Here is a 72089-nt window from a genome sequence, read left to right on the forward strand (position 1 = left end):
AGTGAGGTAACCATCAGACCCCTAAAGAAAGCCTAAACAAAAAATGTATACATCTGCTTACAGGGGCATTCATAAACATACTTATCAATTTCCCACTGATGACCTCTGTCCAAGATTCTGGCTGGCAAATGCTTTTTTGTCATGACATGATAAGCATGATGTCACATCTGCAGAAATTTGTGTAGCGGATAATATCTGGTATGCTTTTTTTAAATAATCTGATTGATTACATATGTACTCTGGGATACAAGGTAATTACCAAGAATACCACTCTACCCCGTTCTTTTTCTGTATTACACTTTATTAATTGTTGGGTTCCATATCCATTAGGGTGTATTCACTAAACTGTAATTTTTCACTAATTCCTTGACTATATTATGCATTATGAAAGGAGAACCCCGGTGAGCTTCTACTGCAAGAAGCGCTGAGCCGATTCTACATATTGTATTATTAAATTCCTTTTTTCAAGAAATCCCCTTTCCCCTACATTTGTTATGAAATATACAGGGTTGTCTGATAGGGCACCTGCTGTGTCCTGCTATATGTTTGCTATATCATGATTATACTACACAGCCGATTTTCTAGGTGGTTTTGCAGTGCAAGTACATAAAAAAAACACTCCATATTCCTTAACGTTTAATTTCCTTGGGATTTTCCAGGATCTCATTTGATATACTTTGTGGTGAATCATACTACCCACCTGTAGACTCACCGTCCTGTTTTATAGACAGACTTCAAAGCCATTCAGAAATATAATACCTTCCTTCAAATTATAGTTCTGAATTAAAACTATGTACTTGGTTCCAAGGCGTTGTGGTTTTGAGTACTAATTGATGGGTGTAAAGTACGGGAAACCTTACGCTTTGCATATTTTTTTCTTCAGTTGCAAAATGAGTATATTTCCAGTTATATAGTAAATAATTGCACTGTCACCATGTTCTCTATGCCCACTGAACATGCACATATACCCAAAAATAGGCTGTGATCTTTGAGATTTTATTGCGGTTAAATGGGTTAATTTATTCGAAAGCGGAAAAGGATTGTTATTATTGTGTGGGCAGCCACACACAGCTTCATGCTAAAAGTACCCAGTTATATTGACGACTACTTAATACTGTGATGATGCAATGTCTGATGACAGAGAACTAGAAACGCAAAAGCATGACTTTTGTGATTTTCATGTATTTTTACATCACCCACAGGATTATTAATTTTATATTAAATTTTATATTATATTATATTTTTCCGGTATCATTGTACTTACCTAAACATTTTGGGGGGAGTTTCCTAAATAAATTTGAGAAGTAGGAAAAATGTTAGAACAAAAACCTATAATCTAAAACCAGAAGGTCACACGCTTAGACTTATATAAGGAAGTTTTACTTTACTGAGAGGGTGGCATATATGTTGTCAAACTCACTTTGACAGTTGTCCCGCCCCCAAAAGCCACCTCTTCTTTTGACCACTCCCAATGTGCGGAATGGGTGCACCGGAGATATCGCTGACGCCGCCTCTTTTGGCAGTGGAGAAACACACCCCTTTTGTTATACATATATGGTCTCGTTCCACGTTCATTGTACGCTTATTAGGTGTTTTATATGATAATTTCTTATGTGGGATCGGTGAATTTTCAGGACAAATCTGGGCATGTCTTTAGAAATATTAGAGATCTATGGGTATGTTTATAACTGAAAGAGGGCAAGTATTCATATGTTTTTGCATCCAACAGTTGGGCACATGCCTAGAAAATAAATGGCACCTAGATGAAATAATATTTAAACATTTATTCAATAAAGTACATTTCTATGCAACATTTACAAGTATAAATACAATAATTTCTATGCAGCACTTATGGTTATAATTTTTTTTTAAAAAAGCTTTAATTTTATACAAAAAGAAATACACCGTCAGATATTTTACATATAGACAATTACAGATTCAACCAGTCAACAGACTGCATTATTATACATGAACTTTTTTTTAAATAGTTTTGACTAGAAGTTAAACCAGGTGGAGTTAGAGAAATATGCCCCAGAGGTTGTTTTTGCGATGGATAGTCCAATGGTTGGTATTTGTTTCATGGTTCCGGTTTTTCAAATGTTCCAAATAGTTTCAATTTAAAGTATTGTCTACAAACGATGAGGGTATGTTCAGTTCAGCCATGCGTAGCATGACAAAGCAGGACTATGAAATTAGACCAACAATATTCAACGTGTTTAGTGAGCAAAAATGCAGCGTTTTTCTTATAGTGTTCATTTATTTTGTTAATAACCCCTTGATTTACAACATCTGGAGCCTCAGATGTCTCAGCAGACTGAGTTTGTGGATTAGAATGTGTTGATGTAATGGATTCACCGCAAGTAAAAAAAAAAAAAAAAGCCTCAAGCTCATCACGATCACTTTGCTTATCACGAACCAAGTTTTATTGCAGTATAGTAGAATACCTTTTTATCTTTTCATCCTGTTACATGTTTTTTCTTATTTAGGATGGCTATAATATCTTCATCAAGGCACTAAATCTGTCCTGTTGGCTGTAGTAAGTCCCAACTCTTGTTTAGGAACCAAATACATTTTCTCAGTGTACTCCATTAGTGGTTACTCAAAATTCCTGTTAAAGAAGGAATAGCAAAACCCAATAGAGACCCAATAAAACCAAACATTTTGTCTCTAAATGGGGCATCTGATATTATCAAGGATTAAATATATTATAACAGGTTTTATTATTGTTATGTCAGATACTGTTTATGATGTATTGTGGAGTTCATATTGGTTGAATTTGTTGGCCACCATGCCCGATCATTTATCCGTAGCAAAATAAACACAGACAGTATTGAGTTAATATTTTTATTTGAAGGCAGGGCTATAGGTGCTCCCACAGTCAAGTTTCTGCCAATTTCGGCATATCCACTGAGACATGTTTATAGGTGTTCAGTAAATGCAAAGATTAATCACAAACTACCTCTCTTTAGAGGGTTTTTTATATATATATATATATATATATATATATATATATATATGCTGCAGGAATGCCAGACAGAAAGAGACCTGTTTAAACGGTATTCTTCTAAGGTTGTAGATCATCAGTCTACAACCAGATACCCCTATGGTGGCATGTTCAAAAGCTTCTAAAAAGAACTGCGATTTTCCAGGATACATTTGTAGAGTAGTGATTTGCTATTTAGCCCTTGGGTTCTTAAAAAGTGCCATGTTGTTAGTGTTTAAATTTATTGTTGTGCTTTTTTTTACCTTGACAAAACACATTCTGAACAAGGTATATGATACTCAGGTTTCTGAGATGCACATACATTTTCAATTTCAGAACTTTCACTTGCAGCCTCCATTAGATCATCAACAACAACCAAATTTATTCTGCTAGGAGGGAACAAATCATCATCATCACCAAATATATGCAGTAAACCTTCCATAAATACAATACATGGAATTGTGCGCAATAATTCATCATACAGGGTCTGTCAGCAGGCATAAAACCAGACAATGTTATCAGGAATATGCGACAATAAAGAGGAAGCAATCTCTAAAAGTTGTTTGAACAAAAAACTTTTCCTGAACTAGAAGTACCTTCTAATATGAGCATAAAGAGGTTCTGTAATCAAATGTCTATTCCTAAGCACACATTTCTGTTTCATGCAGCGGACGGACATTTCTGACGGAACCTGTTTGTTCTACCACAATTAGTTTTTGTTTGTCAGGGACAGAGTTACGGGGGCAGTCCAACGGTAACCAGTACGCCGTTACATTAAGGAATGCCCGATCATAGCTTTCCCTTCTGGTGAATGTCACTGCTCAACTGTAAGGTAACTGGAGCTGGGATATCAGCCCCTTCTGGCAGAATGTTGGTATTGTGATCGCCAATGCAAATTAATATAAACTTGCTTGCTAATCACAGTGTGATCGGTGCAGGGGGGATTGGAGGGAAGAGAGCAAGAAATAATGTTTCAACCTCTTCCAACAAAGGGAAAAAGTTGAAAAAATAAACTAAAAATGGCAAATTAATAAATATAATGTGAGCATCTTTGTGTGTCATCACTGGTATACATAAAATGTAAGAGAGATCCTTTAGGGATTTCTATCTGTATTGTACTGATAACAGTAGAAAAAAAGATAATAAAAGAAGAAAAAGCCTTTACATCCCATTGTCCTAGCACTACAAGTATAACCCCCCCCCCTGTTCACTACTCCCAAACCCCTTAAGCTAGAAGCGTTAAATGTATTCCACCACCAGTCAATGTTTAAATGCTACCATTTGGAATACACTGAGGTTACTAGTTTTCTAAAATATGTGGTTTGATGGGGTAAATGGAACTGGCTGGATTTAAAAATGTCCAAAATAGCACCTGGGCGCTGGATGACCAGATGTCAAAATTCCAAGTTGAATATCTATATAGGATATCCAAAAAAAGCTCTAACTGTCCTTTTACAACTTGTATGAGTGTGCTAAATGAGAAGAATTACATCTAAGCAACCACATATCAAAAAGAAAAACAAATTGCTCTGCTCATTGACCAAGGAAATTCACTGACCCTCAATGGGTTATAATAGCCATTGTCGCGAAGGGTACAAACATTAAAAACCAGTCCAGTCATGAAGGGTTTAAACATTTTTTTTAAATATGTGCATAACAAATGCAAGACTATTAACAGCATATAAAATATGCATTCATGCATTGAGGAAAGATACAATTTAAAGCACCTAAAGACTATTTCTGTACAGACTATACACATAGAAAAATGTTGTAAGATTTATAAATAGAGACTATAGCACAAATTTTACATTTCCATCATTTTAATTTCCAAGAGTTTACCTCATCCATTAAATTTCTGTAATTAGGGGTCTTGTCCATGCTTTAAGTATGATATCCCCTGAATTTATATACAATAAAGTATTTGAGGCACATGATGCATAGGGGGTGGGGTGTAGGAGCTTTCGTTTTTTACACTCAAAAGCCATTAAATAGGTAGTCCTTAAAAGAGCCAGTTGGTGTGGCTTATCAGAGAAACTTTCGAAGTTAAGCAACTTCCCCTCATAAGAGCATGGGAGGTAGAATAGGGAAAGATCGTTCCCACCCACTACCTGAACACCATAACTCAGATATATAGTATATAAATATAACTATTGTATTAAAATTATAATTTCTTTCCGGAAGGATGAGGTCGTCTTGCAACCCCCCCCCCCCCCCCGGAATTTTGGTATGTCACAGACATGAAGCTGTCCTAAATCTAACATGAGACCAAAGACTAATTAAGACATTTCATCAGGAAAAATGGGCAGACTAGATGGGCCATCTGCCATCAAATTCTGTTTCTCATCCACATTTTTTTTTATAGGTCAAAATTCCAAAATACCCACATGAGAACTGTTTGTTATCAAACACACAAAAGTGTACAGTCATGGCCAAAAGTTTTGAGAATGACACAAGTATTGGTCTTCACAAAATTGCTGATTCAGTGTTCTTAGATATTTTTTGTCAGATGTTACCATGGTATACTGAAGTATAATTACAAGCACGTCATAAGTGTCAAAGACTTTTATTAAATTGCATTAAGTTTATGCAAAGAGTCAATATTTGCAGTGTTAACCCTTCTTTTTCAAGACCTCTGCAATCCGCCCTGGCATGCTGACAATTCACTTCCGGGCCACATCCTGACTGATAGCAGCCCATTCTTGCACAATCAATGCTTGGAGTTTGTCAGTTTTTGTTTGTCCACCCGCATCTTGAGGATTCACCACAAGTTCTCAGTGGGATTAAGGTCTGGGGAGTTTCCTGGCCATGTTCCCGGAGCCACTTAGTTATCACTTTTACCTTATGGCAAGGTGCTCCATCATGCTGTAAAAGGCATTGTTCGTCACCAAACTGTTCTTGGATGATTGGGAGAAGTTGGTCTTGAAGGATGTGTTGGTATCATTCTTGCACCATACTCCTTGGAATGCAATCACACCCTCCACTCCAACACCAAAAAAAACACCACAAAAAGTACTGGCATCACATGACCTTCCGGTGCTCATGCATAGAAGTGCCGGCAGCAGCATCTCAGGTAGTCTGAGCAGGGGGAGAAGTCTAAAGAAGCACTGGTAAGTCGGGGAAGGGTAAGCGTGGCATATGGGGGAGGGGGGGCTTTAAACGGCTTTCTGGAGGCAGAGTAGCATATAGGGGTTAAAAAGAATATCAGGGAGGCAGAGTGTCATATAGGGGGTTAAAAGGAATATCAGGGAGGCAAAGTGGCATATATAGGCGCTTAAAAGGAATATCAGGGAGCAGAGTGGCAAATAGAGGATTAAAAGGAATATCAGGGAGACAGAGTGCCACATAGGGGGGTATAAGCCATTTCTGGGGGGCAGAATGGCATATAAGGGGTATAAGGCATATCTGGGGGGCATATGTGCATAACTGGGGGCAGGTTGGCAAGAAAAAGGAGATAAAACCAAAAAAATGCATTTTTCTCAATCATAGTTTTTATTAAATATGAAAAAATAGTTTACACGTGAATTAATATTTACTAGTAAAACTTTTTTTCTTATATGGTAGTCTTATATTCAGGCTTTTTCTTATTTTCCTAAATTAATATTCAAATTTATAATCGTCTTATAATCGAGCAAATACGGTAATTAGAATAGGTACCACTTCTTAGAAATACAACAGTTTGGCTCCATCTCATGGCCAAATATTTTACTGCACTGAATCTGCATGATTACGATGTACACTATAGGACCAAAAGTATGTGGACAGCTTAAGCAGCGAATCAGTGACAAGAAATGTTGCATTATGGCAGAATAAATAATTTTTTGGCTGCAGATTTTACGTCGGGAATTTTTTGTGTATGTAAGAGAACATCTTACACACACACACAACATCTTTATAGCTTAAAACATTCACAGAGCATTCGGGCTACTCAAAGAGTTCTTTAATGTGCATCGTTCTCTAGTGGGGGCGTCAGGGACATTAGGCTGTCCCTTTAAGCTTACACAAAAGTTAGGCGAGACAGAAGCTTTTAATATATGTCAGTATGACTTGGCATATGTAGCCTTCTCAAGAAAATGATGTAATATTCATCTGTTTATTATTGACAGATCCCATTTAAATGCTCCATTTCTATTGGTTGTGGTCTGTTTTCTATTACAATTCAGAGGAGATTTACTTTCAGCCATCTGCAGGATAGATCCAAAACTAAGTAATAAACATTCTGTTTGAAATTGGCAGTCATTGACAGACTAGATGGGCCAAATTGCTCTTATCTGCCCTCAAATTCTATGTTTCTACTTAAAGGACATGAAAGTAGCACCCAATTTTCTTCCTTATTGAATTTTGCACACCTATTAAATTTTTTCAGGTGAACTACATACAAGGATGGTCTGAAAGCCGAAGGAAGCCTGACAAAGAATACATAAGCAGTTGTGTTATTTAGTTGTATTGTTATTTTTGTTATATGTGTGTTGTCTAGTACAGATGGCTAAGCTCACTTGGACTGTGCCTTGTGTGTCATCACGATTTATGGCGGGTTCCATTAATGTAGCTGAACCCTGATACACATCAAAAACCTCAACTATAAAATTGCTTGTTTCACCTTTTCGTTTTTTCGCTTGTGGTTTTCTAGCTCACTTCCCCAGAACTACCCTCTTTCTATGTACGGTCATTGAAAGAGTGAGTAATTACCGGTAAACAAGTCTCCTGTACACCTCAGTCAGAGGATAAAGTCTACACTATGCATGCCATTTACTGTAACACAGCTAAAGAGTGAGTCAGTGTCTCTGATGCCAGCCCTGCCTGTGTGAAGCCACACCGTGTAACTAATACTTTATGTATAACACTGCGTGCTAACAGAATACAGACTGAAATGGCCCATATATGGCCCTTCCCAGACCCACTCCAGTTTAGCATGATAACCTGGTCCATGACCATGGTGTCACCTCTTTGGTACAGATTCTGTGGTGGAACCGGGTAATGCAGTTTGAGCAGTGCAAAAAGCTGAATGCCGAGGTGGAATAAACCACCACTCACCTCAATGCACAAATAGGGGACAAGGTATGCCCTGGGCCGCCTTGGGACATGGATTTTCAGGGGTCACCGAAACATACCTTGAAAGCTACAGGTTGATTACTGGCTGCTTCTCACACTCCTGCACAACCACCCCATTAGAACCACTACACTCAGTGTCCCATTAAAGGGAAAGATGCCTCTCACCTTCACTATTCATAAACAAGGGCCAACACTGGCAGATGGGTTGAGCTGGCATGTAATGCATAATATAATAGTTGAGGAAACAGGAATGACATTGATTCAACTATGCGTTACTGTATATAGGACCAGCCAAACTCTTCCTGCGGCACAAGCCTCACGGGAGTTGGACCTTCATAATGTATTGTGAAGTCATGGAGCTGAAACAGCAATTCACCTGCCAACTCTTACCTAAGTGAATAGACCAGGGGGGGGGATAGAAGAGAAGGGTTGTATGTATCTGTCAGATGGCCCATTAAAGAGAACATCCTGCCTACATGATATACATTTATGGCTCCAATCCCATCTTAAAGTACAGGTAAAGAGAAGCATTTTACCAAACTCTGAATAAAACATTGAGCATTGATAACTACCAGCCAAACGCACCAAGCTGTGGTCGTATTTGTGTCTGAGTAGAATAATTTGTAGATGGCTGTTAAGTGATTTACAGCCTCTGCCAGAGAGCCGAGCTCTGTCCCATACTTCTAGAAAGCAGATGGATCTGAACAAAATACCACAGGATGTGCTACTGGTTATTGGTTTTGCTACAAAAACAATGAGGTTTCAGGCTCTGTTAGAAAAAGCTTCCTGTAACATTATTTTCTCATTTTATTTTTTTCATAGCTCATCGTTTGGTGATTAAGACCAAGTCTTTCCTTTTTCAACTCTGCTTTGCTTCCCTCGGCCCATTTTCAACCTTTTTCCACAACAGAAAACACCTAACTGTCCCATTTCACACCTCTGCCCTTATGACATCTTACTAATAACACCGCCTGTGGATTGCATACAAACCAGTTCAATGTACAAGCCTCCCAGTGGAAGCAGTAGATGCTAAAACAGTAAGTAAATTAAACATGCATGGGATAAGGATAAATCTAACCTGGATCTAAGACAAGATCAAGGACTGATTAAGGCCCAAGTCTTTACAAACTACATAGGCTGAAAAGTTCTTATCTGAGTCCCTGTTTCCGTGTTACCATCATATAATCTTTCAAACCTCGCTTAAAGTTATGTTCATCTCTACCAGCTTATCTAGAATTAATGTATTTCTTGTACTATTAACTTTCGTATGCACAGTAGTTGAATAATCATTTACTATCATTCCTTGTCTACTCAAGTCTACTGAGTATGTACATATAATAACGCATATATGAATTAGAGACAAGACATGCCGCATACCCAGGGTTAGGGGTGTATCAGCTAAGACATAGAACTGTGTAACATTGTTTTACGTTTGAATTTAGTACCTTTTATTTAAACAGTTTCTGTGAATTATTCTTGGGCTCAGATCCAATATCCAAACGACTGCAGCTTCCAAAGCATACAGAGAGGAAAACGTGAACCTTTGAAACTGTGTCCAATATGCTTATTTTTCAGCGGAGGTAGCCGAGGGACTGGAACATCAACGTAAAAAAGGAGGATGTTCTGGAAATGGTGAAAATGTCATCACTAAATGCATTACTGTATTAGTATATAGTAATTCCAAATAAAAAACACACATCCTCTTTTTGCATTTTATCAGTTTAATGAACAAAACATTATATTTCTACTTTCCAGAGTCCATGCTGGCGACCTTGTTGGGTTGGTTGCCAGGACCTTCCCCTTGTTCTGGTGATGTGCCTAGCTGGCTAGACTTTAAATGAGTGGGAAGTGGGTGGAAAGTAGGCAGAAGTTGGTGAAACCCGGGTGGGGAACGGGCATAACCAAATGATGCTCTCATGTCTGGAGACTTAACATCCTGGAACCTCCCGGATGCTGCACTTCACCCGGAGACTCTGAGTTAGACAAAGAAGGCTCCCATGTATGCTGATGTCATAAAAAGTGGACTTTGGGCTGCTTTCATTGTAAACAATTTATTGCATTACTTTCCAATATTAGTGTTTTCTCAAAACAGATATTAAGTAATAAAAACTGCGTATACGTTAACGCGTTGAGAAATAAGGAAGAACATCTACAACCTTCGGAACATTTTACTGAAATCCATTGATGGGCCTGATTTATCACAGTAGTTTGTGAGTGAGGTTTATCATACACAATATTTTAAGTCTCCTTACAATATTACACTATTATTTATTTTTTCCCCTATGTACATGCGCCCCAATTTTTGTTGCTCACCATATTTTGCACTGAATTTAATTCACCATGCCCTCTACAAATGTTTGAGATGTCAGAATGTCTCTTGCGCGTTCATTAGTTGGAATTGATCAACTTCCTATTAAAATAAATGAATGCTAATCTCCGGATCATCTTCATAAAAGAAAAAAGTAGGATAATAGTAACTATTAGTAGATGCTGCATTGAAATCGATTCCTATAATACAAATCTTTATAACAGATCATTCATTCACATATTCAGAATATTTTTGTAATGCGCACACTTTTTAGAATACATCTTGTGCCAGGTTGTTAAACAAGTACCTCCTTTGAGAAATGAAGGAAGGCTCTTTCCAGATCAGCCGGAAAGGAGTTGGGTGTTAACTCTGTATTGCAAGAGCTGGATGCCATAGCAAGAACAAATAAAAGCATTCAGAAGGTAGGTGTCCTGCAATTAAGGCTTTTTTGATTTGCTATTGCTTACACTATTAAAACTACCCATTGTTATCAGTAATTAGTATGGTTTATATTAAGTACTTTTGGTCGTTTCAGTATTGCATACTCATTCGTAAAGATTTGTCCTGTTTAAGTGGTTTTATTTTTTTGCATCATCTTCCTTGTACTTGTCCCATAAAAGCACCCTGTAGCAATTCCGCGTGCAAAGTTTACCCTTTCCTTTCTGCAAGACATTTTTTGAAAGTTTTTTTGTGACTTTTCAAGCCCTAAAAAGCATTATTATTTAACATTTGGTTTTTGATGCTGCACACTGTGAAAATGAATCTACCACTACATTCCATCACCTTAGGCAGGTGTGGTATGAATGAATGAACTAGTTACTATGGGGAAGGGTTTAATAAAATGCAGCTGGAACACAGGTATGAAATCTACCATCACCTACTAAACCTGCACTATTCCTCAATATTTTGAATGGTTAAATAAAAATCTGTCAGGAATAGTACCAGCAACCCTGATCACAGGAGATCGTTTACCTGCCCCGACACACCTGCTTCTTATTTGCTAATCAAAGGACTTGATTAACCAAGGTTGCTCCCAGCTTCCTTTGCTAGAGCATCATTTCCTGGCCCTGATTGTTGTGGAGCCTGTGTATTTCTTTTTTTTTTTTTTTACCCCTGACGTTGGAATCTAACTATGACCTTGGTACATTGCTTGATTTGGATTGTCTGGAATTTGACCTGCAGCCTTATTAGTCATACAGTAAGTTATCCTTTTGTACCGTACTCTGGCCCCCTCCATGCATGAACTTGGCCTGACTCATTTCATCTGACAGATGCCGTCTGCCACTTCTGCTCACTTTTTAAGAAAATGGCATCAGAAGTACTTAGTTGGAAAGGGCTAGAGGACACAATTGTAGAAATTGATCCAAGGAGAGATCAGACTGCCATTCTGGGGTCAAGAAGGAATTTTTTTCCCTAGTTTGTGCAAAATTGGAAAGAGCCACAACTCAAGTTATATAGAGCCTATCTAACTATGTAACTATGAAATTGAAGTCTGTTTTAGTAGGCTAAGAAAGCCTCACTCATGCATATTTTACAGCCTAACAATGATATCAGACACCTTGAAAAAGAGTGGCCTAAAGCCAAACAAAACTGATGTCTCAAAGATGTAGATACTGATTTGAATAAAGGCTTTTTGGTTAATCTGGCACAGAGCAGCACATTACTAAAAGAAAAGCAAGAGCTTGTTCATTGGAACTTAATAAAAAGTAAAATAAAAAGCCAATGGCGCTTTGATTCATCTAGAGCATCCAGAACAAAATCTGATCACAGGTTTGCTAAGAAAAAGGAATGATGGCTGGAAGTCAAATATTTCAGCGGTTTTAATCTTCCAGCTTTTTATCGTGATGTCCGGCAGGGAGTTCCCCTCTGGTGGTCATGATCAAATTGCTTTGGTTTCCTAAAGCAAAGTACCACAATTTAGAAGTATTAGTACAGCTTATAAGTAAAAGAACAGCTTTATCCTAGAAGACAAAAAAAAAAAAAAAAATGTTATGTTTCAGTCTGCCCACTTAAAAGATGCAGTTCCATTTCAGACCCACATCAATCTATCGCTGATTGCTTTTGCGTCACCTGGCAAGTCAGTATTTCTAGTACAAATATGAATACAACAAAAATTAATATGATTAAAGAATGATTTCTGTGAACATCCAACATTATTTATGTTACCATTGCTGCGTTTAGTTATCCCTGTCATGAAACACGGGTGTTGTGAGTCCCATTATGCAGGGGAGTACGCAGTAGTAGGCATCCGGTGCAAAAAGAGATAAGTGCAAGCCATACCTGGAGGATCCGCATTTAGTCCTGGTCTGATGGTACAAGTGCCGAGGCAGATCTTGATGCAAAGAAGGCAAAGCAAACAGGAAAAGTATAGGGACTCAGGCACACATGTCGGTTTGTCACTACTTCACATCAGGCAACTCCTGAAACAACATAACTGAAACAGAGGAAACAGACCCAAGGTGCTTGTCGTGTAACCAGTAGGAAAGAAACCGGAACGGTGGGGCAGAGAAACAAAGTAAGGTGATAGCCCTGTCCGTGACAGGGATAGACATGCAGGGAGCTAGATGCATACTACTGCAGCAGCAAGCAAAACATGGAGCCTGACAGTTCCAGATAGGAGACCAAGGTTAACATTTTTCTATGTGATTATTACAGAACACTTGCTCAGTTATCCATCTTGGCCAGTAATTGAGTGAGGTAACCAGACAGAATGCCACGGTAAGGTGAATGCATGGGTAGATTAATAATGGGACACAAAAAGGGCATTTGCAGCAAGGGTACTAGTGGCAGGAACTCCTCCTTACATACTATAGTGTATTTTATAGACTTGTGAATTCGTATTCGGGCGAACATGAGAATGAACACGAAGGGTGCGTTTTCATTGTTCAGCCCGAATACCGAAGAAACAAACAAGGCAGCGGCAAAATGTAGACAAAGTCTTCGTTAATATCTCCTTACTAATCTCCCTGGTCCCTTACCTGTCTACGCAGCATCGCAGGGGTTAACAGGAAGGGGAATCCGTACGATCATGGAAGGAGTTAAAAATCCGTGTGAGCGACTCTATTGGTCGCCAGCAGGGAGCTCCTCAGGCATCAACCAAAGGAGGCCCCTGCAGGTGACCAACAGAGTCGCCTTTACGGACCTTTAACTTCTGACTCCTTCGCCGTCAGGAGTTGATGGCAGAGGAGGCCCCTGCTGGCGACCAATAGAGTTGCTCATACGGACCTTTAAAATGCTGGCCCCAAAGCTTCTGTGTACCGTTACCCCATTAACTCCCCGCATTAAGCCCTTCTAAAAAAAAAAACAGCAAAAAAGAAAAAAAAACGAACACAAAGAATGTATATTAATATTTGCCTGAACCGAACACAGGAACGGGCGAATATTCGTGGAATATGAAGACTTTTTTCCCCACAAAGAGTTGGCCAGAGCCCAAGTCTAGTAATTTATGTATTTTCCTGCACTACACAACACAAATTTACTCATTGGGCTTGGTGGTGGTGGTGGGGGCTACTTGTTTCTAGAGCAGGGGTATTTGCAGAAACTCAATTTCTGGAGAATGATCAATGATGGCAAAATGAGCATCCTATACCCTGTCATGTGACATGATAAACCTGTAAAAAATTTGTTTTATAATCACATTCTACAGTGGAAAGCATGGCTTTTTACTTGAAAGAAAAATAATGGCCCACACAAGTGTGTAATGTGTTTCACGTCGGTCACACCTAGGAACTCTCCGGGTTACCCCCTTATACTTCAGGAGAAGCACCGCATTTGCGGTCCGACCCATTCCCCCCTCAAACAGCAGTGTGTCCTGCGACGTCAGCGGGACCACCCACCAACATCAGCGGGACTTCCTGCCCGCATCCGGCAAAGGGGGCTCTGGGTAGCTATAGCCATGAAGTTTCCAGGTATGATCGTGCATGGAATGGCCATTAAATAGCCAGTCATTGGTTATAAGGCAGGAGTATATATGGAAAATAGCCCACTTAAGTATGATTTAATAAAATTAAGTGCACAGTAGGATAGACAATGGGGTCTATTCACCAAAGGGAGAGTTTGAGTTTCAACTCTCTCATTTCAATATTCATTATAAAGGACCAGCATTCACAAGTTCCTCTAGAAAGAGGGTTAGTACTAGCCTTGTATAATGTATAATTCAATGTGTAATAAGAGTGTGAAGAAATCTTGCAAATTTAATTATACATTATAAAGAGCCTTCCACGCTCACCTGAAGGAGAATCTCACCATTGTTGGACCTTCACTCTGCATAGTGAAGTGAAGTAGGGTACATAAAATTCTGGTCTCTCTCATTGCTCCCTCTGCTGGTTGATAGCAATTATTGCAATTGGCAATGCAGCCCTGCTTGTTGATCAGCACAAACAGAGATCAGGAGGAGAAGAGGTAGAAAAACAGCTTCTTTCCTTACAAAATAAAAATTTTAAAAAAATGATGAAAAAAGGGGAGGGGAATAAATAAATAAATCGATTGGGAGCCCAGTGATGTCACCAACGCATCAAAATATGTATGAGAACCCCCCCCCACAAATGAAAATAACACTTTTCTTCAGAAAAAAATTGGCCCACAGCCCTTTAACTACAAGTAAATTAAAATAAAAATCACTGCCCCCAAACTCATTAAGCCAATTGTATTCAGAATTATGTAATATAGGGTAATATGTAAAGCATGGGTCCTCTGGAACATAAAAATATGTATGTGGTGAATGACTAATCAGGAGATGTTGTCATGTATTATGTATTTCTAGAGAAGATCCTACTTTTCGTGAACAAAATTCTGTATAACTTGAGCAGGTTTATTAAATATGGAAAAGGGGAATCATGGTTTAACACTCAAAATGACCAAATACTATTATGGTCCTTCGGTTATGAGAACCCCCGGGTCTGAAGGGGTTAAACTAACACATTTCATAAATTGCTTTATAGAGATTTTAACAGCATGTAAATCTTAAAAGGCCCCAGTGCGACAATTTATTTTATCTCCATGCCTATGTGCTTTTTTTTTTTAATATACTTTAATGACCATATTCATATTTTAGGAGATGGTAGACTTCATGATCACTAGCTAGAAAATAAACATACAACTGAAACACCCAAATTATATGTGTCTAACTTCTCAAAAATGTACTTCTTTCCTATGTGATTCTTTCTACTGACTAAAGTTAAATAAACCTACAATATATGTAATAGACAACTGCATTACGAGACAATATGTGAAAGTGACAGGTCCTCTTTAAGTTGAAGAATTGGTGCTTCTTATGTCTACATGGTCTCCAAATGTTGGGGGGGGGGGGAGTCTATCAAGAGTTAAAACATTAGGCAATGTGATTTATTCTAAAGACTGAAATGCCAGTAAATTTAACACACGCTACCTACTATTACTAGAAGCACAATCTTGTAAGAAGAATATTTTTGGAGTATTTCTGGATACAGGGTGGCGATCTCCGTGTGGGCTGCTTTTTAGTGAATGGATGACTCTCATTTAAATACACACTCCTACAATAAATAACCCCTCGGTAATTAAATGATGAATCATATACATATTTTTATAAAATGTTGACATAATTGTGTCTTGAGGAATGCTGTCATGCTACCAACATTAGATATAAAAATGACATTTTGCTGTGTTGTTCTCAAAGACTGCCCTGTATTTAGTCCTCTCTATGTGTCATGCCGTTTAGGTTTGGCGAGTGTTTTTCCCCGAGACTTTAATGTTATATCAATTTACATAACATTTAGTGAAATGAGTAAAAAGAAACATTTTGGAACCTATTTAAGGAGTGCTAAGTTCTACAGAGAGTGACTTATCGTATATTTACAGAAGAAGCCCTATGAATGTCTGAACCTACAAATCAGAAATTAAGTGACTTAATCTTTTCCCTGACCTCTAACTACAGCCTGTCTGCAATATTATTTATAACCTGTATGGAAGCACGGGCTGAAGCTGGCAACTGTTAGAAATGCCGCTATATTTTATTATTCACATAGGCCTTCATGGCCCTTTTTTTACTCTCAAGAGAACTACCTAACCTATACTAAAAATAATGAATTAATTTACCCGTTAATCCGTAATTCATCCTGCACACCAATATAAGAAAGATTTCCGTGATAGTTTTTGGAAGAGTAAAAGAAAAGTGCTGCCACTTTTTGTTCCCAAATACACAGGGTCTACCCACCCGCTGAGCTATGCATTATACAGGGTCAGGAAACCTATCGGTATCCTGACTTCATGATGAACAGCAAAGTGAGAGTTAAAGCCACAACTCTCCCTTTAGTGAATAAAGGTCATAGGATTATTATTAGTGACATTGGCTTCATCCGCAAGAAGCTGAAGATCTCTGACAGTAATGAGTATTAGGCTATATACTGAAGCATCATTTCTCCCATGAGAACTCTTATCTAAACACAATACCAAATCATGACATATCCAACTGTTCACTGAAAATATCTGTTTTCTTTTCAAAATCTCAATGTCATATCTGTTGTTTTTGGTCCAGTCAATGAAACTAGCCAATGGGCATTAGGCTACGATGAGTAAATGCAGGGGTTAACTTATTTATAAATAATGATTATTGCATGGATTATTTTTTCTTGACCAATACCACCCCCCAAATAAGAATATAATTAGGTATACCATAATACTGTATTATGATACCTTTCATATACAATACACAGGGGACGCTCTGATAAACTCCTATCTTAGTTTATATTGTATTCATTCTTTTTAACCTTTTTAAAAATGGTGTAGAAATTAGAAAACGATTACATTAGTAACAAAACAATGTATAGAATATGTAATTCTAAAACAGGCTTAAATCTATAAAAAATGCCACGATCAAACATTCTATTAAAAGGTCAACCATGCACAAAAATGTATATGCATGAAGTATGTATGAAGTATAACTATAGGCTTGGATTAGTAAGAGAACTCAAGTAGAGGGGGGGGGGGAAACATTTTGGCTTTATTTTTGTTGAATAAATCATGAATCGGTGTAAAATGTCATGTGTTGTTGTTCATCTGAGGTTATATTTACCTAATTTTTAGACCTGCTAGGAACAGATGATTGTTATTGTGTCCTGATATGTAAAACCATAGAATTCAAAGAGGGAGTACTTTCTTTTTTACACACATATATATATATATATATATATATATAAATGAGCATAATTGGGTTTCAAATATCATTGTAAAAGTAACAATTTTAAACTAGGCAGTCACAATGAGGAGATTTAAGTGCGTCCGGATATCTGCATTATTCGTTTGCAAATCTCATTATACAGTTTCACTTTCTACCAAATGCTCTTAGGGGATAAAAGACTAACAAGCGCTGTCTATTCTCATGAAATCATGTTCATCTCATTGGCCGTTTCCCCAACGTAGAGATAAATGGATGTAAACAAATGTCACTTTAAAATAAATATCCTTGACAGTGAACAGAATAGTGTATCCGAGATAAAACACTCCAATCATTCCAAATTATGTATGAACTTAATGAGTTGTCTTTTGTTACTAACAGTCATTGGGAAATCAAAGGCTGAAGGAGCAATTTCTGCCGCCAACAAACATGGGGTGTGTGAAGATCTTGCATCTGAGTACGTATGTTACTTTACTGGCCTTCTTCACCCTACGCACCTACAGCGCAGAAGTCGAGAACCGTTCTGCGCCCGACGCATGCTCAACACACACAATTTTACCAGGACCCAAAGGTGAGAAATTTAGATTTCAACAGCACTGAATGGTCTATACAATGTAAACAAATAGTATATCATTAATGGCCACAAAACATAAAACTTTAAAAAAAAGTTTTACAAATAGTGCACAAGTTATGTTATAGTTTTTAGATGGTGCACCAGCATATACTTTTAATGAGTGTGGGTATAATCTTCTGTCTCATTAGCTGCTTATTTATGTATCATTTTGAATCTTTGTAAATATACATATATATATATATTTATATGTATATATTTTTTTTAAACTGGAGCAGGAATCAGGCAAGAAGAGATAACAAAACAAGAGCCCTAAATACCCATGGCATAATGTACTTGTTTTCTTTGTATACGTATATATTGTACTATGTGGCAGATAAAATATTTTTAAACAGCAGAAACAAACATTAAATTTTAAATATATATAGCTAAAGATTGGTATTAATGCATTACATGGTTCCAGTAAGTATTTCAATGGCTTCTTAGAATTTTTTGTTTTTGTACAAAACCTAATTTTTCACGATGTTCTTCATATGCAGTATATATATGACTGTTTTGCATGAGAGTGTAGTAAAAACATTATAATAAATGAGCATACGTGGGTAATTCACCCAAAGGTGGTCAAGCTCAAACCACTACAGTAATAAAATATCCAGTGCAAACCAGTGCCGTGCATTCGGTTTACCAGGGTGTACTTACAACACCGCGTTAATTTGTTACACAAATGCAGAGTAGCAAACCAAAAAAAAAACTAAAATAATCTGATAGAAATTATGGGGATTTTTAAAATATATATATTGTGTTGCACACTTACCATTTAATTTTATATAGTGTATTTTTTGTTCTAGCCAAATCAGAAAAACAAAGTTTTGTATTTTTAACATTTGTGAATATTTTGTGATAAAAACTTGTATTTGCATGTGAAAAAAATCCACTAGCTGATGCATTGAAAACTAGGATTTTTTTTTTCAAAATCACTTATTTTTCTAAACAAAAAAAATTGTCAAACAATAAAAGTGCCAAGGAGACAGCTCTACTAAGACTTTTAAAATGATGGGAAATGAGGGGTAATGCAACGTCTCGGGAGTCTCCAAGGCCTTCAAAGGGTTACGTTCCAAAAATATCATGATGGGGGACTCACGTGCATCCACCGCCATCATTTCGACATCTCGATGGTACTTGGTATGCGTCTTAAATAATTGATCAGGCCTGTGTTGTATGGTGGAACAATACATGGCTTCAGCTTCTAGACCTATGCACAAAGGAATGGCATTGAAATCTGGACTCTCAGGAGTCTTTAAAAACAGAAATGAGATCCCTTGGCACAGATAAAGCATGAATAAACTCCATAGAGCGAAACATTCTTCAGAACATCTTGTTCTTTGTTGTACACTCTGGTCTAAGGTTACATTTCCATCGCATTCCATAAGGGACTTCCGGCATAATATTTTTTATGGCAAGTCTTGTACACAGTTAATGTTTGGAAATGACATGGATTGGTTGGGAATTCAAATTCCCGAGAAGCTATGTTATTGTTGGTGTTTCATTTATATTGTGAGACATGATCTGCGAGTGTCTGGTTTCACAAGCAGCTGAACACTCTTAGGTAGGTGAAAGTATTTTCATATGATTGAAACTATTCATCACCATTTCTTTTTTTAATGGTCCTTACTTGATCTTATGCCCTTACGGCAGATCGGGTGCTGAAAAAGTTAGTGTGCGGCTGAACATATCCATCAACATCATCAGCCTTACAATACCAGGGCCGTCTGGCCATTACCAGTTTGGCCTTGCTTTGACATATATGGAAAGATCTAAAAAAAAATTCTGGTGGAAACCATTTATTGGGTAATTTATACCAACAAGCAACTCATCTGTGCTGCTGCTTCATGCATCATGACAAGCTGTGGTGTTCACAGGTGGGCTACATGGGTCTTCAACAGAGAACGTAGAGGACTACATGTTGCTTAGCTTCACAGGACATCTCTATGGTTTCCCAAACATGTCCGTCAAGGGCATAAGGACAGTAAAACATCCAGCTCTCTACAAAATGAGAAAAGTCAGGACAGGAGAAAAAAATGAAAATAAGCATAAAATAACCACCGGCGGTGCTGCTCCACCTACCAGTTTTGTAATACAGCATGAGAAACACTCCTCGTTGAATGTCTAAACTCTTCTCAGAAATTATTTTATAAACTTTGCTTCTTTTACATTTTTTTTTGCCAGGAACACTTACACTTTTATGCGATGCCGGAGCAGAAACTAATAGGTAGCTGTGATAGAAAATCATTTTTTGCAATGTTTTTTTATGTGATCAAACTGAAATAAATGACAGACGTTAGTAAGTGCCGTTAATGCTTTGTCAAAGTGGATCATTACCATTCTCAAAGAGAACAAAGATGACTCCATATTATTGGTGCCCAATTAAGTAGAGTTTATAATAAAAAAAAATAAAAAATAAGGGAGAATCTATTTCAAAGCAGCTGTACAAAAACATTTCAAGTTGTAATAGATACTGAACCTGCCAACTAGCCCACACTTCCTAAAGAGTATGTGATTGTGATGCCCACATCCTGTGGGCTACTGCAATTGTAAACCAACGTTCCTGTCCCATGGCCTCGGCTACGCTTTGATTTCAGAGAACCTGTAATTTATTGAATTTGTTTTGGATGTCCAGATCAACATATACCCAATTAACGCTTTACACTCCTACATCATAATATTTCCAGTAAACTTCCTATTATCTAGTTATTTCTAAAAAGAAGACTTAAAGTACTGTCATTAACAAGGGGACTCAGAAAATGGGTGAGAAGAAATGTGGGAAGAAGAAGACTTGTTTACAGAATTCCAAGTAAAACACAATATATATTAAGTAATAGCATATAAAAATAAAATGATTGGTAAAACTTGGAACAGACTAAACGTGGAACAGTAAATTCCAGGGTATTGCATTACATGACTGCAACGAGAACTCTTTGCTGCTTAGAGTCATCCTTTTGGCTCTGAAGTCAGGTTCTATAATCTAGGAGATGCAAATGGTTTATTCGGGGAGGCCGACAACCATAATGTGGTCCGGCACGTAGACAAATAAAACATCTAAAACTTGCAGAAAGGATTATGTTTACATTACTGGAGTACTGAAAATTCTTCCTTGGTACAGGGGTGTGGAGTATGTTGGCACGTTACATATAAACTAATGACGTTAAATTTAATGATGAGCAGACTTTCCTCTGAAGTCCTGACCTCTCGTTTGTGGAGCTCAAGATATGCTCTTCCTAGATCCCTTGAAACTATAATAACCACAAAGCTTCCTCTTTGACAGAGTTTTAGTGTCAGGAGGGTGTGAAAAGACCACCTCTTTTAAAACATTACTATCACCTCCATTCAGGGAACACTAAAGATTCTAAGTGTTTTTGCAAATCCATAAACACATTACAAATTAGTCAGAAGGCAAGTGGCAATACCATTAATTAGGGAAAAAATCCCTAGGGTTTTTAGAGTCTTCATACAATTACTTTGAATAAATATATGTTTCTACTTTTCAGGTGCTTTTCTAAAAAGCAATTTTTTTAAAAATAGCTATTGTGAAACTTAGTGAAAGAAGCTAACAGCAACAATAGAAAATCATGCATTCTAAAGGGCAAAAGACCACGACCTCCATCATACCTGCCGTCCAGACCAAAACCACTTTTTCACTTTTCACAATTATGTCTCTTTATTGACTAAAGGCTTATCAGAGTTATGGCTGCAAGTACAAGGTTACATAACATACCATCACAGGAGATCTATTTCTCCAATTGTTCTCTTGGTGCTGTGATTAATACATTCAGACCGACTTGATAGGTTAAGTCATTCATCACAAATAACTATATAGAGAATCTTGTTTGACTTGAGACCAGGTCTTGCAGAATATGTACACTCCATATCTGTGCTTTCTATGCCATAGCTGGCAAAGCCCCCTAGCTTTCTTTGCCATGTGTCCAAAAGTGAAGGCACAAGTTATGGTGATCTGTCCCATGGGGCACTGATCTCCCTGTCAGTGTACTGACCTGGGCCTAAATACATTTCTGCATTATATTTGGGAGTTTTAATAGTTGAAACTTTACATGCCAATAACCAAGTCTCGGAGAATTGCCATCCATCGATGTGCGACTTTTTATTTTTAAATGGTATGCCAAAATTGTGTATTATTCTCAATATATACTTTGTATGTATTTTTTAGGTGAACCAGGCCAAAAGGGTGACGTTGGTGAAATTGGAAAACCAGGAAAGGAAGGTCCCAAGGGTCGAAAAGGTATTTGTTGCAGTTATACAAATACAGATGTGTTTTCTAAAGCTTTTCTATTTACCAAACTTTTTGTGAATGTCGGATGCCTCCTTCAGTAGATATTTTTTAGTAGCTTTTGCTATGAAAGCCCTCTTTAATTAATGCATACATCAAACAGATGCAGTAAATCTAAGACAAGACCAAGAGCTGATTAGCGTCTTGATGTCAGGAAAAATGGGCAGACTGGATGGGCCTATTGGTTCCTATTCTATGTTTATATGCAGTTGGCCAGTTGTGGTGATTGGAGGGTGTTTTTCCTGGTTAATGATATGATGAGGTTTTGACCTCTGCTACTGGATTTGACATTGGGTGATCTCCATCTGTCTTGATCCTTTGGCCTTTTTATGGATCATTACAGGCAGAAAACCTACATTAACAGGCCACCTCTAGTCACATTTTTTAATTGGATCTTAGAGTAGTTTACAGTCTAATCTGTATAAGAAAAAAAGAAAACGAAAACCCTTTCACGTGTGCAGCACACCTACTATTTCCCAGGCATTTGTGAATGACATTTTTACGAAGAAGATTCTATTACATGTCTTTGACTATTTAGATTATATTCTCATTCATTCCAAGACTCTTGCTGACAATTGTAAGCACATAAAAGCTGTTCTCTGTAGGCCTTGTGAACTTTGAAAATGATCTTTTTTTTTATTCCACTATTTGACATAATAGTTTGCCTGGAAATTGAATTACTGTATTTAACAGCGTGTCGTGATTCCATAGAGCTGTTTGTAAGAAACTTGGGATCAGTTCAACAGTCAAACAGAAGGAACCAACCAAACATTGGAACAATCTGTGACTGTGGATCATGGCAGCCAGTCTTTTGAGACAGAATTCTTAGAATTTGTTTTGTCGCTGGTCCATTCAATGTTCCATTCAATGTTCCCCATTGTTGCTGACAAAAACATTGCTCTTTTCCCGGAGACCATGTCTGGATCTCCATGTATAATTTACACCTGCTTGTCCCATCTGCTGAACTTGCTCTCAGATTCCCAGGACCATTGAGGAGATTTGCCCAAATTAGTCTGAGAATTATCTGATAGATGTGCCCCACAGCATGAAGATACCATGGGCAGTGGTGTATTCTGGCTTCTGACGTATAACAATCACTCTACGGAGTTATGAGGCTCACTGCAGCGCCACTGAAAGGGCTGGCCAAAAGGGAGATCACGGATCTCCCCAACTGTCCCTTTAACACTATAAAGGATTGTACTGAGTCAGCGCCGCCTCCATAGCTTACGTTCAGCTGACACCACAAATCCTCATGATATGGTGTCCATATCCCTGCACCGAGAAGAAGGTAGGCAGTACTGCCCTGATTCAGGCTTGGGACCACAGAAGATTAATACGTCACTGACCGCAGGTATCCTTAGCCATGTATCTTCTAACCTAATCGATGTTGAGCTCTGTATCCCAGTTCTCTCCATCTCCTTCTCCATCCCTATAAAGGCTGCCCCAACCAAAGAACAACTTCACAAGCACATACCCTCCCACCAACATTTCAGGTTTCCAAATCTGGTCACCTTTGTTGGAGGGCACCTACCATTCTTGTCCGGCCACCTTGCGGTGCTCAGTGTCACAAGGTGATCATGGGGGAGCTGTGACATAACAGCACAAAACTATCGATTTTAAAGCATTGCGAGGTGGTTAAGGGAGATCAAAGCATCATACGGAGTGAGAAAAGACATTGTCCCATGGTGTACATATAAGGTGGATTTTTTATACATATATATTATATATTTTATGTGGGCTTATCTAGCTCATAGAACTATAGATATGGGGAAAAATGACAGATCCACTTTAGAGGTGCACCTCTATATACCCTTTCCCCACTGCTTTTGTTTAAGTATTGAAGAATTGTTGATATATTGTTACAAGACTACATTTTTTTTTAGGCATTGGGCTGTAAAACTTGTAACAGAGCAGAACATATTCGCCAAAAAAAGGCAGCTCTAGTCCCACCACAGGGTATACAAGGTGTCTGCCTAAAAGGGAATATGACAATTTAGAATTTATGTTGAATTTAGAGAAACATTTGTTTAGAGAAACACTTTGCTTCAGAATTACTCCAGTTACCTATAGTTGCCTATATATTGTATATTCTGTGATATCTTAAAACATTAAGCAAAAATGGATAGCAGTCTATAAATGGCACCATACCCAAATAGACAAAATCCTTCAAAGCAGCAAGTCCTTCTAAAAAAGATTTAAACTTCAAAATAATCATGATAACGTAAAATAAATCTATTCAGACATTATTACACTTAAATTATTTGTATGTTTAATTGAATTTGTTTGTGTGTTGCTTGCCAGGTGCTACAGGAGGACTGGGGGGTGTAGGCGACCAGGGACTCATCGGGAAGTTTGGTCCAATCGGCGGCAAAGGTAGGTTTAAGCACAAACACATATTTACAAGCAATAGTAGTAGATGAGTGGAACAGCATTCCACGACCAAGGACCAAGCGAGATCTGATGTTTTTGTAGCAGGAAAAAAATTGGCAGACTAGACGGGCCAAATGGTTCTTATCACACATCCTTCTGTCTCTGTCCTTCTTTTGACATTTCAGAACAAACTGTAGGATGGACACATTTCTGGTGAAAACTGGTAAACATGATAGAGTTGGTATTGCGAGCAATAAGAGTTCTTGCTAATAATCCGTTTTAACCATTTTGCACCAGGTTTACTCACAAAACCCGCAATGGATCTTTACAAATTTGACTCCATCCAGTATTGAAGAGGATAACTCTTTCAGCAGAATTATTTAGGAAAAATAATCTTCTCGTGTTTAACTATGTCTGGGGGAGTTTATTTACTGAATTTCAAGAGCATTGACCATTTCAGCTCCCTGATATCAATGTGCAGATCACAAGGCCAACACAATCAACCTACAGAAAGTTCTAGCCAAACGCCCAGCAAATGTATTGGGGGGGTAGATTTTAAAGGTAATTCTGGTGCACGATTTGAAAAGTGAGCTTATCCAAACAGCAACCAGTGGAAAGGCAGAATCATCGGGGACATCGATTGCTTGCTATGGTGGTAAGGTCACTTTTCAAATGTTTACCAACTGAACAATTTCAGTAAAATTAAATCCACCTTTATTTCAGAAGGCGCCATGATCGGAAAGATGACACAGTCAGGGATATTTGGATTGTACATTGATTCGAGAGCCTGCTGGCTTCCTAATGTAGAGGCCGTGTAACAATGCTGTCCTCATCATGGATCATACTCGGGGGCTCTGTGCCTTTTAATGTATCCTCTGCCGCTTGGCTGTTGAGGGGCCACAATGGACAGTTGTTTTGGGCCCCTAAGATAAACTTGGGCTCAGAGCAGCTGCCACTTTTGTCCCACATTAAAAATGCCTTGAGTAAGGAATATTCAAATGCAAACAAACAATGCTCCCCATCCGTACAGAGGAATTGCAGCGAGGAACACATACTAGTGACACATGAGTATTAGTTTAGTTGCAATACAATTCTAATAGAATCAGGATGTATATTCACAGTTTGATACTTTGCTAGGTTATTGCCCCGAGGCATGGATATTTAAGGCTGTGCTGCCCTCTGCTGGAGGAAGCGCTTAAGCAGCTTTAACTTTTACAACCCACAATGTAATCAAGTGACCCCAAATTCAAGTGATGAAATGACCAGAAAAGCCATAAATATTCCATCCATCATCAAACTAACTAACAGCTAATCCTACAGTAATGAATTGTGACTACAGCTTATTCGCTGATGAAAGATTGAGACAGAGCATTTTTTTATCGAAGATGTTCTGCAGCAGCACTGTGTGTGAAATCCCATGGTTTTATTTAATATTGCGCCTTTTTGTAAGTTAAGGAGTGCAATAGAAGGCAAAGGGTCTCCATCTATAAGTACCTGGGACGAAAATCCAGCCCTATCTGGGGCATTAACTAAATTGCATCCACCTTTAACAATTCAAGACCTGGAGGCAATAAACCCTTGCCAGAAACAAAATATTGATAGCAACTATATTGAAGAACACTTCAAAAGTACTGGGTACACCAAGGAAGCCAGTCTTCTGATTTTTAGGTTTTAATAAGTCTTTGTTAAAAAATATTTTTGGTTTGACTCGCAAAAAAACCCCCAAAACAACTGGATCTCCACAGTTTTTTGAGGATCACTTGCAAAATGCTTTGGACTCCTTCGTGACCCACACAAGTACGGACTTTCTTTTTTTTTAACCATTTCTTTTTAGTAAAAAAAAAAAAGTTGAATATGCTCAATAATTACGACTGTATATATATATATATATATATATATATATATATATATATATATATATATACGCAGTCCTGCCAAACTCATCCAATCAGCAAAAATGGAAACCCCAGTGAATTTTTTTCAAGGTTTGTGTTTAATGGTTTAAAAGTCGTGGGAGTTGTATTTCTAGTCTTTTGGCTATCCCTGAATACCGGCCATTGTAAATAGTCAAAATATATAAACAGGTCACTAAAACTACCAAAAACGAAAACATTCTCAGTCAAAACATGTTTCCACCCTTAGTAAATATTCCGGGAAAACCTTGTTAAACGTTGAGCACAGATGAAGGCTTTTCATTGAAGAGTTATGGTTTGTGAAAATCCTACTCTAATCAACATGTTATTGATTTCAAATGTGCATTTCTTATATTTTTGCCCATACATGCTGATAAACACATACAAAAAATATAATTACTTTCTTTTTTTTTTATAAGGTGATAAGGGTTACAAAGGCTTACCTGGTGTTCCCGGAGGAAAAGGAAAGCCAGGTACTTCATTTTAAAGAATTATACCGTTAAAGAGCAAGCCGTGGTATATACATTTCCTCTAGATTGTAAGCTCCTTTGAGCCGGGCCCTCCTCACCTGTTGTCTCTGTTAGTCACATTGTTATGTTACATACTACTTGTTATATCCTGTCTACCCATTGTACAGCGCTATGGAATTTGATGGCCCTATATAAAACAATAATAATAATTTATCTGCTTACCATATAGATCACAGCTTTGGTAGTATCGTTCCATCTAAAAGATGCAAAACCTTTTGCCAACCCTCCCAACAACCTTTTATACTATGGTGTCGTGAACTTATTGAAAAGCTATAATAAAACACACAAAAACCACCCACAAATAAACCACCCAGTTATACGGATTAGAGATGTCAGTCCATCTTGTTTTATAACGGAATTTTTACCCTGGTTTATCTTTTTTTTTATAATGGAATGTTGAAGAGTTTCTTCATTAGTGTTGTAAAGTTAAGGTGAAATATGTTATTTCATGGTGGACAGGCAGGTCGAATGAAGTCAGATCAAAATATACAAACTGTGGTATGGTACTTGTCAAGATCCCTCTAAGACTTTAATTCAGTGAGGCGTTCAGACACCCAATGAGCTTTAACACTTTAATTAAACAATTGCAACCTCAGCATCTAGACCGCAGGATCCACAAACAAAAATCAGCAAACCAAAAATCTACTCCGGTTTAGAGCCAATTAAACAGCAGCTTTCTCCTTACCTAATGACAGACTAGCTCCCAGTCTAAACAACACAAAAAATTAATTTTTAACAATAACTCTCTTACCAGCTCGGTTCCCTTCACCTTCTCCTTCCCCCCACAATAACGGTTGTTTAAAAATATAGAGATTGTCCTTTCCAATCTCCTACTAATGTAAAAGCCCTCTTTTATCCTGTCAAAATACTTATAGCTAAAACCCCAAAAGGTTCATCATCCCTCTTCGAAAGTTGGGGGTTTTTTTTTATATATTTTCTTTTTTTTTTTAACAAACAGGCAGCTTCTGTGATTGTGGCAGATACCGGAAAGTTGTGGGCCAGCTGGATAATAATGTTGCACGTTTAAAGTCATCTCTAAACTTTGTGAAAAATGGTAAGTTTTGCCGTTAAGAAATTAAAGTCTGCTACTGGCAGAGCATGATGGGAATTGTAGTCCGTAGCAGGTGACATTTCCCTTCTAAAATCCAACAATGCCAAACCCTGGTAAAACAATTTCAACAGAAGACCCAGGGCAGGCCAACTTGACTTCTATATGTTGTGAAATAAAACTAGGTTACTGCTATTCTATTTAGACCTGATTGTGTGGTCATTGACTTGCCAGTTTAAGAAATCGTATGAATGAATTGAATCAAGTAATGAAACAGGGATTAATATAAATGACATTTATCTCGTTTGCACCAAGTGATTGCTGGGATCAGGGAGACAGAAGAGAAGTTTTACTACATAGTGAAGGAAGAGCGGAGTTACAGGGACGCCCTGACACAATGTCGGATCAGAGGAGGCACGTTGGCCATGCCCAAGGATCAAGCAACCAACTCTTTGATTGCTGACTACATCTCTAAAATGGGATTGTTCAGGGTATACATTGGAATAAATGACATCGAGAAAGAAAAGCACTATGTGTACACTGATAATACCCCTGTGCAGAACTTCAGCAACTGGAAAGAGGGAGAGCCCAACGATGGCTCAGGGTACGAAGACTGTGTAGAGATGCACGGAACCGGAGTTTGGAATGACGTAGAATGTCATTTTACAATTTACTTTGTGTGTGAATTTCTGAAAAAGACAAAATAGCTTTTTTTTTTTTTAAAAAGGATGTCCAGAATTAGTCATAAAAACCCACTTAACTAAGTGTATCACTTACCCAGAAAGCTCTATTCTCTAACCTTCTAGGACAAGAATAGGACTTCTCTGTCTTAAAAGAATTCCATTATATATTTTATTATTACTACGACATTTGTTATTAAAATGTATTATTAGATTATGTTTGTTGTCCTACAATTTGATACCATGTAACGTTAAGACGAGTTGAAGTATGCAATGGAAAACATAAGCCTTCCTTATGTAAATATAATTCCTATAAATAAATTAAATATAAAAACCGCACTTGAAAAAGGTACAGCTTCATTCTTCCAAAAGTCGATATATATATATATATATATATATATATATATATATATATACACATATACAGTCATGTAAAAAAGAAAGTACACCCTCTTTGCGTATGATGGTGATTCATAGGAATGGTAGGACATAATAACAATCATCTGTTCCTTAACCGGTCTAAAAATTAGGTAAATACAACATAACAACAACACATGACATATTACACCTTGTTGTGATTTATTCAACATAAATAAAGCCAAAATGGAGAAGCCATGTGTGAAAAACTAAGTACATCCTTACTGCTTCCATGGGAATTTAGATGCTAAGTAGCAGAAGTGTGCTACTAATCAAATGCCCTTGATTAATTAATCATTAGCAAGTGAGACCACCACTACAAAAGCCAAAGTTTTAGCAGTTTGCTGTCCTGGAGCGTGTGTCAACACAATGCCAAGGAGGAAATACATCAGCAATGATCTTAGAGAAGCCATTGTTGCTGCCCATCAATCCGGGAAGGGTTATAAGGCTATATCCAAGCAATTTAAAGTCCGTATTTCTACAGTGAGAAAGTGTAATGCTCAGAGAAATTGCAAGAGTTACATCTCAGAATGATTTGTTTGGAAGGATTGCCAGGAGAAAGCCTCTTCTCCCTAAAAAAAACTATGGCATCAATGATGAGGCATTCAGCGACATCGAAAACCCACCCCAGTACGCACCGTGACCACCCCGGCGGTAAGAAGCGCCACTGTGAGAGATTTTGCTCCTTGCAAGGTGGCGGCCCCCTTTAAAAAAAATAGTTGTCAAGAGGGTCTCTCCAGAGCCCTTCTGAGAACTCTGGGCTCCCCCTGCAGGTTCAATACAGGTACTTCATTCAACCATGCAAGTCAATGGTGCCCAACTTACTAATCACAATGTGATTTGTAAAATTAATTTTAAAAAAGGAATAATACTTAAATACCTAAAAAATAGTAAAATATAAAAATAATTGCCCACTGATGTCACCATAAGGGGAACCCTCCAGTAAAAAAAAAAAGACGTAAAATGATCGCTATTATTTTCACAAAAAAAATTGCATGCAAAGAGTTAAAATACTGGAATTTGAAATGCCCATGGGGCGTCTAGTCTTCAAAAAAGTTAAGATTTGATGGGCTAAATCGAATTGGCTGGGTTCGAAGATCTCACAAAAATAGGACATGGGCACAGACTTACCCGGTGGCCGGCTTCAAAGATAGGACATGGGGGCAATATGACCATATTTGAAAAATAACAATATGCTACTTGTTCATATTGCCCTATAGCGTGCAAAAAAAACATAAAGACATTGGGTATTTCTAAACTCAGGACAAACATTGGAATCTATTTAGCAGATTCCAATATTAGCTTTTATAGATGAGTAAAAGATTTTTTAAAAGTAAAAGTCAGAAAAGGTCCTTTTTCTTTGTACTATGTGACTGTTTTTAAATTGCAAGAATATTTTTAATGTGTCTATATAGTGCTTATTACATATGGTATATACACATCCACACATGTTAGTAACGAGTAATGTTTCTAGTGTCTTTGCTTCCTTATCATTAATAAACCACAAGATAATCAAGTTTAGCCAGTCACCCACCCATACCAAACAAGCAAATGTTGCAGAAAAGTTCACACCCCATTTATTTTGCTCCACTCCCTTTGCTCATTCCACCCGACATGAATGTACTTGGCATCGCTGTGTGATATGTTTATGTGAACGCACCACCTATTGAGTTGCCTCATCCAAGCCTATGTGGAAATGTCCATGCTGTCATTCTAAACGTTTGCATCGTCCAGGCAGATACATTTCTGGATGTTCTATCAATATTCCATTCGCCTGTAATTGCATTATGAGTGCCCCCATTTGCAAACACTGATATATATATATATATATATATATATACTGACTTTTTGTAAACCCCTTACACATAGTTTTTATTCTCTGTTTTAGCAGGTCATCTAGCTAACTGATATCAATCTGCAACTCCCACAGTTCTCAGCCAGCACTATAAATATAGGTGCAGTCTGATGGACGCTGGGAACTGCAGCAGATCGTGTTCTATTCAGCCTTTTCATTTCCAGGTTGCTTTCCCATATCACGTTCCCACAGCTACCTGGGCTGTGTCCCTCCCTACCTCTGCCTGCCTATTGCATAATGACATGCGGGGCTGGGCTGGGCCTCACCTGCCTGCAGGTCACATGACCATCTCAGGTAACCCAACCTGTAGCTGCATCGAGCACTGTGCTGCAGCGGCTGACACTGTCACACAAACAAAGCAAGCATGGCTGAAACAGGTGTGCCCCCGGTGCCCACCCCAGCTGCTATGTCCTACCCTTCAGCCACGGTCACTTTGCCCACCGGTGCCGAGGTGCTCAGGACCTACTCTGGAGCCTTCGTCTGTCTGGAAATTGTAAGTACTGGTGGAGACTGTAGTATGTGGGGGGCAGCTTGTTGGGATGAGAAAATGGGCAATATAACCCAGGAAGGTTATCTCAACACACCCAGCCAGCCTATATAATATGTAACACTGGGGTTAATCACGTAACAGCTGGAGGGCAAAACTCTGCCGAATTCTAATTTAAGATACATAAATCTCTCTTTGCAAATCTCGTCTGGGAGTGATGGGAGTTTTAGCCTGGGAAATGTTTTTAGAATCATGTAAATTATTGAGTCCCTGACAGTACGGGATATTGTAAGTTTCCCTTTTTTTCTGTTTACACACTGACAGCCGTGACGTGAACGTTCACGCGCTTTCTACATAGTGACATTTAGAGAGTACGAGATGATTCTTTTTTTTTAATTTATTTATTTATTTATGTTTGCTGTTGATCCGTCCGGTTCTTGAACGGGTGCTCAGCATCTTCTCATGGCTTCGGGAATGGTATATGACATGCGTTTATTTTAGGGTTGCCAGTTTTATGTTGTTAACCCTTTCAGCCATGCCCTTTGCCATATTGGCACTAACGTGTTTACGATGGCGAGGGTATAATATCTATCCGTGTACATCTTGCCAGTGGGATTTCATTCTTCTGGGCATATGGGTTAAGGGGGTAGTCTTTCTATTGGGTCCAGGAGGTCACAGGGCAATAAATGAATTACAGAAAGATGAAATCACATAATGCGTTAATTCTTCAAGTAGAGCTGATTTAACCCTTACATGGGATACATATGAAAATATCTTGATCGCATTGAGTTTTATCAACTCCTACAGTATGCATTTTCCCATTTACAGGCATCTCCTGTAAAATTAAGCATTTAGTCGATTTATCCTAAAACTCTCAGCCATCTCATCCTAACGAGGAAGGTTCGTTTAACACACATACATGTACATACAAACATCTTTTTGTAATACTATTTTTTTTTTATAACTGGATGCATTAAATGACCGGTTTCTAAACTCAAAAAGTGTAGATTTACAAGGAATACACATTAAATGCCACCCTTTCTGTTGTATTGTGAGACGTGTCTTTTGTCACGCTATGATGAAAATACGCGTAGAATGCGCATTCCTGGACTACATGCCTCGGCTATAAAAGGGATGTTTTCCTCATACCTACTAATCCGTGTAACGTGTTTTGCAACAACAAAAAAAAAAAAGTATGTCCTCCTAAAGGAAATGTCAAATGTCCATCGGTGTCCCCAGTGTTTGGATTGGGCGACTTAAGCTTTTTGGTCTTAAAAGAGTTAATGCGACGGAATGAAGTTTAGCTTCTATAGTATGAATATTTTTAGTTTATTGTTGTAGGCATGGAAACGGGTGTTTTGTATAAAGCCACCAGACAAACCAGCTAGGTCTGTGTGTAACTGGTGCAGAGCCAGTGTGGTTGGGCAGGGCTGCGAAACAAAACCCAGCTTGTCTGCTGCACCTTGGAATTAAATGGTTGTTAAGGGCACCTTAAACTATTGCGAAAATCAATTAACTATTATCACGCATTGCTGCTCAAAGTATTCACCGTATTAGCACGACCGCGTAGGAAATGGAATACACCGCAGTCACTACATTCTCTTTTTAAGGGGGAAAGGGCCTGTTTAGAACACTAATTAGTGACACACCAGTGGTGAGAATTGTCAAACCAGGTAGGAGGCAGGTAGCTGCATCTCCAGAGCTGCATCTTCTTCGTAACGTGTTTTTTAAAGAATGCATATGAAAGTACTTTAATATGCATTCTTGTTTGACAGTAAGGCTCGGAGAATAATGCGGTGGTATGAAAAGCAATCGCATTAAAACCTAGGCGGTTACAACCCTGTTAGTCAGAGCCGGACTGGCCTACCGGGGGATTTCATGGTAGGCCGCTTGACTTGAGGCCTTTTAATATAATTATACGTGTGGCCTCGACCATCACTGCAGCTGCATTGAGTATTGTTGAGTATTGTTGTGGCCGGCCACCTGATTATACATGCGGTCGTGGCTGGGGCCACCAATTAAGCTACAGGAGCAAAATAGATTTATACGAATCGTTACTCCCGCTGGATGTCTGCCAGCCGGCACCGCACTGGATGTGACGTCACATCCGTCACTGCGCTGACTGGCAAACACGCAAACCAAGAGCAGACTGGCAGACTCAGACCAGAGGCTAAGGGCCGGGAGGTGAACGGTGAAACGTGTTAAATTGTATGAATTAATGGAAATTATTTTTGAATATTATACGAAGGGGCATGCTAAGGGATTGGGTATTAAGATGATGGGAAACTAGAGGGTGGGTATAGAGATTATGGAGCGGGATGATTGTGGTGCAATGAGGTGATAATGGTAGGGGATAAAAATGATGGGAGGAGGAATATGATGATGGGGGTCTAAATATGGCGGTTGAAGGATAATGATTCTGGTTGGGTATCGGAATGAATTAGGATGTTGTGGGTATGATGGTGGTTGGGAACAGTTCTACACTAACACATACATGCAGCCATTTATATTATCTTGGGCGCCAGACTAAGTCTTTGTGTTCGTCTTCAGGGAAAAAACCTTGGTATTCTCGAATCTTCTCCCATTCCCATGTTCATTTCCGGTGAATATTGGTATGCGTTCTTCGTATTCGTTTTTTTCTTCGTTATGAGGCCGCCGTGAGGTTCTTTACGTTACCATCCCGAACCATTTGGGTGTTAGGTTATTCACCTAAGAAGGAAAACTACCTCCACTGCATGCACTTATTCCTGCTTTCCTAATCTGTTATCGCTGTATCAACAATGGTATAACACCTGCACCTTGTATTTGCCAACTAGCTGTCTAATATGACAATATAAATGCGACTTCTTTCTAAAGAAAGTTTTTTCCTTTTGGCCATAGATAAAGCCTCCTTAAGGATGTTTTCCTACAAGTGTCAACAAAAAGCCAGTTTGGCAGAGCATATCCAGCAAGTGTCGTAATCTCAGTGTCTATATACTTACCGCTAAATGGACAGTGTTTCTAATTGGTGATCGCGGTGGAGGTAGAGTTCTATTTTACAGACCAATCTTTGTTACCCTTTCTAAAATATGGATGATTTCCACGCCAGTGATTACATTATCACTGCACCAAACATGTTTATTATGAGAACACTGCAGGCAGATACCCAACAGGCCGTGGATTTGCATGATTGCACTTTGTTAATGCCTATTTTGAGACATTAGTGCTTTTTTGTTTTGTTTTACATAGCCCAGTCAAGTGAATATTATTTATGGTCACCGGGTAACCAGAGACACTTATAAAAATGCTTTATGGGGGGATACAATTATTTGAAGGTATCCCTGCAGTCTACATTTTTTATTAGTATCCCTAGTTTAAGGAGCCATATGGTCTCCCTCTTTAGACGCCGGTGAAGCACATATCTGGGAACTTGCTGTGTTTCACCCGGAGTCTCCGGGTTAGTGGTTTTGTTTGTTTTGTTTGTTTTTTAGCAACTGTGGTTTTATTTTTCTGTATTTTATTATTTTACCTTTTTGGATAATGACATTAGAGACACGAGGATCGGTGGAACATATCTACAGATCCATTATTAGAGGTTTTTTTAGAACCTCTTAAATACTGTAGTCCAAACCTTTGTGAGTCTGATGACATAATAAAATGTGCCAGATTAATTAGGTAGGTGTGCAGCCCCACGGCATGGGTACGTAGACACTATTGGTGATGTCCAGCTTTAACTTTCTATGTGCGCATCCAGAACAACCCTAATCCCTCCTTTCTGGCCGTAGACAACTGTATCATCGCATGGCCTTCGAGGTGACCCCTCACTGACACTTCTCTATGCGTTTGTACGGGAAAGAAGAATAACTAGATTTTTTTTTTCGGGAAGGTTTTGTGTTTTTTCTTGGCATTAGATGACTATTTATATTGTAAACAGAGACAGGTCGTAAGGTGTTATGTTAAGGAATGCAAACTACTCTGAGAATTAAGTAACAAATAGTATAGTAATTTCCTTGTGTGTGAAGAGAGCTGGATATCAGGTGTAAAGGTAATAACATACTCGCATTCGTCCAGAAACATATTCATTGGGATCCTGTTCTATGTGACAGTCTATAGCACTAGCGCCAATAATATGCTTTGGCAAAATATATCTCTCATCCGTAGCGTACTGGTAGACCGTGAGGGTAATTAATTAAAAGACCAAATTATATTTTGCGTTTATTCATAATTGTTCATTGACTATCGGCATTTTTTTCGTGAGCACTGTAAGAAGAAGCTGGGTTTCCATGCCAGTAACATGCACAAACCGCAGAAGTAATGTTTACTATGGAGATTGTATGTTCATGCAAATGTGTTCTAATATCAAAGTTATGCAAAGGAGTCTTGTAAGTTCTGGTAATGACCCCAAATTATTGTTATAATAGTAATATTATATATTGGTTTGTAAAGAGCTATGACATTCCGTAGCACTGTTCAATGGGTAATAATATCCTATCCTCCGCTCTCAGACATGGCCTCCTTTTTTTTGGAATCCTAAACTTGCCTGCAATAATGTATAGACACACAGTGTAATATTTTTTGTCCAGGGACGTAACTAGAAATCCCAAGGCCCTGGCCCCCAACTTCACCAAGTAACATGACCCGCAGTGGCACCTTTGCCCCAAACAGCTTGCGAGTGTCTTTGCCTCCAAGCAGCCTATCAGTGCCGTTCTGACCCCCAAACAGCCTGTTTGTGTCATCTTTGTCCCATCTTATCAATGCCCCCCAAATAGCTTGTCTGTGCCATCATTGCCCCAAAACAACTTGTCTGTGTCGGGTTTGCCCCCCTTCTTCCAACATACACTCTGGCACACACTCATACTCGCTAACATACACGTACACATTCATTCTAACACACACTTCATCTCACCGCACCTACACAGCCATGCTCGCTCACACACACAATTACACATCCATGCTCACACACATACACACACTATTATAAATCCATACTCACACACAGAAGCTGGGCACAGGCTCCTGCCTGAGATTTCAGTAGAAGGAACATTTTTGTTCTAGGAGTGTTAAATGTTTAGTAAGGCGGTGAGACTTTACCTAGACTCTTTATGTTACGTTATGTATGTAGATGCTGATATGTTTTTATTGGTATACAGCAAAGTGGAAGAGCACGGCAATTAATACTTTAGAGATCCCTGTGATATTTTACCACAATGTTAACAAAATAGTTTCCATTGGCCAGAACGTCTTCACAAAACATACACTCCAGTTCCACAACACCTGTTATTTATATTGAGTTTAGTACCTGGTAAGAGACATGTGTGTTTTAAGGGAAATTGAATACATTGATTCAATACATTACTTTTATTTATATAGCGCCGGAAGATTCCATAGCGCTGTTACAACAGGGTCAGTAAAATAATTTAAAATCTCACACAATAACAAACTAGTGCAACAGAAGAAGCCCCTGCTCTTGCATGAGCAATACAATGTCCCAGATTATAGCAGGTTGTGCTTCTTATAATATTGGAATTGATTGTTTTTTTGCAAATTCTTTTATTGCGCAGTTATGCAGTTTTCAACAAAAAAAACCTAACATGGACAGAAATGATCTCAAGTAAGAAGTGATAGGGTGCAATTTTAACACTTTATAGACCACACTGGTGTGCGTCATTGATGAGCAATGCTAACACCCATGGCACTTACTGTTCAAGGATCCATTCTAGTAAAAAAAAAAAAAAATAATAATTAATACGTTTGAAATTCTTATTTCCACACTCGATCTGCAGTCAGAACAATGTACTTATTGATTACTATTTATTGATATGTATAATTTAGGCAAAGTTCACAAAGTGACAACTGCTTTTGGATGCCGTATAGATTAAAACGTTATTTCACATCCTCAAAAGTGAGTTAAATAGTATAACTACTGCCGTGTGGGGCATCCTTTCATTAAACTGAAATTGTTGTGAGATTATGGAAATTCTTTGTTGCGTAAAACCAGATTTATTGACTAATTGTGTCAAATTTTTCTGTTGCAGATATTTGGTGGACTTGTTTGGATTCTGGTGGCTGCTTCTAACGTTCCGGTACCGGTTGTACAAGGATGGGTGATGTTTGTTTCAGTCACTGCATTTTTCTGTTCCATACTGTATCTGTGTGTCTTCATCTGCGGCCTGGTCAATAGGATTCACACCAACTGGAATTTTATGGTAAGAATTCACATATATATATATATATATTTTATAAAATACATACATAATTTTACAAGAAAATCTTACTATATTTCGCACTTCAGTAACCAACATTAAAAAAAAAACTTCAACCTCAATGTACTGTAAACACAGGAAGAGAAATGTATTACTTCCATACAATTGTGTTTGTTCAATATTGTTCATAAGACCTAAGTTTGTTCGTATTACTCCACTAACGTCTAATGAGTAGAGTCACAGACTAGAAACGTGTACGGAATGTTGTATATTTGTTCCCTGCTATTAGAATTTTCACCCTTTATATGTTTTACTGCAAGTTAGCATACTCTGTAAAAGAGGGGGACATTTATAGGAACTTAGAAGCCACTGGACTCAAAGAGGTATCTACTGGGGTGTTGAGGTCCCCAAGGATAACAGCGGGGACATCGGAGGAGAGGAAGTGGGGAAGTTTTGACAAGAAGTGGTCAAAGGAACAATACACAACAGCAATATGTAAAGAGATGGGATTGAATGGACAGATAGCATGAACCTTAAATGAGGAAAAAGAAAGTGATGGACTAGAGGTTATAGGTGGAAAAGTACAAGTTGGGGAAATGAAGAAGCCGACGCGGCCACCCTTTCTGTCTTTGGGTCCGAGAGTGTGAGTAAGGTGGAGGCCACCATAGGAGAGAGTGGGAGGAGAAGAAGTGTTAGATGAGGTTAGCAATGGGACTCAAGGAGTGGAGGAGAGGGAGCTGGTTCGGGTAGCTGGAGAGAGAGAAATGTTTTACTGATAATAGAGAAGATTGAGAATAAAAACAAGGGGATTGTGGACATGGTGTGTGGAGGATGATGCAGGTGGGACGGAAATGGCAGAGGACAATATAGCAAGTGGAAGTTCATGGACAAACATACTCAACCAGTATGGCAGCAAAAATAAATGATCAGTAGAGGAGGGGTGCTTCCAAATTCCTCTTTTGTAGAAATTGGCACTCTCTTTACAAATATAGTTTATGATACCAGTTTGTGAAACAAACATTTCTTCTAGGGTGCACTATTATGGAAGAATTGTTCTTAAAGTTGCTAATATTGGGCTACCATTATCACCGGGATGATGGGAGTTGTAGTCCAGTCCATCCAATCAGCCAGCCTTTTTTTCTATATGCAAGAAGTCTTTTATTCTCGAGCTGCGATCTTATCCTTGGTTGTCAGACGAAGGCACCAAGAACAGCCTGTCTCCTGATGTTTGCTGAAGGAACATTCCTAGCATTGTTTGAGGCAGAAGTGAGTGAAAAAGTTAAACATTACCCAAAACATACAGTAATAAAAGGTGCCCTTAATTAAATTTCATCCTTAGGAGACATGTGTCCCCAACAAACAAAATAATAAATTAGCATGTTACAAATGTATTGACGCTCAATTACATGATTTTCACGCTGCGTGTTATTGTAAGAAATTAAAATACAAGGTTTGGTTTGGCCAACCTTGTACATTATTATTAAATGTCTTGTGAATTATTACACGGTTATGCCGCCCCTATTACCACCCTCTACCCCAACAGTTGTTGACCTTGAGATTTAGTGATAAACCCTCACCTGGTCTCTAGTATGTGGTTTGCATGGTGTGCCTGGGAATACCAGCCTGTACCCACTGAATCGAGTTCATTCTTCGGATAGGTCATTACAAGAAACAAAAAGAAACATATTACATTAGGACAGCTTGTTGGCTTCTGTGTACCGTCCGTAGGATGTTATCTAGAAAGTGATATATAGTACCCTTTGTTGGAGAAATGAGCGGAGTAAATTCCCTGCCCCATATAGCTCTTAGCGTCTAGTGAATTGAATTAGAAATTATGTTTCCATCTCTATGTCTGACCCAGTAATTCTGTATAGAAAATATCTTCTGGTTTTTGTCTTCAGCTTTTGTATTAATTTGGGGTCACAATTAGATATGTGAGTGTATGACATTATATATATTCAGTGGCTACTGAATTCAATGTACAGTATTAGTATTATTTGCTAAAAAAAAAAAAAAGTGTAATGCTAAATATATAAAAGGCTCTACAGACATAATTCCTAATATATTGGCCGGTCCTCAACCAAACGGTGCCCCAGGCAATAAGCCCACACCAGCACATGCATTGTATTTTTATATATATATATAATATATATATATAATGTCAATGTAGGCATAGAGGCTTCTCTCAAGTACGAGACCAAATTCTACACATCATCATTTTATAGGGGTTGCCGTACCCCTTGCCGTACTCGTCTCACACGAAGACAGTAGTTGGTGTGAAATTTAAATAGTCCTGCAAAGTAGAGCGTTCGATGAACCGATGGTCCTTGCTCTCTTCTCCCCACTGGGATACCAACCAGACCCCACTGACGGGGTCCATTACATTATGCGGTTGTCGGTTCCCTTGTGCAGAGGTAATTTGTCTCGACCTTCTCAACTGTCCTTCAGGCGGATATGTAGATGTAGATTTTCTGTGTAATGGTACGAGAGCTAAAGCTACATTTGAGCACGCGTAAAAAGATATCAGACCTTCTCTAGTTGTAATTCGAGTGCCATTCCCATCTTGATCACCCAGTGGTCTGCTGGGTGGGTATAATGGGAGAAATGGTCATATAACTGCTGTCATCAAGGAGATCTTAGGAAAACCAGTGACTACAGCTTTAAATCTATGAATGAGGCATGGTAATTACTCATATTTAGCTCTGCCCTGGTTAATCATTACAGTATCAATCATGTCAAACTATTGGGTGGATCTAATACTTTATTCTGCCTGATGTATTATTCTTGCTTTCTTCATCAGGCGTTTCTTGCCTGGAGAATTACAACATTTGTACACCGCGTGCAAGTACTGGCGATTTATTAAGTCTTTGTGCTATAAGCACCTAAAAGTTTACAGGGCTCATAAAAAGGGAGTGGAACCGCCACACAGACATTTATTACGCTAAAATGACATCATAATATGGAGTAATCAATGAAAAGTAAGCACTTTGAAAATGACATACCCTTGCAAAAATTATAGGAAGTTAATCCCGCGATTTACAAAACTTGCCCACGCCGCATCAAGTGTTTTTTGACACTTAAACTAGAAGTTACATCAACTGAAAAAATTCTGTACGTTTTTATCAGAAGGGTCTGATGTCAATGAAATGTTTCCTTGTCAAATCATGTTGTCGTAGTGTTTGAGTTAAGGGAACACTCAACTGTCCTATCCAGCCCGACTAACATATAATTCAAGTACCGGTATTTTGCACGTATTTCACTATAAATCCTTTAAACGTTAAATACATACATTCATAAATAAATGACTTGGCTTCAGAGGAGTCTCTTGTGAGAGTGCTTCTTGTGCATGGGGGTCTCATTAAAACACATACAAATTTAAAGGGTTATTTAGCTCACATATGTATTAAAATGCATATGATGGTTGGAGTGTCCCTTTGACCAACCACCATGGTGAGAATTTATTGAGCAAATGTCTGCAATAGCTTGTGTGTATGGCCTGCCACCATCTCTTAACTGAATTAAAGAATATGAGAGAACAAGAATGTATTATTTTTACACAATTGAATTTATAAACACATTGCGGTGTGCATACCATTCATTCCATCAAATATCCTAAAAAAGAGGAAGACGGAGAGGATCCAGGATGCTGAAGCTAATGTGGTCACCCTAACTGCAAAAGTAAATGAACCCTTTGGTATTACCTGGTTTGCTCATAAAATGTGATCCGATCTACAAATAGGTCACATGTTTAGACAAACACAATCTGATTACGCTAATAACACACAAACTCTCCTAATCTTTATTGAACACTTCCATTAAACATTCACTGTGCTGGTGGAAAGAGTAAGTGAACCTTCGGATTTCATATTTGGTCAAACCTCCTTTGGCGGAAATAACCTCAAACAAGCGCTTCCGGCAGCTGGTGGTCAGACCTGCACTATGTTCAGTAAGAATGTAAGACCATTCTTCCTTACAGAATTAATTCTAAATTAATTTATTCCTAGGACGCCTAGTGTGAACGGCTCTCTTGACGTCATTCCACAGCATCTCTAATGAGTTATGCCTGGGCTCTGACTGGGTCACTCCAAAAGTCAGATTTTCTTTTTTGAAACCATTCCATAGTAAATTTACTTTGTTGTTTAGGGTCATTGTCCTGCTGCATCACCCAACTTCTACAGAACGTAGATGGCGGACAGCCATACTGGCATTGGTGTCCTCTGTGGTGTTCTGCCATCGACTTCATTCCTGTTCATTGATGCATATGGTAGACTCATGAACAAAGATGGTGATCAGTTCCAATGATTTCTTCAAGCCTTTAGCTGTAATTGTGTTTTGTTTTTTTGTTGTTTTTTTTACCTCATTTGAGTACTCCACGCTGTGCCCTTGGAGTCGTCTTGGCTGGGCTTCCACTTCTAGGGAGAGAAGTCAGAGTACTAAATCGTCTTCATTTATAAACAATTTGTCTAACTCTGGACTGAAGAATAAGTAAACTCTTTGTAACCCATTCCAGCTTTATGAAAATCAACAATTCTTGACTGTATGTCTTCTGAGATTTCTTTTTTTTGTGAAGCATGGATCACATCAGCAGATGCTTCTTGAGAATAGCAAACTCAAAATGTTTGAGTGTTTTTTTTATGTAAAAGTAGCTCTTAAAAAAGACCTCCACTCTCACTTCATTAATTGGACTTCGTTAGCTTTTGTTGAAGTCGTTAGCCTAGGGGTTCTCATACTTTTACCAACATACACTGTGAATGTTTGACTGATTTATTCAATATGGACAAGAACAATACAAGAATGTGTGAATTACTAGCACGGACAGTGCCCCCAAATAAGTTTTATTATTGCCCTAAAACATTGTAACCAAAAAGGTTGATTGCAGTGACTAGATTATATATATATATATATATATATATATATATATATATATAATGTATAATATGTTAATCTCTGTGTTTTAGTAATGCCGTCAAGTTTAATGCTGAAGGTTAGATCTGTTCTTAGGTGTTTGTATCTGCCGCCGATTTTAAGGCAGGGCCAAAAACATAGCATATGCAATAAACAAAAGAATGCTAGGAAACAATACGATAAAGGTTCACGTTGAACCACATTAATGATTCAGGAAAAAAGTTATTGTTCAAAAAAACAGGAGTAAAACAATATATCAAAGCAATATACACAGAAATATACAATACTAGGGGGGTAAATCTCGGCTAAAAACAACTAATTACACACAAACAGGTCTACTCTGCCATATTTTATCTAATGTGGCTCAATTTTATTTGGCATCTACATGTGTTGCTTAGTTACCCGTATCCCAGGGGCCTTATTAAATTCTTAACATGTCTAAATCAGTCGAATGCATGAAAGGTAGAAATGCAGAGTTATATAGGGAGGGATGTATCAATGGCTGCTCTCTAAATAAAGAAGTGCTTTGGGCTTGATTTATTATAGCTCAGTAAAACTGTTGTAGGAGAAACAGCGAAACAGCCAGTATGGCCACATTAACACCAGGGGTAGTCTGCTCTCGCTTCATAAAGGGGGCCTGTGGACTCGGTCTGTCTGCTATAGAGGGGCTTCCCTCTGCCCCCAAACATTGTTATTTATTGATTGAGTGTTTGAGTGTGTGGGTATGTTAGTGTGTTTGGGTATGTAAGTGTGGGTGTAAGTGGTTGGATATGGGTGTGAGTGGGAGTGGTTGGTTTCTTTCCAAAATAAAGTAACCCATAGGGGGCAAGGAACTTTGTGCATGTTCCAAGAGTTTGTTTGGAATCCAGCGGATTCTACAATAGTATGAACAAGAGGTAAGAACTGATTTTTATCTGGTTGTCTAATTAATTATTATTTTTACAAACGTTTGGAGAAAAAATTATGTTGTAGTTGCCTTGGTAATAAATCCTCAAGGGCCACTTAAACAACCAACGCTGTGTCTGTCTCGAGGCTTCCTGTTTGTTCAGGGTCAGGTTTTTAACTGCCTGTAAATGAAGATTTTATAATGTTTAAATCAAGCTGCTTGTAATGATGTTTGTTCATTTTTCATTAAATAAAAGCAGACTGATCCCCCTAGTGAGGCTTTTATTATTCAGATCCGAGATATTTAGATTACTCCTGATGGATTGTTATGCTTCCTTTGTGATTTTTACTATAAGCGTTAGGCTTCGTCTCTATGTAGTATGTTCCTTGTTAAGTTTCTTGTGTTGTCTCCTACAGGCGCCACCACACCTGGCCACATCTCCTTCCCATCGCCGAGCCATGATCCGTCTCCTCTCTTTATTCCCCAAACAAGCAATAATTATTATGCAGCTTCTCTGGATTACGTCCTTTTTCCATTGTCGTTTGCTTCTTGTTCTTGTTTTCTGTGCTTTGGGCCAACTCAGCGGCTCTGCTTTAACATCAGTCTGCCAAAGGCCAGCTTATTTGTGTCTCCCTGCTTTACTTCAGGTGCCCGCTTTCACTTTATTAGACAGGATTGGAATTAGGGCTTGCCAACGAAGAGGTAGCTTGGCTGCAAGCTATGAAATCTGTTGAATAAAATATTACAATAAAGCTACATATCTAATTACTGCAAGGGGAGCCAACTCCCCAGTCTTTTAACATCCATGTTAGGGCTTTTCGGTTGTCCTGTGTAACAGGGTTTATATTCACCTCCCCCGGGTTAGCCCCCCCATATTACATTTTTTTACAAAAGATCATGGCATTTGTTAGATCTTTGTTAGATCAGGTTTGATCAACTGTTTTTTTCGTTAGATCTACTCTAAAATAGGCAATATTAACAATCTTTTTCAGGGGGGGCTAACCCGTAGCCAGCCCCCCCTCAACAAAAATTTCAACAAAATGTTACTGATTATGATAGCTCTACGTTAGATCAGGTTTGATCAGACAGAATTTTTGTTAGATCTAGTCTAATTACTGAGATATTGCATATTTAATGACTATTTAATGGATCTTGGTAGATATTCGTTAGATCAGGTTAGATCAACAGTTTTTCTCGTTAGATCTACCACGCAGGAGGCGGTATTCACAATCCTATTTTGTGTGCGGGTAATGGGTATACATAGGGTCTGGCCCCCCCTCAACTAAAATTTGGATTTTTTTTAATGGATCTTGGTAGATATTCGTTAGATCAACTGTTTTTTTCGTTAGATCTACCACGCAGGAGGCGGTATACACAATCCTATTTTGTGTGCGGGGGATGGGTACACATAGGGTCTGGTCCCCCCTCAACTGAAATTTGGATTTTTTTTTATGGATCTTGGTAGATATTCGTTAGATCAGGTTAGATCAACTGTTTTTTTCGTTAGATCTACCACGCAGGAGGCGGTATTCACAATCCTATTTTGTGTGCGGGTAATGGGTATACATAGGGGCTGAAAAAATGCATGTACACAGACCTAAACAAAAAGGATCAGTTTTCTGTTTTTTTTTAATAAACAGTTTAATTAGTATAATAAAACTAAATATTAAAGTTATTTGCATGGTCTAAAACACAACTAAGTAAATACTGTAGAAAAAAATGTGCAGTGCTTTTACAACAATGTCTAAAAAAAATCCAAATTTCAGTTGAGGGGGGGCCAGACCCTATGTATACCCATTACCAGCACACAAAATAGGATTGTGAATACCGCCTCCTGCGTGGTAGATCTAACGAAAAAAACTGTTGATCTAACCTGATCTAACGAATATCTACCAAGATCCATTAAAAAAAAATCCAAATTTCAGTTGAGGGGGGGCCAGCCCCTATGTATACCCATTACCCGCACACAAAATAGGATTGTGAATACCGCCTCCTGCGTGGTAGATCTAACGAAAAAAACTGTTGATCTAATCTGATCTAACGAATATCTACCAAGATCCATAAAAAAAAATCCAAATTTCAGTTGAGGGGGGGCCAGACCCTATGTGTACCCATCCCCCGCACACAAAATAGGATTGTGAATACCGCCTCCTGCGTGGTAGATCTAACGAAAAAAACAGTTGATCTAACCTGATCTAACGAATATCTACCAAGATCCATAAAAAAAAAATCCAAATTTCAGTTGAGGGTGGGGGCAGACCCTATGTGTACCCATCCCCCGCACACAAAATAGGATTGTGAATACCGCCTCCTGCGTGGTAGATCTAACGAGAAAAACTGTTGATCTAACCTGATCTAACGAATATCTACCAAGATCCATAAAAAAAAATCCAAATTTCAGTTGAGGGGGGCCAGACCCTATGTGTACCCATCCCCCGCACACAAAATAGGATTGTGAATACCGCCTCCTGCGTGGTAGATCTAACGAAAAAAACAGTTGATCTAACCTGATCTAACGAATATCTACCAAGATCCATAAAAAAAAATCCAAATTTCAGTTGAGGGGGGCCAGCCCCCCCTCATTAAATATGCAATATCTCAGTAATTAGACTAGATCTAACAAAAATTTTGTCTGATCAAACCTGATCTAACGTAGAGCTATCATAATCAGTAACATTTTGTTGAGGGGGGTCTGGCTACGGGTTAGCCCCCCCTGAAAAAGATAGTTAATATTGCTTATTTTAGAGTAGATCTAACGAAAAAAACAGTTGATCAAACCTGATCTAACAAATGCCATGATCTTTTGTAAAAAATTTTATTATGGGGGGGCTAACCCGGGGGAGGTTTATATGCCCCCTTTCAGTTGTACGCTCCACTGCTGCCTTTAAAGTTGGCAGCAGGTTCCTTTTCTTGTGCGGTGAAGTCTGCGGGTCAATACAATAGAAGTTCCACTTAGATCCCTACAGTTGATCTTCCTGGTACCGCCCTCCTGGTACCGCACCACCCTGGTATTGCCCCCTGGTACCACATTGGTAACAAATATCTTTGTTTTGATCACATTCAAAGTGCGATAGTGGTTTCCTAATACGCTATAAATGCCATCTGTTCGTATAAACCATATGGCACACCAAAATGTAAAGAATATGTTTAAATAATAAAGCAAAAAAAGGTGCAATAAACTCCCACCTGTGCCCAACGGGTTCAATTACAGACAAATCTAATGGGAAAGGAGTTGCACTAAATAGTAAAAAAAAAAATAAGTAAAAGCGTATAAAGCATTTACATGTACATATAGGCAAACACGATAGCGTCAGGAAAGCGGAGACTGTAAGATCCCCAACGTTTCCAACCAGTCTTTATGAGGGGTGATCTATCTATTGTTAAGCAGACACAGACATATAGATAAAAATGTGAAAAAACGTGAAACACGATTACCTGCAACTGTAGATCATTAGAGCTCATCTATAGCGCCCACCATATTAATGCTATAGTGTGCTGTGACATTATGATGTCATGCCACTGTGTGTAATTATAATATTTAAATCATCCAGTAAGTGAATAAAGGATCTAGAAACGGGAGAAAACAAGCCCCCAACTAGAAAAATACAAAGTGGTTGATGCCAGAGGAGGCCCCTACAGGTGACCAGTAGGCTCACTCACACGGCCCTTTAACTCCTGACGGCAAACCTACGGATTTCCGCTCCCGTTAACCACGAATATACGTGGAATTCGATGATTTTCCCCCCCCATGAAGACAAACACGAAGCGTAGTTTATTATATCCATAAGAAAATTGAAATAGGGTTCCCCTAGAGCAGGGGTAGGCAATCTCCGGCTCTCCGGATGTTGTGGACTACATCTCCCATAATGCTCTTACAGTCATAATGCTGGCAAAGCATCAAGGGAAATGTAGTAACATCTGGAGAGCTGAAGATTGCCTACCCCTGCCCTAGAGCATCTCTATAGATATGAAAATATCCATAAGTCACAAAGAACCAAGCAGGGTTTTTTTGAATTTTTTTCGCATTTAATGTGTTATGTCTATATATACCATGTCTGCTTAACAATCGATAGATCACCCTTGATAAAGACCGGTGTGTTCGAAACGTTGGGGATCTCTCTTACAGTCTCTGCTTTCCTGTCACTCTCGTTTGCCGTTATTTATATCCATATAAGTGCTTTTTACACTTTTACCTATTTTTGGTAATAAAAACTATATTTGTTTACTATGAAGCAATTGTGGTATGCATTTTATTTTGGGTGCAACCCCCTCCATAAGATCTGTTTAAGGTTTTGTCATGTGTAAGCGGAGTAAAAGCTTTATCTCTACGTCTGTCTGTATAATTGTGACACGTAATAAACAACCACAGTTTTGAGAAGCTAGCAGAACGTTGACCCAACCAGGTTCTATGACCCTGGAATGGTAGCTGTACCCTGGCTGGATTCTGTTATATTACTCACATACAGATTGTGTAATATAGGACACAAAGGCGTGTACTAAGCCTGACTGTCACATGATTCCCATGTGAATTATACACGGATATACAGGGGCACACGTGTTGTCAATAGGTGTCACTCTGGTGGCATGACAGTGAAGGTGACATCACTGTGAAAAGCTTAAAGGAAAGATGTCCCCTCAAGGTTTTGTCTTTCAAGCGTTTACGCTTGAAAGCTTTTGTGATAGAAGGAATTCAGCAGACACTAAATGGTTCTGTTATAATAAAGGTGCTATTACATTATCTGGTTCTAATACTTTTAGGTAAGTAACTGGAGATGCCCCCCCCCCTTTACAAACTCCTTGGAAGCTGAACAATGTGTCGGTTCAACCGGAATCTTCATTTTGCAAGGTGTGCTGTTCGCACCCAAGTTGGCCTTCGACAGCTGGGTGTAACCTCAGTAAGGATTTTGGCTGTTTGTCAAAGCTGTTTGAGAGATATTGCGTGTGGGAAGACGGCAGAACAACTTTTTCCTCTATCCATTTCATGGATATATAATGAGGGTTGTGAGAATTATTTGCTGGGTTTTGGGGATTTTCATAAATAGTTGTTTAATCAGCTTGAGAATCCCCAGAGTTTGCTTCTAGCATCCGAGTGATAGGAGGTCTTCTCTAAGGACAGCTTTCTCTAGCTGTTCAACAGAGGCAGCAGACTGTGGTCTCCATGACCTTCCAAGATGGCCCTCTGTCTTTCCTATGCATGCATTTGGTGTAAAGGTTTGGTGTAAACTGCCAAATCTCATATTCATTTAAAAATACTATGTATTTTGGATTTTAATGTGAATAATATTAATTGAATTTATTTATTTTACAGGATGTGGCTTACCATTTCTTAGCATTTCTATTCTACTTTGGGGCGTTTGTCCTGGAAGCTGCTGTCACCACTTTAGCAAATCTCATGAAGAATGAAAATTCTACCGTCATCAGACTTGATAACCGCAGGCTTGGACTGAACGTAGCTGCTACGGTACGTGTGCTAATTTTGTAAAAAAAAAAAAAAAGGCAAATTGGAAAATTTTTGTTCTCAGATTGTTTTTCTGTGGGCTACTCTGTATCACGGCAGTAGGTCACTCAGTGAATTTAATTTTAATTACTGATTGGTTATGAAAAGTGTAATATTGAAGCATATGTAATGCTATGTGATAATGGAACTAGAAGGTCTTAGATGTAATATAAAGAAATTTGACTTTACTGAGAGGGTTGTAGATAAGTGGAACAGCCTCTCAGGGGAAGTTGTAGAAGCTATTTAAACATGCATCTAGGTCAAGGCCAAGAACTAATTAAGATTTGAGTTTATATAGCAGGGGGGGGGGCAGACAAGATGGGCTAATTGGCTCTTATCTACCGTCAAATTCTGGTTCTATAAATCTAAGTTAAAAATCACTTTATAGGCAAAGTCTATGATTTTAATTGTGTTTCTTAACTGGAAGGAATACTAATTCCTCTGGTATCTGGGGATTAATAAGTATAAAAAGATTCTATGATCATCCATTGAAGCAAAATTACAAAATAAGTGCAAGGTCTTGGTTAATTTGGAAATCCCATTTCGTTGTACAATGTAATCTGGGTGAGGTGCACTTTAGATAATATTAAATTGCCTAATATTGTTTGCATGGTTAGCGCTCCATGGCATATGATAAACTGATCATGTGGACCAGGATGGGGCTATGGCCCAAGGCACTTAATCAAAAGCTTTGGTGACGAAGTGACAGCGACCCTTGAAAAAAACTCTTCTGTTAAAAAATAAACCACTTTCTAAGCCACCTGTGACTCTTATGTGTCTGGTACACCCATCAGGCTGTTAACAGTTACAGATTAACAACTGTACCTAAAGGTGACCATGAAAGATGCAAGAAGTGAGATTTATTACAGTCAGTTATTACAGTTGGCATTGTATCAACAAAATTGGTTGTACTCAACGGTGTAATTTATTGACTTTACTATTCATGAATGGCCAATCCAAAGTGCATTTCCACTGCAAGAATGAAGCGGCAGTCACTTGGCTGCCTTTCAGGAACCCACTCCACATGAACTATATTTCGCTCCCCCTTTTACCACCTCTTCTGTATCCTAGCTGAACACTGATGTTTAACTACCATAGGTGCATTTAGCTATCTCTTGAATGAGAGATCTTGGCAGTCAAAAAACGGGTGTGTGAATGAAAAAATGCTTCAAAGCCAGAAAATTGTGCCTATTTAGGGCATAACATTACTGAACAGATAAAACGGCATTCCATCTGTCACCGGTATATAGAAGACCTTGAATATCGACACCGGGAAAAATGGGCAGACTAGATGGGCCAAATAGTTCTTATTAGATGTCGGATTCTATGCTTCTATGAAGCCCAATTCATAATTTCCACATGTGACCAGGAAGCTTTACCAGCAACTTTAATTAAAGCATAGTCAAAAATTCCAAAATAACAGCAGTCCAAGCGTCAGAATATGTGATTATATCATAATTTTAAAACGCACGCTACTAGAGAATATACAATAATAAACTAAAAAGAAGCTAGTCCCTGCTCTCCACAGAGATACAAACTCTCTGTTCATTCCTCTGCTTTGTCATTTTCCTCCCTAGATATTTGCTTTCGCCACCACTGTTTGCTACGGGTGCAGCATGGTTCTGGGATTTCGGAGGTGGAGACCATAGGCTACATGAAGCTTAACCAGTACCAAAAAGTGAGATCTCAATGGACATAAGGTGAAAGAGAAAGAATACAATCTAGTATGCTGCAGCCAACAGAATGAACATACGTCCAGGGCGATCGGCAAAGAACCAGAATTTTATAAAAGAGTGAACCTGAAAATGATATCCTGAATGACTGCATCTACCGGGAACAGCGCATTCATTTTGTTATATCTTACATTAGAAATGTATACACGCATGCCATGGGACACCAACCCTTACACTGTATATGACTGTTCCAGCAATGATGGTATAATCAAGCAGCGTGTCAAATTCATGGTTGCACTATTTTATGTTTTTTGTTTGTTTTGTTTTGGGATTTTCCCCGGGTTTAATTTTCAGAAAATAATCTTCATTTTTTTTATATTTAAAATAATGATTTGTCTTTGATTTGTCTCTTTTGCCAATATTATATTATCCATACCTGGGAACTAATTGAGCTGACCCTGAGGCTCTTGAAAAATTAACCCTCTTTAATAGCCTATTGTGAAGATATAGTGACTCACCACACATGTTAACCAAATGGCTATAATATCAATCTTCAGGGAAACCTTGACTTGCACTTAATTGAGTCATCGTCTACATCAGGAACATCAGCCATAACATACTGGAAGCAAAGGCACTAATGGGGAGTCTTGTATATATAATCATGGCAGTGTAGAATAAGAACTTCCGGACTGTATGAATCTGCCTCTTCATTCCGAGTCCCTGAGATTCCGGGTTATACCCTAAGAGTTCCCAGGTATATATACTACAGAGGATTTGATCTGCAAAGTAACATGTACTAGCAGCGTACCATTTTAGAATATATTTTTTAACCTAGGCAGAGTACTAATTTAGGACTCTACTTTTTTTCATACATACACTAAACTCACTTTGACTACAGAATGTTATATTAGTCAGGCATCATATTGCTTGCTGTGGCCCAGAGTAAGACCCTCCACATCCCTATGGGCTCCGTACCCCCGCTAGTGCAGACATAATCTGGTAGTTGAGTTACCAGTAACCTAGCCCTTCTAAAAAAAGAGAAGTATCTGGAGTTGGCCCTTCATAGGGAATAACTCTTCTCAAATAATGGTTTAATGATTAATCCCACTCTGAGTGCTAGAAGATACTAATATATCCAGTTTTCTACAATGATATACAAAATGTGTTGTATTATAGAATGAGAACACTAGGTGGCGCACATGTTTTAGTTATTCAATGCTATACGTTTTAAGGTTTTTATACGTTATTTTAATGTGAAAAAAAGTCAGAATCTCACAGGCTATTCAGCAAAGGATGTTTTTCTTCATTATTTTTCTACATATGATGTAATAATGGAACATTCTTAATTCCATTGTCCCTGAAGACTGCAGGTTTATTCTGTCATACCTTTATGTTCATTATTCTTTAAATACATTGCTATTTGCCAGTCGTATGTTTTATGTTTTATATATATATATATATATATATATATATATATATATAAATTTGTCCGAGTTAAAGGGAGATTAAAAAAGGGATGTTATTTCATTACTTTCAGTATTTACTTCAGATATTTTATTTTGTCAGCCGAAACAGAAATATATATATAAATCTAGAAATCAAATAAGTTTTAAATGTAGAATGAATGCATTGGAGTGTCCTACATTTGCCCAGGAAGGTAACCTTTTGTCCCAATGAGGCCACGGCCATCGATTCTTCCCCAGCCCTGTTCTAAACAGTTAAAATAAAATAAAATATGTGAATACAGCTCTGCAGTAAATGATGGCGCTATATAAATCAATTAAAAAAAATACGTAAATTGCGAGGATGGCTTGTATTAGTAATATGTTCAAGGTGGCAAGGGAGGGTTGGAACCATTCACTGCAAATGGCAGGTCCTGTTGAGTGGACCATTAAGATAGTAGCCAAAATCATGTCTAGTAGATGACATGTTCAATGTTCAGTTATATCCAAAACACATTTGCCAAAAAGTATCGTATGGAAGCACAAAAAGGATCCAGTCATTGTGTAAATGCTACCCAAAGACCCTGTTTCTCTAGAAACACAATTGTCCTTTGCCAGCATCCCACTGGACTCCACACTAGATTGTATTTTGGGATTTATTCACTAAACTGGGGAATTGCAAGAGAGTTTGCAATATTACGTGTCAACCATGGAACTTTTCGCTTGCAAGAAGTGGTGTGCTGGCCCGGCGAAACACACAGAACAGTCAGCGGGGTGAAATAACTATGAATTATATACTGTGCCAACATGCTCACTACCGTTGGTCCTTCAAAATACATAGTGAAGTCCGCACCAGCCTTGGTACATAAGCCCCAGTGTCATGTGAGTGTCATGTCTCGGCCCATGTTGTGATGTACGCTGCTGCTGGGGTTCACATCCAGTTCCCTGGGCGGCTGACAAGTCATCAATAAGAGTACACAAACTGAAGTATCACAGATCATTTGTAACTGATTATTTGGCCAATCATTATAGGCTTACTCTTTTGGTAAAAATGTGAAGTAGAAGAAAATCAGCCAATGACGTGCCAAAAGGCTTATACATTTTACTTTATATCCAGCATACATAGTATATAACATACATAGTATATAACAAACAAAATATATAACATACACGGCTTGAGTTACAGTCAATAGCTATGGTTATATCATTTGAATGGGAAATCTATTTGCTCAGTGTTTCCGAATTATTATTATTAAAGGAGATTTTTCACATTGTATGGTTATATGTCACGCGTATTTCTGGCATTTCGAGCGTTTTCTGGTGAAAATTACCTGAAGGTTCCAGTGCGGTAAATACATGGATAAGTGAAAAAACCCTGTGCTTTACTTCCAGTCCGTTTTCATCTTAAATACATCCTCTGGACCCGTTGTGTACGTCAATGTGGGGTATGGCTGTCATCTGGTAACCTTGCAACGGCTCCTTCTGATGAACATTTAAGTTACGAAGAATTTATATATGTTCCTGTTAGGTCACAGGACCTATAGGAGACACCAGCGCACTCTGTATGGTCCATACCAACCCAATACAGATTATCCGGTATCTCTGTATTCTGCTTTTTTCCCTGTATACTGAGTATAATCGGGTTCTAGAGAGTTTTCATATATCGTTTCAAAAACTAAAAATCTACCCTTTTAACATTTTTTATCACATCAATTGCTATAATCGAAATAAATGTAAAGAGATTTTAAAATGAACACAATTTGAAGGTGCTTAATAAAGAGAAGCGTTCATTAGAGAAACAAGATTTATTTATAGGTTTTAAATAATCTGATCAATATTGATTTTAGGATAATTTGTCTTGTACTAACTAGTATAAAAGCTTGGGGGTTTTTTTCATTGCGTTCCATCATTCGCTCAAATGAAAGTGTTAATTCACTAAAATGATAGTTGGCATGAGAGCTGTGGTTTCAACTCACTGACTTCATTCGTTAGAAAGGGCCAACACTTGCAGGTTCATTCAGATACAATGGCTGAGCCGGCCCTGTATAATGCATAATTCAATGGGTAAGGAGAACTTACATTTATTTAACTATATGTAATACAGGGGCAGCCAAGCTCACTGGGGTTGTTCTTGCATAATGTATAGTGAAGTCAAAAAGATAAATCCGCAACGCTCCTGTTGGTGAATAAACCCCAATGTTGGTAAAGTCCTGTGGGCAACATGAAAATCACAGTTGGTGTTTTTATTGTAATGGAGACAAGTAGTAAAATAATGGAGGTGAATAAAAGTAGCACCTAGACACCTAATAGAACAATACAGCTTCTGTATGCATTCACACACCAACATATTGAACTTTGGGATATTGCTTGAGGGATCCACAATGTTCTGAAACATTCATTCGGTGCCAAAAATAAAACAATTGGATAACAAATGCGTTTCACTAAAAACTACCAGGCTTCTTTTCATTGAGATATACTGTAAGAGCGATCGAGATGAGTAATACTAAATACAGATTTATATGTGGATACGACACTCTTTAGCGTCAGGTCCTTCTTTCTTCCAGTCGGAAAGAAGATAACCCAGCGTCACTGTTTGTTGGACTTTATACCGGTTTTACAATACTTTTATGAGTAGTTGCTATGGTTTCAAATCTTAATCATGTTTCAGAACCCGGGGTTTAGTCTATAATATCCACTAGTTTCTACAAAAGGTATTCTGATTACCTTCCATAACACATTGGCTTAATGCTGATGCAATCTAATTTGTCTCAGTAGCATCCATTCAGTTATTTTCTTAACCCACACATATACCTTTTACATGTTATTGACACGCGTGTGTACAAGCTTTGACCAGCCATAGGGCAAATGCCCAATAGTGGTGCCTACATGCCTGTGAGTTATCGACCAGCTTTAACTGAAGATTTCCAATGCCGGTCCAAACCTGACCATGTATCTTACATAACAGTGGGTAGTGGTGGGACCATCTTGCCTACTTAACCCATCTCGCCATCTTGTGGCGCTCAAGTGAAACGCACCGTGAGGTTGCCACGTGGGAGCTGTGATTGACGTCTTTGCTTTGCAAGACAACTATTTTTATGAATGTCTGACTTTATTCTTATTATTTCACTTGACGCCACATTTTATTTATCAAGCCAAAATATTCTGAAGCACTATATCATTATTGCTATCATTGTAGCATGACCATGCATGGTGTCCACACTAACTTTACACTCACCAGGAGCACCATCGTAAAGTCGAGATATTGCTAGTTGAGCTATCATAAAGCGAGGAGCACCTGAAACATGTTTTTTTATATAAACCATCTCTGTGGATTCTGTACTTATATGTAAGTTTATATTCTGGTGCAAATTATAGCAGTAGGAATGTACTTATCCATGACTGGTAACAAATAATTACAACCATTAGCCATGATGCCATTAGTGCCTTGTTGCCCCCAAACATCTGGGGGCTGTCTACATGCGAAGGAGAAGTAACTACAAATCTGCGAGAAGTAGTTCTGGATCAAATATGTTCCCAAAAAGATGATTCTGAATGTGGCATTCCTTTAAAATTAAGTGGCTTAATAATAATTATTATTATCTTTTATTTAAATAGCGCCAATAATTTACGCAGCGCTTAATACAATACATATATTCAAGGGGTCTGACAAGACGAGAATTGACAGACATTCTCGTAATGGTCACCTTTATAATTGCCTTAATTTAAATGAAAAGTGTTTTTAGATTTGTGTTAGATTTTCTTTTTGAACTTAATGCATTTGAATGCTAACAGCTGCTATTGGAGTATAAGTCCTATAATCCTCTCCCAGACACAGTCGAGCAAGTTTACAGAAAGTTTATGCCACCAAGAACAATTATTACTAATAACTAACATTATGCTGGTAGATCTTACGTGTCTTGGAATTTGAAAACCTACCACAAGGGGGCGCAAGAACGTCGCACTTGTTTCATGCGCTTCTTTACTGTACAAACATGACGCTTTACGGAAGGATCATATCAGTGAAAATCATGATTTTAAACATATACTGAATACATTATATTATTATTTATATAGCAGCAGGAATTTATGCAGCGCTTCTTGCAATACATATCCTGTTGGACCGGCTGCCGTAGGGTTATGTGCCACTTTTAGTGAGGGGGTCATGAGAAATAACATAAAACACCCTGATATGCTTTGGCAGAAATCAGTGCCGGAAAATATAAATCTGAGTAACGGAAAATGATATGTTAAATATAAACACAAGTACAATAGTGCAAGAGGAGTAAGGCAATTATAAGTTTATCTCAAATGATTATTTTTGGTGGCATGGTCAAAGTGCTCAAAACTAAGTAAATCTATAGTGTGTATGCGTGTGAGTGTGAACAGGAAAATGAATATGGATAATTCCAGCCTGTCCAACCCTTATTTAGAAAGAATAATAAATAAATACACTAAATAAGTCTTGTTCCCTTCTACGTGTTTATTAATACAGTTGGCACTCGATAACCGGACATCCTGAGCATTACTTACTATTGAGTGCATTTTCTGTGAGCTGTGACCTTTGTGTGCACGCACCTGGGATCTCAACCACTAGTGAAAATAGGAAGCGTGCATTCTCCACACACACCATAACTGCGGCACTGCTTGTGACTCAGCCACATCTCTTCAAGCAGGACATTGTGCAGCCCTGCTTTCCGGCTAGGTTAATTACATTCAACAGAGTAAGGCCAAGTGACCCGCGGGTCAGGAGCCTGCATGAAAATACAATCACAGTGAAGTGAAAAGCGAAAAGGCATTTTAAGATGTCTGGGTCATGAATAGTCATCCGTGTGTTACTTTGTCTTGATACGTTAATCCGAGATGTTTTAATTTGAAAGTATTTTAATTAACCTGTTAATGGTTTCTCTTTTAAAGAAGCAGCTCATATCTCCTATAATCCCCTGCCAGCCACGGTGTTACAAGTTTATAGAACGTGTATTTCACCGAGAACAATCGCTATTCAGTATTATACGTTTCAAAAGAACACAAAGCTACATAAGAACACATCTTAAAATGCATTACACTGAGATTTATGAAAGAAAAGGTAACAAAAACAGACCAGCAAGCTATTTAACCCACCGAGTGCCAGAGGAGTGGTTAATACATTGGAAAGCCTTATGTTATTCATATTAATGTATTACTTAAAGAAGAACTCCCCCCACCTTGGTGGGTTTTTTTTGCTGTATTTTTTTTCATAAAGCACTAGGCTAGGTAAATAATAGGGCTACAAATACTTCATCATCATACCTGCCAACTTGTGGTCTCTGGCTACCCGGAGCCTACGGTTGCGGGACACTGGCAGGAATACCCACTCGGTCGGTGGGTGGTCCCGTTTATGTTGGGGGCGTTCCCGATGTTTTTGCGGGAAACACCCCCCATTTAAAAGGGAAATGGCTGGGGAGTAATGTGTGTCAAGACCCAGAGAGGATTCGCGTGTTCATCACATCTCCTCCTCTAATGGCTCTCCATCTCTCTCACTCCATCACATCTCTTCCTCTTATGGCTCTTCATCTCTCTCACTCCATCACATCTCTTCCTCCTATGGCTCTCCATCTCTCTCACTCCATCATATCTCTTCCTCTTATGGCTCTCCATCTCTCTCACTCCATCACATCTCTTCCTCTTATGGCTCTCCATCTCTCTCACTCCATCACATCTCCTCCTCTTATGGCTCTCCATCTCTCTCACTCCATCACATCTCCTCCTCTTATGGCTCTCCATCTCTCTCACTCCATCACATCTCTTCCTCCTTTGGTTCTCCATCTCTCTCTCTCCATCTCATCTCCTCCTCTTTTGGTTATCCATCTCTCTCTCTCCATCACATCTCCTCCTCTTATGGTCATCCATCTCTCTCTCTCTCCATCACATCTCCTCCTCTTATGGCTCTCCATCTCTCTCTTGTGTTATCTGACCCCGCTGGGCTCCTTGGTTACCTGGGCTCCCAGGAGCAGGACTGGTGGGAGTGCAAGGCCACATATCTCACTTGCAAAGCACCACTGTTAGAATGCCTTGCATTCTTTATTATATATATATATATATATATATATATATATTCATTTTAGGTATCAGTAAAACATGAGTGACAGGAACATGTGTTTTACCCACGTGGACTGATAGAGGGGCTTTATGGATGACTGGTATGAGGTAATAGTAAAGTCTATAAGCAATGACCTTGCTATAAAAGGTAAACCCTTCATACAGACTTATTTAGGAAAAGGGTATAAAAAGTTGTTAGAGGATATAGAACCCTGGACCTCTACCTCTAGGGGTACTCACACTCTTCTCCCTCATTCCCAAAAAGAAGAACCTAAAGTACTGAAGTACATCATCAAGGTCATCAGTCATCAATTAGTGCTATATGTATATATGCTTTGTATAATATATTACCTTATTGAAGAAGACTTAGACGCTGTGCTTCCAAGGGCTCCCGGAAACCTTTAGATATTTACAAGAAATAAATATCTATTAGACACCCACCGGATTCAGGCGCTCTGGGCAGCTATCTGGGTCGCCTGGTACTAAGACCTTCCCTGGTAAGGAATACTTATGTTTTAAGTCATATTTTACTTTCATGTAGCTTTTAATAGGCATTCTCAGTTTCTCACCTACCCATGGACCTTTGATGTTCTACCTCCTCAAAACTTGAAAGCCTCCTGAAACACTCCAGTGATAATGTCTCATACAACATAGCATGCAATGTCATCAGCTTCCAGAAATGATAAATTATTTATCATTTTGTCTTGATTTATATAGCACCATCGGCTTCCACAATGCTGTACAATGGGGCACTACTTTTTTATTCCTAATATCAGATTAAAATACATTTTCAAATACCGTATTGGCTCGGATATAGGCCGCACCCTAAAAGTTTGGTGCTTTTTTAAGGAAAAAGTTTTGCAATAGATATGCTGCCACTCCCCCCCCGAGATATGCTGCCACTCTGTCCCCCCACCCCTGAGATATGCTGCCACTCTGTCCCCCCCCGATATGCTGCCATTCTGTCCCCCCCCTCAAGATATGGTGCCACTCCGCCCCCCCCCCGACTTACCAGAGCAGACTCCCGGGGGTCTTGCAGGGCCGGAGGGGGACATCTACGCAATACGCGTATACAACTCCCGGTGTCGCCACTCAGTGGAAGTGCCGGCACCGGAAGTTGTGTACGCGTATTGCGTAGATGTCCCCCGCCGGATACCCGGGAGTCTGCTCTGGTAAGTCTGGGGCAGAGGTAAAATGCATCGTGCGGACGTTCACCGGCTGCGGCGATGCGGGTAAACAACCTCCGCAGCCGGCACTTCTGCACGATGTGCTTTAACAATCTCCCTTGCCGGGACACCCCCCGTGGAAAGTGCTGGCAGGGGAGGCTGTCTGAGCGTTTCAGAGAGTAGGATGCAGGTCCCCTGCACCGCTGCGGGGGATCTGCATCCTAACCCTGCTGCCTGCCCGGCGCCCGGAACTGCATGTCCAGGGCGTCGGGCGCTAGGCCCCGTATATAGGCCGCACCCCCACTTTAAAGACTTAAAGTGGGGGGGAAAAGTGCGGCCTATATTCGAGCCGATACGGTATATTATGCTGTTCCCTTCTTACAAACAGTTCTAGTTTTTTAATAATCATCATTATTTTACCACAATCTACTAGCAAACACCTGACTCATTATCATGCTTCCTGTGGTACATAATACAATACCTCGGAAACGCTATGGAGGAACATACTTTACTACCACTGCTGTGAAGAATCAACTCAGTGTGGTGTTTGAGCAGGGAAAGTCACCTAAAATATAACACAACTGACAACAATGGCGACCTCCAGGTCTGCAGTTTCCTAGAAGAAAATAAGTTAAAAACAGGTTTTTATCAGTGTTGACCTATTGTATACAGCATTGGATTTAATGCTCAATGAAGAAATATTTATTTCATTGGACTTCCCATTTAAACAAAAGGTCAGAAGAGCCTCAATCAAAGAGCTTACAGTTTAGAAGTTGGTGTATTATAGTCCATATGTTAAAGGTGGACCACAACCGTAGCGCAACGTATATATGTGTCTTGTTAAAAATAGCTGGTGTGGTCACAGTAACAGCAAATAAATCTATTCTAAACATTCTTTGGTGGATTTTTTTTTCTCTTTGTTTTTTATTATTTTTGTCTGTTTCTCACTTTGAAAAGTCAGACATATTCTAGTATATTTTTCATATTTTTCTTTGGAATTTCTCCTTCTTCTTAACGAGTTATTTCCTCCCGCTTTTTGGGGGGGGAACTAACCTTAAACATTCCTTCACTCCTGGGTTAAACAGTAGCTATAACTGTAAAGCATGGGGTAGATCTGGAAATCTTGAGTTCCTACAATTTGTGTTTATTGATAATTACTGCCAGGAATTCCTGTAATGTGGGGAAATTGTATGCATTAACCGTATTTAGCCTGTGGGTCAATCAAAGTTCCTGCGGAATCCGCAGGTGTCCCGCCTGTTAAACTCCATTCATAAACGCGGGACAGAATTAGTATCTGCTCACTGTACGTTAATGTTCCGTGCACAGGATACAGCTTAGCGTCTGTGGAAAGAGTTCTGCCGTGTATATTATTTCTGGCTGCGGTGTGGGCGCATGTTCTCGGATAAGAACGGTTTTTCATAGGTCGGTCAAGATGTTCAGACACAGCAGCCAAAAGGAGTTATGACTGAGCGACGTAGACGATATTTCCTGTCTCTGGTCTCGCATTATAATCCTGAGACAGAGACAAGATTTGCCACACTGTGCAGACATGAGAAAATATATTCAGTCAATACTTTAGGCCTTAAAAATCCATCTTGATGCAGGGAGCTTAATCAGCCTGCTATGTTCAGCTACTTCTTTTTCACTCATCCTTAAAGGAACAGTCATATAAAATGTTTTTTAAAATGTTTTCTTATTCAAAATACCTCTTACCCGAGTTTTGTCTAAAGGCTGTCTTGTACAGCGGGCAATTACTTTCAAGGGATCCATGTATAAAGTGGATATAGAGGCAAAAGGTGATCATTGTTGACCTTATTTGCATGCACCTACCCAGAATCCCTTGTGGTTGTGGCAGCCCCATGAGATTTCTGAGGGAAAAACAAGCCTTCTGGCTTGTCTGGTGTCTGTAGACGAGTGTTTAATAATACTTCTACTACCCCTTATTCAAAATAAGAATACTAAAGTCCCTCACCCTGCCTGAGCCCTGCATGACTAAATCCATTCACTCTAGTGCCAAGGGCAGGGCTGGGGAACAAAAGCAGCCCTGGCCCTTTGAGGCCGGTGGCCACTTATGAAGTATAATTAGCCATGAGCAGTAGCACACCACAATACATATGTGGTACCTGAACTGCCCAGTTTGCCAGATGGCCAGTCTGGGCATGCTGGCACTCATACTCACTGAAACTTGGCCATAGAACTCTCTAATGTCAGCCCCACTCAAAAAGGGACATAGACATGCGAGCATGTATCATGTGCACAAACACCCTGCTCTTCTGGGGACAGCCACTGGGTGAGTAACCAAGCGGCATCATTAAAGGGACAGTATACTGGCCAATGGAGCACCACCAACGAAGTATACATATTAACGTACGTTACATACATCTAACTGAGGTAGGGGAATAGTTCAGTTGCATTTAGGTCTCCTGATGAATCCATCCATGCATGTATTAGAGAGAAAATAACCGCTATCATTTCCATTGATGATGCGTAGGATGGCTGGAGTATCCCTTTAAGCTGTCAATGGAATGTTCAATCGCTAGAAGAAATGTAGATGGACGTCCAGTTTTCAAATGTTTCACTAGAAATACTTATTTATAAACAAGCCGTATTACCAGGATCCCAGAGAAAGTTGGACACTAAACATAATTTGAATTTATTTCATTTTTCTCTGTAGAAAAATGACATGACTGTGGCTTTAATATATTTATAGACATTACATATATAATTACACAGTAAAATATTCTAAAAAAGTACATTTAAATGAATAACATTTTACTGCAATACTAATGAAAACATTATTTCATCAAAATATAACACAAAGTTAACACACAATTCAAATAATTTATTTTCATTTTAAATTAATGCTTTTTTTTGGGATATTGTGTAATAAACAGGGGCTTATAAAAAAAAGGGCAAAATATCAAAAAGTGGTCTTATCACTGTAGCAACCAAATGGAATAAAAAAAATAGATTAATAGATGTAAATGCTTGCAAGCAAACTTAATAAATCATTTAAACACTATTTTGCAATATGTCCAATTATGTATCTAGATTCTCATTTCTTAAGGTTTTTTTATGTGTTTACATAAAATAAGAATAGTATTTTTCAATTATTGCCCATATACTTTATGCTTCCTTTAGGAACATTCCTATCTCTAGAATATATCACAGAGCTGGTGTGTTAACAGGCGACCCTCTATCATTATTATAGATCCTCTTGATTTAAGGGCGAATGGCATTCTTCCACAGACTATTTTACTGCGTAAAAGTAAATACAATGAAACAAGTCTTACAAAAAGCCATTCATGGAGCTATTTTTCTTCCCCTGCAGGTCTCTGAAAGTCAATGTGTTGCCACAAACTTGTGAAATTTTCTGCCTCCGAAATGCGCACACATACGCAGATGGCAGGTATCTGTGAGGCCATAGTGTATCAAAACCACACACATTCAGCCTAAAAGAATAACCCCTAAGAATGCATAATAGTGAAACAAACCTGTACTGCGATATTTATTAATTATTTGAATAACACTTCACCTGTATGTGTTTCATTTCATATGAGTGTTACACGATACAAAGCCTTTCCACTAAATCCTACAAGACCCAATTAATGTTTAGTGGTAGGTTAAGATCTTCCCAGGCCATAGACGAGCAACAATATCCAGGCCACCTTCAGTTTGCCTGTTTAAAGTTAATTCAAAGACTAGGGCTATACCTAGGGCCTTCATAATTTAAAGCTGAACTTGTTTTTATATATTAACTCTTCGATAGTCCATCTCAAACATTATATTGTAGTGACAAGTTAATGGTGTAGCAACCAAATGGAATAAAAAAATAGATTAATAGATCTGGAAGTATTCTTTGTATCGCCATGAAGGTGGTGGCAATTACAGCGGCTGCACAAGGAGTGATGGAGACATCAGAGTATGAGATGAAACCCAATGATACCACTTATGGGACAGGGATAACTCTGCAGCCAAAGGTAAGACCCTGACACACCACTTGGAGTATTAGGTCCTTTATATATATATATAAGAGTCCATAAAAAAGGTCCATCCTTTTATATACACTCACTGGCCACACTAGTGGTACACTTGTTCACTTAACACAAATAGCTAATCAGCCAATCACATGGCAGCAACTCAATGCATTTGGGCAGGTAGACCTGGTCAAGATGACTTGCTGTAGTTCAAACCAAGCATCAGAATGGGGAAGAAAGGGGATTTAAGTGACTTTGAACATGGCATGTGTGACGGAAGCCTCCATCACTGGGGCCACTGGAGAAGCCTGACTGCCAGCCTCCTCCCTATTGACTATGGGCCCTGGGTTTGTAGAGACTTCTGTGGCTACCCCCAGCAGTATCATCTCATCACTGGCTGAGGGGATTATCTCCAGCAGACAGCCAGGATCTGCCACCAGGGAGTGACCACCATTCTTTGATGTTTAATGTTGTATAAATCAGTCTCCCCCCCCCCACACCTATTGTATTGTTAATCCCGTTACTGCCCCTGTTGTCTCTGAGAGGCAGATTAAGGGGGCAGTTTGTGTCCCAATATCTTGTTTTATGTTAATGTGTGTTTTGCTGGATATATCCAGTCCTGTGTGTCCAAAATAAATCAGTCTTCGTTTGGTTTTACCCTACACTGAGTCTCGGCTAGTGACTGGGGAACCGGGGAAAGTGTGTTGTCCCAGGCTAAGGGAGCACAAGACAGCGGAGGCAGTCGGTCGGACTCGTGACAGCATGGTTGTTGGTGCCAGACGGGCTGGTCTGAGTATTTCAGAAACTGCTGATCTACTGGGATTTTCACGCACAACCATCTCTAGGGTTAACAGAGAATGGTATGAAAAATAGAAAATATCCAGTGAGCGGCAGCTGTGTAATGAAAATGCCTGGTTGATGTCAGGGGTCAGAGGAGAATGGGCAAACTGGTTCGAGATGACAGAAAGACAACAGTTACTCAAATAACCACTCGTTACAACCAAGGTATGCAGAATACCATCTCTGAACGCACAACACATCGAACCTTGAAGCAGATGGGCTACAGCAGCAGAAGATCACACCGGGTGCCGCTCCTGTCAGCTAAGAACAGGAAACTGAGGTTACAATTCGTGCAGGCTCGCCAAAATTTGACAATGGAAGACTGGAAGAACGTTGCCTGGTCTGATAAGTCTCGATTCCAGCTGACAAATCTGTTCATATGGACCAAATTCTCTGAGGAATGTTTCCAGCACCTTGTAGAAAGTATGCCATGAAAAATGGAGGCCGTTCTGAAGGCAAAAGGGAGTCCAACTCGGTACTAACAAGGTGTAGCTAATAAAGTGGCCAGTGAGTGTATTTCGCAAAACATTGACATAGACATGCTTATGTTGCTCTCTATTGAAGTGAAGCCAAGTATTGTTTGCAAAATCAAGGAAACGAGGTTTGCTTTAATGGAAAAGTAATATGTTCTATTGTCTAATGTGGTTTCAAATAAACAAAAGAGCAGCAGAAAGTCCATATTTTGGATGCATCCTCTTATTACCATTGGCACGGATTATCTGACGAGTAGAAGTTCTAGGTAGGATTAACGTTCCTGCCAAAAGTTTCTTCATCCTTAGAACATTTTGAGAGATCTATAGAAAGCTTGTACCGTGTTTTATTACATATTCTTCTGCCAGGTGTAGTGTTTTATCAACCGTACAAATAAGAAATAAATCACTACATCTAAGTACGAGGTTTAATACAGAGATCGCATACAAAGAAACAAAAAGCATCAACCATATCTTTTGTCCTTTTTTATTGTTATTATTCTTACATCTTATTAAGTAGATGCTGCAGCACTGTTGCAATGAAGAACAATACAAAATGGACCATAATGTTAACAATAAATAAAACTAACATTAACATGAACATACATAAGATATGTTGGTATAAAAGGAGAAGAGCTTGTATTCTATTAGGAGGTTGGGAATGAGACAGAAGGTGAAGGACTGCATGGGACACTAGAGCGTCCTTTTAGTACCAGTGGATGATAAATTACATGCATGTGCCCATCTGCTGGTTGCATGCTACATTCTTACACTTTTTTAAGTGGGAAATGGGCAGGGAATGGGGTCAGAGTTCCCAGGTATAATCATAATGGTCATACCTGGGAACATTCAGCTACCAGGAGCCCCCCTTTTCAGGATACGGACAGGTGGTTTTACTGACTTCGGTGGGGTATCCACTGATGTTTTGGAGGGCAGTCTTGCTGATTAGCGTGCAGGGCTAGCCCCAGATGCATTAAAACTGTCCGTGTTTGGAGGGAAAGTGGGCACCCGGAGAAGCAATGACCCGGAGAATTCCCAGGTATGATGATGGTGCATCACACTTCACTCCTTTTGTGCAGGCACACTGCAGCAGGAGCATGTTAAGGTGGGTGCATCATGGGCATGGGACCCAGCCACCCCTGTAACCTAGGCACCCAGTTAGGTTGTGACACAACAGCTCACACAGAGAGTATAGAATTAGAGTGTGTGTGTAAGTGTATGGTGTTAGAGTGTATGTCTGTGTATGGTGTGAGTGTATGTATAAGTGTATATAATTAGAGACTGTGTGAGTGCCATGAATGGTGCCAGCATGTGTGTGCTAGTGTATGGTAAAGAAGGTGTTAGCATGTATGTGTGTGTTAGTGTATGGTAAAGAAGGTGTTAGCATGTATGTGTGTGTTAGTGTATGGTAAAGAAGGTGTTAGCATGTATGTGTGTTAGTGTATGGTAAAGAAGGTGTTAGCATGTATGTGTGTGTTACTGTATGGTGTTCCTGGATGTGTTAGTTACTAGCTTACATAATGTTATCCAATAAACTTAGGCTCACCCCTAAAGTGCAGCAGTATCCTCCCAATAAAATCCTGATTGTGATATGGCACATTTGATATTTTACTAAGCATTATTGCTTTGAAAATGTTTAGGAGCTGCAAGTGAATAGAATGACCAGAGCAGGCACAAACTGTGCAAGCAAAAATTGTACTTCTTTTTAAAGCTTTTATAGGGTACATTTTGTTTCTGGTGAAAGGGAAAGGGATCCTTGATCTCTGTCTAATGGAAAAAAACAAAGTCCAAAATCATTATGTTATACAACTTTTAAAGGAAAATGTCATTAATAATACGATTACTTACATATTGCCAAAAACTGTGATGGGTAAATAAGTGAGCAGCATACAAGATCTATTTCACAGATCCTCAAAAGAAAGGATGGCGTGACTGAGTACTCAATGCAGCGGCCTGTGTATAATTTTTATGATTAACTGTATGATTCCGTGACTCCTTTATCATTAACCCTGAATAAAACGTATGTGTATTCAACAATCAGGATTGTCCTTTGTATAGGGCTCCGCGCTCCTACCTTTCATGCTTCACGGCTTCCTGGTAAGCAAGGAGCCCAGCGGGGGTCACGTAACACATATTGTGTGACCCCACAGTAGAAGTGCATCAGTTTGCACAGACAGTGCTCTGCATAAGGTAAGAGAGAGGAGGAGGGCTTGAAGGAGAGTGTGTACATGTAGATGTATGGTGTTAGTGTGTGTGCATGTTGGTGTATGGTGTTGACATGTGTGTGAGTGAATAATGTTAATGTGTGTGTGTGATACTGTATGGTCTTAGAGTCTGTGTTGGTGTATGTTGTTTATGTGTATGTAAGTCAATTGTTTAGGATGAAAATGTGTGTTTGGTGTTAGTATGAGTGTGTGTGTCAGTGTGAGGTGTTAGAGTGCCAGAGGCGAGGAGGAGAGGGAGCATGTGTGTAGTTGTGTATGGTTTTTGAGTGTGTGGGTGCTAGTCTATGGTGTTATGCTCACAAAGCATACACATTTCACTGTGCTCTTCTGCAAAGTCAAGTTGCCCTGCACCCCAGTACGAGTGGCCCTGTTAACAATACATTAAATCATATGGATTTTAGAGACATTTTTATATAAGATAGACATTAGCTTAACAATAAAATGTAACACATCACAATAATACTAACTAGTTCTATATGTTGAAAAAACAAGATAATAAATTTTTTTCTAGCTGGTCAGACTTTTTTGAAAAAAATTCTCGGTGATGTAGCTTTTCTACTATGTAGAATGAAATATCCAATTGTCTAAACATGTCGAGTATGAATATTGATCATTTCCATGTGTTTTTCAAACGTATGGAAAGTTCCCCGGCCCTTGTTTGATTCTTTTTGTCATTACATAATTTGAAAAGTAACAATACATTAAACATTAAATATTTTTTTTCAATGTACTTTTCCGTTCAGGGGAGGCTCACAGAACTTAATAAATGACCTCAGGAGGATGAACAAAGCTGTCTTGTTCAGTTTAAGTATTTATACAGACACTTAGCTTTGACTCCAACGAATTGGAAAAGTCATTACTGATTTTCCATGACTGTCTTTTCTCTGGACTGGAAATTCCCTTTGTATGATTCTCTCAGACATTAGAGATCTGAAGTTTAGCTTCCAGAGAGAGAGAGGAAACATGTTTCTCATTTAGAAAGAATTTGGACAGACACATATTTAATGAACCCAATATTATCTGATGTTTAGTTAATAAATACACAATGCTATTATACAATAAAATGTTTCAGCTATAAATCTGCAACAGGAAATGTTGAATAGAGAACTCGATGCGATACAGAAGGGAGAACTTTTATACCAGAATTATCCAAGATAAGGAAATTATACTAGCATTGTTACTACGGTAAAACACATTTAATATTGCATGGTCACTGGCAAAGCAACATTAATTATACTAGATGGCTGTCTCCGTAGCAGTATAAAAGTAATACTTCCTAACAGTCCCGGGTTTTAGGCACTGTCCCTCTGCAGTGGGGATGATGAGTCTCACCTGACCCCACGCAGAGAGCTGTAAAAATCAATGGAGGTCTCTGCTGCTCAGGTAAATTGGGTGGGTGGCCCTGTTTTGGCTGACCCCGCCCACTTCAAGAACCAGACCCTCCCCTATCTGCCTCCTGCCACACCCTCCAAAACCGTTGTCCCCCCTGAAATGTTGGGGAGTTTGAAAAAATGATGTCACTATGTTGTAATAATGTATTGTTAGCAACACCTTAGGCAGACACTGCGTAGCAGTAATATAGCAGGGCAAAAATGTTTCCCAGACACATTTAATGCATAAAGACCAATTTTTTATCCTAAATAAGATAAAACCACGGACTGAACAGTTTTCTGCCATTAATAAGTTCTGATGAGGCCACTTTTTGAACAACCCCATAATTTCTTTTCTTCCTTTATTCCTACATTCGACATTGAATAACACAGCGTGGATGACGCCAAGAAAGAAGTGTTCTTAGGACATCATCAGCTTTTCCCTGAGGTTTACATCAACCTACTGGAACGTGGTGAAAAATGTTTATTGTTTGAGCGATTTTTCCTTTAACAGAATCTTGGACTTCAGCGTTCCTTCAATACAATAACAGGTGTGGCTCGCTACAGATTAAAAGTGTAATATCATATAGTATTCATCAGAGGAGCAGAGCCCCAATGACTCATCTTAGTAGCAAAGAACAGCAAGTACTTTCCACAGTAAGATCACGGCATGATGGCTTTGCTAATTCAGACTATAACTCATATTAATAACCGATGCTTTCACCAAAACGGAAAAGCCTCCTCACCGCTAACACTGTTGGTTTAACCCCAATGAAAAGTTTTTAACTAAAGTCAAGAAGTCACCACGCCAGCCACGGCCGTGGGTTAAAGTATTCATTTTAATCAGATTCCATTTGTATCCAACCTGCATGAATTATTATCATTATAGAAATTATTATAATTATGGTGTGACACCGACGCAAGGTAGGTAAGTGGCCTCCCAAGATGCAGAGACTGCAGGATCCCAACTGCTGCCAAATCGATGGGATGCAGAGACAGATGGAGAAGACAATTACTTGACTTTTTTGAAAAAAAGCAACCCTGTGATATTTGCTGAAATCTCCTAACCGGCCTTGCTGGTATTCTTGGTGAGAAATTAGCCATTTATTGGAAAGAGTTTTTCATCATTAGTATAAACACCAGAACAAACAGAGGATCACTGAATTTATCATGTTTAGCAAAGCCACTTTAGTCTACCTCCCAAACATCCAGTTTTCTGCAAGCTAGTCCAGCTTTTTGGGCACTGTCCCAATGTCTCGCCAAGCTGCCCCACTGTCCCACTTTTGTGGGCAGCGAGGATCATGGGCCCATTGGGGAGATCCTTCAATTGATGGAGGTCTGTGGTGTTGCAGCACAGACCTAATAGGCAGCACCCATGTGGCCACTTCATAATGCTCTGAGCTGAGCATGGGCATATGGCGCTTCTGGTAAGGTAGGCAAGCAGTCTCACCCCATTCACCACATACCCCAACAAAGGTGTCCTGCTTTGGACATCTGAAGGGTTGGAGGCTGGCTCAAATTGGCCATATGAAACACCAGGTGAGTGACTGGTGGGTTGCCGGCCGACATTGCCACACACACTCAATGCTCCAGTGGCAGATTAGGTGCTGTAGTGTGTGGCCGCTGGCTGGATATGCCCCGGCTGCAAGCTAAGTAAGCATAAAAACACTGCCATGCATATCCAGACATCAACCTCACGTAATTAGGCGGCCATGGGCCTTAAAGTGCCAGGCCCACCTCGTTGTCGCCAGTCCAGTCCTGGTTGGGGGGTATGTTGGAGTCTTCAGAAATATCATGTCTTCTTTAACAGTCGTTAAGGTGATTTTAAACAAATTTAGAAATTACTTCCAATAGAATAATTCTGAACTTTGTGTGCAAAGTAAAAATATCCAAATAATGCCCAGCTCTTATGAATTATGGCTAAAAACTCTGCCCTACCTACATTTTTTGATCCAATAAAAGTATGTGATATTTATGTAACACCTTGACTTGTTATGGCTTAAATCAAGGACCCTCATAGAGTAACACGGGACTTAGACGTGCAGTTAATCACGGCAAGTTTAACCGAGACTGATGATCAGGAAATTTGTTGGAAACAGGCATCTGGACAGACTTCATTATCTGCATTCTGTTTCTCCATGCTGAAATGTTTTCATATTCTACGGAAAGTAATGGAAAAGTCAGAGCAACAAAAATACTTAACTTTGAAGAACTCTGTTATCCCTGGCATGCAACCTTCATAAAATGGGAAGTATGATTAAATTGCTAAGGAAAAAGCTTAGACCACGGAAGAAATATTTGGTTACATCAGTCACGCTGGAATGCTGAGTAAAACGGGCAGAATTTAGTTTGCTTCTCTTCAGAGAATAATCCTGATCTCAGTCTGAAACCCAGATGTTTTTTTATTACAGAAAATTACTGTACAACGAGGAAAACTGCAAAACAAAACAGAGAAACCGGAATAAAAAGCCTAAATACGGGAAATACGGCAAAGTGGCTGGGCAGTCAACACTAATCACTAAATGTAATACAAATGTAAAGGCCATCAATCACATTTTAACCCTAAAATATTCTGTGTGTGTTAATATTTAATTAATATTTCGAATGATGTGTCGTACTAAAAATCTTCAATTGATGCTGGGTGACGTTATGGTTACTTTACTTGGAAAAGGTGAGGTCCTATAGGGGCCATTTGGTTTCTACATCTATGCTTTAAAGTACAATAATGGATATATTCAGGTTTTATATGTCTGTATAACAATATTCATATTTTTTAGGATAATGGCTATTACCAAAAAGATTAAAAGGCTAAAAAGATTTAAAAAAACCCTACAGTTAACAGTAAAATTAAAAAAAATTCCACTGAATAGCATAGAATGTACATAATGCTAATTTTTATCATATTCCTATTTACATAATGCAATGTATGTTTTTTTTTAAATTTTATTTATTTTTTAAATAAATTTAATTTATACATTGAACACGTAATAAAAAAAGCCAGAATTCTGCCCAGACGATGGCATCTTTTTTTTCTGTCTCTGAAAGCAATAGGATCAGAAACATTTTAATAAATCTGTAATATTGTTTGAAGAATTTTTGGATTTCATCTACTTTTTATGCCCAAGGCAAAAATATTTCTCCTGTAAAATGCCACACATATTTTCATATCTGAAAGCAAAGCATTTATTTCTAGAAAAAAAAAAAAAAAACTCTACAGGAATGTGCAGTGACCCAGCAAAGCGAAACGAGTCTGGAAGCAAAAACATAACACGAAACGCAGAGCCCCTTTTTGTGATCCTGTCTGATGGGGACTCTTGTTGCTCAATCCACCAGCATACCTCTCCCTCAGCCAACCCAACCCATTGTGCCACCTTTTGCCACTGAGCTTATTCCCCTCAAGACAAAAGGTTTGACACTTGAAATATCCAAGGAATTACGTTATTTAAAAAAACAAAAAACAACTATAGTGGACTTTGTTGTTTTTACATAAACACAAGTATACATTAGTAAAATATTAAATATGGTTGAATATGATGTAAACATGCCAGTAGAGGGCACCAACTCTTTGGATACTCTTTGGTACCCACTTCTCCCCATTAAACCATTCCAAATACCATCCCTCTCCATCTCTCTGCCATCACAGCTATACCAGTACCTCTACACCAGAGGCGTATCTAC

General features: G+C 38.8%; 3 protein-coding genes across 3 annotated transcripts in view; all 3 read left to right on the forward strand.

Moving 5' to 3' along the window:
• Positions 1-17919: 17919 nt before the first annotated feature.
• Positions 17920-28971, forward strand: LOC149305646 (collectin-10-like). The gene is made up of 6 exons (XM_089477268.1): positions 17920-18061; positions 22284-22355; positions 24705-24776; positions 27106-27159; positions 28175-28270; positions 28580-28971. The coding sequence occupies exons 1-6, from the start codon at positions 17920-17922 to the stop codon at positions 28969-28971; spliced, it is 828 nt and encodes a 275-aa protein (XP_089333394.1).
• A 2609-nt stretch (positions 28972-31580) lies between these two features.
• Positions 31581-50822, forward strand: LOC149305647 (protein MAL2-like). Its single transcript, XM_089477611.1, has 4 exons — positions 31581-31709; positions 37718-37888; positions 48985-49137; positions 50751-50822. Exons 1-4 carry the CDS (start codon positions 31581-31583, stop codon positions 50820-50822), a joined length of 525 nt encoding a protein of 174 aa, XP_089333737.1.
• A 12576-nt stretch (positions 50823-63398) lies between these two features.
• Positions 63399-72089, forward strand: part of LOC149305648 (CCN family member 3-like) — a 17770-nt gene continuing 9079 nt past the window's right edge. The window contains exon 1 of the mRNA XM_089477269.1: positions 63399-63509. Within this exon, the coding sequence (XP_089333395.1) occupies positions 63399-63509 (111 nt within the window). The remainder of the gene's footprint in view (positions 63510-72089) is intronic.

This window comes from Sceloporus occidentalis, unplaced genomic scaffold (assembly GCF_023333645.1).
Source record: "Sceloporus occidentalis isolate IW3139 unplaced genomic scaffold, rSceOcc1.0.p SCAF_11, whole genome shotgun sequence".
NCBI lineage: Eukaryota > Metazoa > Chordata > Lepidosauria > Squamata > Phrynosomatidae > Sceloporus > Sceloporus occidentalis.

What these genes read in the sequence shown, in the direction of transcription:
- LOC149305646 (XM_089477268.1), top strand. Translation starts at nt 17,920, where the DNA reads ATGGGGTGTGTGAAGATCTTGCATCTGAGTACGTATGTTACTTTACTG. An exon ending in AATTTTACCAGGACCCAAAG is followed by an intron (nt 18,062 to 22,283) that starts GTGAGAAATTTA and finishes TGTATTTTTTAG; the next exon opens with GTGAACCAGGCCAAAAGGGT. An exon ending in CGGAGGAAAAGGAAAGCCAG is followed by an intron (nt 27,160 to 28,174) that starts GTACTTCATTTT and finishes TTTAACAAACAG; the next exon opens with GCAGCTTCTGTGATTGTGGC.
- LOC149305647 (XM_089477611.1), top strand. Translation starts at nt 31,581, where the DNA reads ATGGCTGAAACAGGTGTGCCCCCGGTGCCCACCCCAGCTGCTATGTCC. An exon ending in CCTTCGTCTGTCTGGAAATT is followed by an intron (nt 31,710 to 37,717) that starts GTAAGTACTGGT and finishes TTTCTGTTGCAG; the next exon opens with ATATTTGGTGGACTTGTTTG. An exon ending in ACACCAACTGGAATTTTATG is followed by an intron (nt 37,889 to 48,984) that starts GTAAGAATTCAC and finishes TTTATTTTACAG; the next exon opens with GATGTGGCTTACCATTTCTT.